Genomic DNA, 71,185 nt, shown 5'->3' with positions numbered 1-71,185 from the left:
GGCAAGAAAAATTTCTTAGCTGATGCACTCTCGCGAAGACCCCAAGATGCTGGCCCAGGGCCAACGGTCCAAGGCACCGTCTGGACCGACAAACAATTAAGTTTGGCAGCAGTGACTCGCAGCCAGACCCGAGCGCAATCAACGCCGCCTCCAGCCGCTCTGCCTTCCAGCCACCCACCGCCCTTGTCAATTCCCTCCGATTTGCAACAACAGTTGCTTTCCCACCTTAAAACAGATACTTGGTTGCAAACCAATAGACACATTTTAACTTTCACCGATGATCTTGCCTGGCGCAACGATCGTCTCTATATACCCGATGCAATGCGAAAAACCATACTCCAGCGCTGCCACGATGACAAGCTAGCTGGACATTTTGGCTACGTAAAAACGTTGCACCTCGTTCGCCGCCAATTCTGGTGGCCAACTTTACTCAAAGACTTGAAGGAATATGTCACTGCGTGCCCTGTATGTGCGGCGATAAAGCGCAAACCAGGCAAACCCCAAGGTCTCCTTCAACCCGTTGCCACTCCATCTGTCCCTTGGCAGGATATCTCCATGGACTTTATCGTTGATCTACCCCCTAGTCAACGCAAAACTGTCATTTGGGTCGTCAAAGACTTTTTCTCCAAACAAGCCCACTTTATCCCATGCGCTTCTATCCCCACCGCACAACAGCTGGCACGCCTCTTCCTCATCCACGTGTACCGCCTCCACGGTATCCCCGCCCGTTTGGTGAGTGACAGAGGCACACAATTTACGTCACAATTTTGGCGGGCATTTTTAAAACTTTTGGGTACTAAACAGTCGCTTTCCACCGCCTGGCATCCGGAAACGGACGGATCTACAGAGGCGGTTAATTCTACATTGGAACAATACCTCAGAGCTTTTGTTAACTACCAACAAGACAACTGGGTCGATTTACTCCCCTTTGCTGAGGTCGCTTACAACAATGCCATTCATCAAACCACTGGTCAAGTTCCCTTTAAAACAGTTTTTGGACGTGACTTTGTTCCGATTCCTGAACTTCCTCATCCTCAACCGCTACCAGCCACCCTTGCTGACTGGGCAGACTCTCTCAAAGACTCATGGTCTAATATTTTATTGGCTCTCCGCCATGCCCAAACTACCTATAAACGCCATGCCGATGCAAAGCGTTCCCCAGAACCATCCTTTGCGGTCGGGGATAAAGTCTACTTATCAACTAAGTTTATCAAGTCCCCACAACCCTCTAAGAAACTTGGTCCTAAATTTGTCGGTCCTTTTCCAATTGTTGCTCAGCTCAACCCTGTTACGTTTAAACTTGATTTACCTCACAACCTTAAACGTTTACATCCTGTTTTCCATTGTAGTTTACTCAAACCCTGCCGGTCGTCGGACCGTTGGCATCCACAACCCATTCCTCCACCTCCCCTTATGATTGACAACCAGCAACACTTCGAGGTGGCATCTATCCTCGACTCCCGACGCCAGCGCTCCGCTTTACAGTACCTCGTCCGCTGGAAACATTTCCCTCATCCTGAATGGGTTGCTGCTCCAGACGTGCATTCTCCTCGTCTCGTGACCCAATTCCACTCTGCCTATCCTGACAAACCAGCTCCCTAGTTTCTTTTGGGGGGGCAATATGTCATGTTCTCATTCCAATGTCTGGTTAACATTGTAACGTTTCACATGTCTTTTTCTGTTCCGTGTTCCTTCACCCGAGGTTTTTCCATTCCTTCGCCCTCCATTGTTTTGAGGGCTTGGAATGCATGTTTGGGTTTGCGCTCCTGTTCAAGGTTACTTTCCCAGGCGCGTCTAACGGCTTCTAGCACCTGGGAGGGGGAGCGTCCTGACGGGCGATGGGGCGGGACCTGCTTACAAGCAAGGCTTTTAAGTTTGTATTTGGCGCGCTTTTGCTCATTCTCAGCTTTCTCTGTATTTGCATACTATTCCTTTAATAAATCAGTTATCTTTAAGCCCGAGCTTGTGAGACTGAGTATTTGGGTTTAGGCAATCGTTACAACCAGGGGTGTTTATGCAATTGATCAATGAAGTGTTACATGAGCATTTGTTCAAAGGGGTACTGGTTTATTTGGATGATTTTTTTATTTATACTGAAACGGTGGAGGAACACGAGCGCTTGGTGAAGCAAGTACTTAGCAAACTGAGAAAGGCTGAGCTTTATGCTAAACTGTCTAAGTGTGAATTTCATAAGACTCAACTTGACTATCTGGGGTACAGGATTTCGGACAAGGGTATTGAAATGGACCCTGCGAAGATTCAAGCTATTTTGGAGTGGGAGCGCCTGCGCACTCACAGGCAGCTCCAGAGTTTTCTTGGCTTTTCCAACTATTATCACCAGTTCATTCAGGGGTTTGCAGAAATTGCATTGCCTCTCACTGATTTATTACGTACCAAGGGGCTGGGGGACACACGAAAGGTGAAAAACCCGGGAGCATTGCTCAATTGGACACCTGAATGCCAGTTGGCTTTCGACAAACTCAAAAGCCTGTTCACTGCTGAACCTATTCTGCAACACCCTGATCCCACTAGACCCTTTGTGGTTCAAGTGGATGCTTCCGATTTCTCAATTGGAGCACTCTTGCTGCAGGTGGATGCTGCGGGCTGCCTGAAGCCATGTGCGTATTTGTCCCGCAAATTTTCTGAGATGGAAAGGTGATGGCATGTTTGGGAAAAAGAGGCTTTTGCAGTCAAGGCTGCTTTGGAGGCATGGCGCCACCTCTTAGAGGGGGCCAAATGTCCTTTTGAGGTTTGGATTGACCATAAGAATTTGGAAGCACTCAGCATGCCCTGTAAACTCAGTCCTAAGCAGATCTGCTGGGTTCAATTTTTCAGCCGCTTTGATTTCAAGTTGAGGTTCATTCCGGGCAAGAAAAACTTCCTGGCTGACGCGCTTTCCCGCCTGCCCCAGGATTCAGTCCAGGCACCTGACATTGTGGGTACATTTGACAGAGGCTTCGCTTGGAAGCAGAACCGCCTCTATGTCCCTGACAGTTTGCGAAGGGAAATTTTGATTAGGTCTCATGATGATAAAGTGGCTGGTCATTTTGGGTTTGTCAAAACCTTACACCTCGTGCGCCGCCAATTCTGGTGGCCCACATTGAGACGTGATATAAAAAGTTATGTTGCTTCTTGTCCTGTCTGTGCCATGTCTAAACGGAAGGGGGGCAAACCGCAAGGGCTGCTTCAGCCGGTGGCCAGCCCCTCCTGTCCTTGGGAGGAGGTTTCCATGGATTTCATTGTGGATTTGCCTCCTAGTCAGAGAAAGACTGTGATTTGGGTGGTGAAGGACTACTTTTTAAGCAAGCCCATTTTATTCCATGTGCTTCCATTCCGTCTGCGCAGCAATTGGCCCGCCTTTTTCTAGTCCACATCTACCAGATTCATGGGAGCCCCTCCCGCTTGATCATGGACCATGGAACACAGTTTACTTCTCAGTTTTGGAGGGCATTTTTGAAGCTGGTGGGCACTAAGCAGGCGTTGTCCACTGCGTCACATCCGGAGACTGACGGATCTACGGAGGCTCTTAATTCTACCCTTGAACAATTTTTGCAGGCATTTGTCAGCTATCAGCAGGACAATTGGGTTGACCTCCTGCCTTTTGCTGAAGTCGCTTACAACAACGCCGTCCATCAGAGCACAGGGCACACCCCTTTCCGTACTGTGTTTGGCAGGGATTTTGTTCCCATTCCTGATTTACCTCAACCCACAACACTGCCCTGTTCGGCTTCTGATTGGGCTGTGCACCTGGGTGATTCCTGGCCAATAATTCAGCAAGTGTTGGCAGACGCCCAGTCCGCCTACAAACTGCATGCTGATAAGCGACGAGCCCTTCAACCTGCTTTCAAAGTTGGTGATAAGGTCTACCTTTCCACCAAGTTCATTAAGTCTACTCAGCCCTCGAAAAAACTGGCTCCTAAATTTGTTGGTCCTTTTCCCATTGTGGGAGTTGTGAACCCTGTCATGTTTAAATTGGATTTGCCTCACAATCTTAGACGTTTACATGCTGTTTTTCATTGCAGCTTGCTCAAGCCTGTCAACCACTCCAATTGGTGGCATCTGCAGCCTACACCTCCTGCGCCAATCATGATTGACGGACAACAACATTTTGAGGTGAAGGAGGTCCTTGATTCTCGCCGACTTCATGGCACCTTGCAGTACCTCATTCAGTGGAAGCATTTCCCCCACCCTGAGTGGGTGGCTGCCCGCGATGTTCAATCTCCTGTTTTAGTTAGACGCTTTCATCTCGCTTATCCTATGAAACCTGCTCCTTAGTGTTTTGGGGGGGTCAATGTTGCTGGTACATCGTAATGTTTTGCATGTCATTTCACTGACACGTGTTTCATCTGGGAAGGGCGGAGGATTCCATCTCGGGGAGTTGTTATCTGTTGGCTGCTGGGTTGGAATGTGTTTGGGTTATCTTGTGTGTTCAAGGTTCCTTTCCCAGAACATCAGCAGAAAACGGTTACCAGCACCTGGGGGGGGGGGGGAGTTCGCAACGGCAGGGCGAGGGGAGGGGTTACGTTTGAGCCGAGGGTTTTTAGTTTGTATTTGGCGCGCTTTTGCTCATTCTCAGCTTTCTCTGTATTTGCATACTATTCTTCTAATAAATCAGATATCATTAAGTACCTGCTTGTGAGTCTGACTCTGTTAGGATAGGCAATCATTACACCTTCATCTGCCAACAGAGGCACAGTTTCTTGGACAAAGACTCTTGTCTGCTTTCTTGGGCTTCACAAGCTCAAAATAATATTCGTACAATAGGCTAACCTGGGTTACTTTGAACCTCTGGCCTTTGGAGTTAGTTTATGGCATTATGGCCTTCTGCAAAACCAGAAAATCAATTAATCCAGCAACGTAAAGGTGAGAACTCCAAAACCCATCCCTGGTTGCCTCATTTCAGGCTCTTGATGGCAGCCTGTATTTTTGCAGCCCAGATATGGTGGCCACGGCTGATGGGCATGTCTCAAAAACCATTCTTCGCAAGAAATTTCAAAAGTGCTTTCCCCTTCATCAAAAGAAAACCTGGATGACACACTTCTTTTTTTCCTTTGCACAATGCTACTTTGCACAGACTGTACCAACAAATGGTAGCTTCAGGCCTTGTGTTGCTCACCAAAGGATGAAGCAGGTCGAAATGCTGAAAGGCAGCATGTTCTCTCCTGCTCAGCAATAAGGCTGAATATGCAGGATATTCCTGGCTCGCTCCTGATGGGCCACTATGGCCTGGAAGGGGTCCTGTGTGCTCCCGTGACAACGATGCTGGGAAGGAGCATCCTGGCCGCAGCAGATGTGACTTTACTTTCCTGCACTTTTTTGCTTTCTCTCCTCTTAAATTCTTTTCAAAAGCATCACTTGGCTATTTGGGAAACATCCTTGTCATTTAAGAATAGTGTTCCTTTGCAAAGCAATCAGCTAAAGAACCCAGGAGCCCGGCCAACACAGACGCATGAGCAAATGGGCTGGCTGGGCTCCAGAGTCCTTCTGGGCACAGTCTTGCCTAAAGGTAGAGGCAGGGGGCACTGGCTGTTTTTGCAGTCTGGTTCAACCTTCTCCCTTCAGCTTTCTGGCTTGGCTGATCCTGCAGGTGTGGGATTCGCCAGACAGACCCCTTTCCTTTGCAATTCCTTAGCTGGCCTGTCCTGCATTCCATTCAAGCACAAGGATAACGTGGCTCCTCAACAGGTAGTCCTCACTTAACAACCACTTGTTTAGTGATGGTTCAGACTTACAACGGTGCTGAAAAAAACCAACTTACAACCAGTTCTCATACTTACAACCGTTGCAGTCTCCCCACAGTCACATGATCACGATTTGGGCGCTTGGCAACCGGTTCGCATTTATGACCGTCACAGCGTCCTGTGGTCACATGATCACCATTTTTAACCTTCCTGGCCAGCTTCTGGCAAGCAAAATCAATGGGGAACCATGTGATTCCTTTAATGACCATGTGGTTTGCTTAACGCCCTCAGTGATTTGCTTAAGAACCACCACAAAAAAGGTCATAAAATCAGGTCAGATTCCCTTAATGACCGCTTCACTTAGCAACCAAAATTCTGATCCCTCTTGTGGCAGTTAAGCAAGAACTACTTGTAAACAGAGGGATGCATTTTGCCCCTCACTTAAAACTCCACTGGAACACCAAGTCCTCTTTTTGATTTATTGATGGTATTTACAGTATTTAGCAAATTTTTATAGCTGCCCATCTCATAAAAAAAGCGACGGGTGGCTTACAAGCAAAATAGCAATTCAAACTGTATCACAATATATTAAGAAAAATCAGCTGTAAATAACAACAAAAATAAAAAAATATATATTTCTTTCCCAGCCTGCTCAGCCAATGGTACAAGTTACACAGGCACAGACCTAAGAAGCAGCAGGAAAAAAGGGGAAAGAACAAGACTGGTGTGCACAGTCTCTTCCCCTGCTTGCCAGCTGCTAGTGTGGAAGGTCCTAGTTGTAGAAAGAGATTTCTCTGCAGAATTAGGTGTTGGAATTATCAGGGGTCAACTCAGCATTGTCCCGTAAGCATAAGGGGTCTTTCTAGTAAACACATCTCTATTGTGCTTTTGGGATGTCACCTAATGGGTCACCTGATTTCCACTTCCTCCTCCTCCTTGGGTTTGGGGATTAACAACCTCCATTTTACCTTTTGGCACACCTGCAAGCAGGAGGTGCTGCAGGATGCAGCTCTTGTCCTTCCATTTCACTTGCAAACAGACTTTCTATTTCCATAGAAAGTGTTTATCAAGAACCAGTGATGAGTAAGTGCTTTCTACTATGAGGCTACTTATATCCAGGTCTACTGAATAAATGTAAGCTACCTTTTTTTCTCTCTTCATCTAACTACTGTGTGAAGACTGAATTTATTTTCTGAACATAATTAAGCTTAATGTGCAAGGTTTGGTTCACGCTTCTACTTTGCAAGTTTGTTGTTAGCTACTTGGAGTTCTTTTATTAACCTTCAAAAACTCCATCATTAGGCATTGTAGGGGTGGAGCTGTGTTGATCTACAGCAGAGCTTTCCAGACTTTTCAAGCTGGTGACATACTAACACACTGCAGGTGCAGCCGCATCACCGGAAATCACGCAGAATCAGCTGTTTCGACCCGATTACGCATACTGCCCATGCGCAGTACCTGTATGATCCCTCAACTGCACGACACACCTACACACTGCAGCCGACACACTAACGTGTCGCGACACACTGTTTGGAAGGCTCTGATCTACGGCAATCAAAGATCAGGACTGTGGTGGGATCTTTTTCCAACGGACAAATTTTATCCCAAGGTTGTAGCTTTCATGAGCTCACAGAAGTTTCTGCCTTGGGATAAGATTTGTCAGCTGGAAAAATGTGCCACCAGAGTCCTCCTGATTTTCAGCAGAATTAGGACGACCCTAAGATTTGCAGGTGCAGAGCGCGCAGAGAAACACGGGGAGGACAACTTTTAAGATGCCCCCGCTGAAAGAGCTTGGTGGAACACAGCATTGCACGCCTGACGTCATGGAACAAGACCGAGCCACATAAATCTAAATAAGTGCAAGGAAAAAAATCTTTGCATCATCTCGGAAGATCATTTTCTGTGTTCTTCCAAGAAACTATTTTTAAATGTCCCCATTTCAAAGGGCTGCCAGTGGATGTCCATGGGGGTATTAATGAATTTAAAATGGGTGTGCAGCCTGAGCGTATCCAGGGTAGCCGAGCCCCAAATAATAAACAAATAAATGCTCCATGAAGAGTCCGCATTTGCAACTTAGCAGGTGAGGCACACTTTGCTTGTTGGGTGAGGGCACTGCGTTGTGCAAGCTCAGAAAGTTGGTTAATTCAGGGTGACTAAGAGCTGTGTGCTCTTGGGAATGAAGTCCTCTTCGAATTATCGATAAATATACGTAACTCATACAAGCAAAAGCTCCTTTGGGGTCCTCTGTAATTTTTAAAAGAGGGAAGGGGTCCAGAAAAGAGAGAAAAGAGTTTAAGAAATACTTTCTTAAAGTGAATCGAGGATTAAACCAACTAATCCGTCAGAGAGAGAGAGAAAGTTGCAAGGCTGGGGATGTAGACACCTTGACAGGCTTCATGCCACATGCTGACTCTTGATCCAGATTAACAAAGGACGATTACAGTGTTTGCATCCCTTTCTAGGCCCAGCAAATGGCCCATGATGGCTTCCTGTGAAGACCAGCTTCTCTCTGCAAACCTCAGCTCTGAGTTGGGCAGTTTAGGGTTGAGCATGTGGCCACCAACAGCCCAAAGCCATGTGAGCTGGGTCTTGGGTGCTGGAAAATCCAGGTGGGAATGAGCTGGAGAAAGAAAATGTGCAATGTGTAGCTGAGCCTAAGAAAGGAAACAGAGGGAGAGAGAAACCACAGAGGAGCAGCCGGATGATGATAAACTGACGACTTGGACAGCAGCCATCTTTCCCCACCTGATGGGTTGGACTACACCTCCCAGCTTCTAGCATCAGGATGGAAGGTTTGATTGGGAGGTAGAAGAACATCCCCGCCAAAGGCCAACGGCTTTCGAACTGTTGCATGTGTCCATGAAGCCACCAGGAGCTCGGGTCATCTTGAAGGCACCTCTCCCTTGAAGGGACTCCATGATGGAGATGTTTTGTGCCTGATCCCCTGCAACTGTTATCTTCCTCCTCCTTTCTTAGGCACACACTCCCTCCCTCCCTCCCTCCCTCCCTCCATCCCACACACACACTATAGACACAAAGCTTTGACCCCATTTAACCTACACTTATCTCTCCAACCTTTACATCAATGCTGGCTTCCTGCCTCTGTCCTGGGAACAGGATCTTCTGGCAAACGGAGCAGAATAAGCCAAGAGGACGGGGTGAGATCAGCTTACATTGTTCGCTACTTCATCATAATGAACTGGCTCGGATCCTGCCCTCCTCGCCTCCTTCATAAGGTCTGCTGCATCGTTGAGGTTCTGTACTCCAGGGTAAGTCCTCCTGGGTTAAGGGCTGGGTGCGCCCAGGCCAGTCCGTCTGCAGCGGATCAGAGCCTCCAGCGCTGATCGGGACATGGAGGACCCTGAGTGGGGGGCGTCGATCCAAAGTTCTTGCGCCCCAAAGAGAGAGCATCTCCAAGAGATCTGCCCAGGACCTCAGGAAGCTCCTGCGTTGTCATCTGTGGGAGCAAACAAGTCCCAGATAGAGGGTCAGATGTCATCCGACAGAGCCGGCTAATGCGGAGGACGTATCTTAAAGTCGCTAAGGTTGAGGAACGCTGGTCTAGTGGATCCTGTCCTGAGCAGGGGCTGGACTAGATGACCACCAAGATCTTCCCAGCTCTGTGCTTCTACAACGCCCTCCACCCTCAGCCTGTGCAGTTGATGGGCAGATGGTTGGGGATGATGGGGACTGGAATGCAGCCCATCCAGAGGGCACTGGTTTGGGGGAGAGCCCTTCGAGGAAGGGCTGAGATAACCTTGCGGCTTTCCCTTTATTGTTTAGAGAAGGGAGGGTTGAACCCCTTAATGTCTTCCAGGAGACTGGCAGCTCTTTCCTGCCATCCAGCAAATGAAGTGAAGTTGGCGCCTTCAGAAGGGGGAGGTCAAGTGGGCCATGACGTCACTGGTAAAGATTTGCCTCGTTCGCAGGTGGCATTTCCGTGGCTTTCACCCAGCAGCAATTCTCCCATCTCCTGTCTTCAACACCCTGACGGAGGCTTCAGGGAAGCGGGGCTGCATTCCCACAACATGCTTAGCCGGGAGAGATCTAACAACTGCATTTCACACAAGCTGCACCTGATGAGAGTAATTTTTTGTTCCCAGTATTCCACCAATCTTGCTGAAGAGAAAGTAATGCAAGCAGCTTCCTTAGTCATAAATTGCTCCAGACAAAAGACATAGAATTTTGGTTGCTAAGTGAAATGGTCATTAAGCAAATCTGCCACAATTTTATGACCTTTTTTGCAGCAGTTGTTAGGTGAATCTCCCTGGGTGTTAAACAAACCATGTGGTCATTAAGCAAATCACATGGTTCCCCATTGATTTTGCTTGCCAGAAGCCGGCTGGGAAGGTTGAAAATGACGATTACTTGACCACGGGATGCTGCAACAATCACAAATGCAGACTGGTTGCCAAGCACCCAAATCATGATCATGTGACAGCAGGGATGCCGCAACAGTCATAAGTGTGAGGAGCGGTTGTAAGTCGGTTTTTCCAGTGCCGTCATAAGTCTGAACCATCACTAAATGAATGGTTGTTAAGTGAGGACTACTTGTATAAACAAGCACATTGAAGGCTCTTCAGTCAGGGTCTTTGGGTGACCCAAAACTGAGCATCCCTTATATGATAGGTGTAGTTTAAGGCATGTAAAAACCTTTGTCCAGATGAAGGAAATCTTGGAAGCCTGTTCTCCTGGGAATTTTTGCACACAGAGACGGGAGTCTATAGGACAGGAGGAAAGGGGTTGTGCTCTGTGCATGCTCAAAGGCCCTTGTTAATTCTGATGTTCTCCCTTCCAGGTTCGAAGCGTGGCACTCAGTTTTAGCTGTCTGCAAGCCTGGAAAGATCAGGCTCAGCTGCCCATCAGCTGGAGACCAGTAGATACACTCTGTCTTTTCTCACACCCACCCCTTTTATTTGCAAACGCTCCGTCTCTCTCTCAATCCAGAGCTCCACCCTGGAAGCCAAAGAGGTGGGAACCGAGGCAGTGCCACCCTCTCCACTTTTGCATCGCATTGCCTGCCCATCCCAGGTGTGGACTTTAACATCTGCAGGGCCAGTTACCATAACCGGGCAAACATTTCTCCCCAGCTTCAAGATAACAGCCAATTTTCCTCCCTGCATTTCCTCACCAGCCTTGCTCGACCTGCCAGAGAACTCTGGACGGGCCGAGGAAGGAAGCTTACAAGGAGCTGGTGCCGCACACCTAGGGCAGGTAAGTGCTGCTGGGTCCCTTCTCTCTGAGTCAGCTCTGCAGGGGCTTTTTAAAAAGGGGGGGGAACCAGGGGAAGAGGGGTTTCTTAAAAGGATCACCCAGGGATCCTTCCTGCTGTTTCTACTGACTGATGATGGGGTTGCTGGAGGGAGGGGTGGGGCAGGATTGACTTGACCCAGCACGTTTATCCAAACCAGGCAAAGTCCCAGTGCCAGCATGAGCTAAACTGGTTGGTACCAATGTTGGTGAGGTGGAATTGTTTTGTTTAAGAGCTTAGTGCAGCATTTCTGAACCTTGGGAACTTGGAGAGGTGTGGACTTCAACTCCCAGAATTCCACAGTCAGTTTGGCTGGCTGTGGAATTCTGGGAGTTGAAGTCCACACATCTTCAACGGGCCAAGGTTGAGAAACACCAGCTTAGTGTGTTGAGCACCACCATCCCTGTAGTGGCTTGGTGGCTCAACTGATTGTGCAAACACAGGAAGTGATTCATTCAGGACCCGAGCGATGTGGGAATGCCGCTGTTGACTAACACACCAGCCACCTACTTTAGCCTTGTGTCTTGTGAACCCGGGCTGCGTGGCTAGTTCATGGTTTGGTGGCTCTGTTCGTGTGACATCCTTAACCGGGTCTGGGTCTGCAGGTGTGTCCAAGGGGCTGAACACCTAGCAGAGCAAATCTGTTAGCCAAAGAAAACGAAAACCTCAAAACAGACAGATAAAAAAAATTCTGTCATGGAGCATCCTGATTGTGATGTTGCCATCTTCGTCCCTCTCAGGCGCCTGGTGAAATAAAGATCCAGCAGATACATTCACAGTAGGCTAAGTTTGGTTAATATTTAACCATAGTTGTGATCACCATAGAACAGTGTTTCTCAACCTTGGGAACTTGGAGAGGTGCGGACTTCAACTCCCAGAATTCCCCAGCCAGCATGGCTGGCTGGGGAATTCTGGGAGTTGAAGTCCGCACCTCTCCAAGTTCCCAAGGTTGAGAAACACTGTCTAGTTCTTCTGCAAAGAGGCTGGTTCAACAGCTGCATCACAGCTGCACAGATCCTCTAACTCTTTGGTGACTCCTTGTGGTTAACAGGCTGATCAACATTTTGGAAAAATGAGGCTCCTGTCCCAAAAAGTGTGCCTGGACTTTCACCCCCCACAACTCCCGAGAACCCTTACTAACTTAAGAATTTACTTCCTGGGCTGATAGGCTGTGCCAGTCACGCATGCTGCCGCGCGGCGCACATCCGAACACCCGTCAATCAGGTTAAAAGCCTACAAGCATAACATGAAAATCCAAGCCCATCATTCCGCAGAGGTTGCGTCAGAGCCAGGCAAACCCAGGAGACCGCAGCATTGCACTCCAGGGAGAGAATCTTTTCCCTGCTGTTAAGTCAACACTTTGATCGTTGTTTGTCCTTTGGAAGAAAAAAAAATGCTGAAAAACCACCAATTGTCTGCGCAGAGCATCCGGGCTGCACAGGCATTTTCCCACGATCGGGGACGGTCAAATTTCAGCCAGGGGAAACCACCAACCACTGTTCTCCCAGTGTTGCACAGTCCAGCTTGCAAACAGCTCAGCAAAAATTTAGGAATTCCTCCCAGTTTCTGGAATGGGAGCAAAGCAGGGCAAGAGTGGTCGCAAATCTGTGTCCAATAAAAAATGCCTAAACTAGCCAAAATCCAGAGTGGTGCCATGTTTAGGAACGGGCAAGAAAGATCCTGGGTTGGATTTCCATTCAGCCAAGGAACAGCCTTTGAGTTGGTCCCTATTTCTCACAGGATTGTTGTGCAAATAGAATGGAGGTCAGGCCCCATAATCAAAGAGATGGGGAGCTTGTCTAATTGCTGCATTCACACAGCATGTTTAAGCAAGCCAGATAATCTCCCAGCAAACCCATTCATATGGCATGCTAAGCTCGGTCAGGGCTAATCTTCTGTTTTCATTTATTTAAGTGGCTTGGTGTTCTGTGGTGGGTTGGCTGGCTGGTTATGATGCCGTGGAATGGTGAGAACCCAGGAAATGTGTTAGTGCAGTAGCTAGATTTAAACACGCTGGTGAACCCAGCCGGGCTGTCTTCAGCACCAAGACTCAACTGGGAAATGTGGGGAAAGGATCAGTAAGGACAAGAGTGCCCCTGAGCAGCTGCAGAACACGCTGGCCATGTGGTTAAGTGAGCAGGGAAGATAGGAAGCTTTCCAGTTTTCAAGCAAGCAAGAATTCGGGGGCTATTATTGATTATTTCCTCTTTTTGCCCAGGGTGCAGCCAGATTGAGAGCAAAACTAAAAAATAATTGCCACCGATTATTGATTAAGAGAGTTGGCTGCTGCTCCCTGAATCAGTAGGATGCCTCCTTTCTGTGGGATAACCAGCTCATTTCTTTGTGCCCATCTTTGCTTGGGAGTTTAGATGACAGTCTGTGCAAAGGACCTTCATCTCCATCTTTGGTGGGCATCAAGGAAAGCCCATCTCAGGAGGAGCAAAGGGGCCACTTGACTCCTGCCAGCTGTCCATCTGCAGACAGCCAGCTCTCGGGGATGGGTTGATGGGTTTTCCTGAACATCGCAGCGGACTGGACTAGGTGATCCGTGGGTTCCCTTACCACCCTGTAAATCTAGGGTTCTAGGCTGGCACTTCCATTTCTCTCTGTTCCACTGGCAGCAGAAGGCGAGGCCCCTCTCATCTCCTGGCACTTGCGATCGTTTTTGAATGGAAGCATTGCATTCTCACGCAGCTATGAGTTTTGGAAGAAGAACAGTCTCATTTCTGCAGTCTGAATCAGGAAAAGAAAAAGCGCTTGCAGAAATGTTTATTATTCCCAGTGAGCTGGCTGCGAGGTTGGCTAAACACTCCTTTCTAACACCACCATCACAGGTTTTTGCAAGAAATCCCCAGGTCTTGCCAACTGGCCCATGAGGACTAGAAGCTGAATGAAACGTAGTGAAACATAGTAAGATCAATGGGAAATGACTTATCCATTGATACAAGTCTCCTCTAGCCTCTCAACCCGCCTCCCCCAATGGGCGCCCTTCCGAAATTCTCATCGCTGGCTCGCAGTTGAGGTTAACTCTGTCTGGAGGGCGCCAGCTTGGAGAAGCCTCTTCTAAGCAAATTGGGCTGCACAATCAGGGAAGTAGCTGATTACATCAATGCCAAATGAAACAAAACACTGTGCTATTTTGCTGCTGGAACATGGGCGGGGAGGGGGGTTGTTGCAATCTGATCTTGAGGCTCTTAAATAGAAGAATTTAAATTAAGAGGACGATGTAAATAAATTAAAAATAAAAACTGGCTCTGCATCCGTGAATTAAGAGGCAGCAGATTAAGTGCACCTATTCAACTGATAAATTACGTTGTTTTTCCCACCAAGCGAAACTGGACCTTTTCCAGACAGGGCCCGCGTTAAAACTGTCGGCCATCAGTTCATTTTTTATGCTTGTGTGCACGCGCTTTAAAAGTCACATGAAAAGAAAGAGGGCCAAGGTCAATCTGCAACAGAGGAAGGGATGGTGAGGACGCCTAAGAGCATCCATTTCTTCTGCATGGTTGGTGGCCAAGCAGAACAGGAACCAGGGCCAGGAAGAGTTTGTTGGACAAGCCTGTAACAAGCTGATGGCAATAATGGCTAATTTGCTGCAGAGCTCAGCTTTCCGAGAAATGCCCCAGAATTGAAGAAATGACCTCACCCAGTGGTAGCAGAAGCAGCCTTATCTCTCCAGCCTTACATTAATCCAAGCCACAGCTCCCAGTTTGCATGCACCAACCCACACATTCCTTCCCTAGTAGATTTCACCTGGAGACACTTTCCTCCAGTTTCTGAGCTGGAAGACAAGTGTGCAGCCCTCCTGGCCTCAGTAATGGGGCCTGCGTGGGTTTAAGGAAGGACATGTTAAGGTAGGGGGCGGGGGGCTTTGTTTCCCCTCCTACTAAGCATCACCTACCAGCAGAAAGCCAAGCACCGTTCTACTTCTTAAGGTGTGGTGGGGTGCGCTGCTTGACAGTAGACGGGTGCTTGGAATGATGGCATTAGCCTGATTAGCATGTTGCTGGCATGGAGCATGGTTGCAATCTGGCTATTTCTGAACACGGGTCTAGTGTCCTTTTGAAAGAGTGCTAAACCGTATCCAGGAAGAGCTGGGTCACAGGGCATCATGGTAGAGGGCTGCTGGGCAAAGCAGGAGGGAGTCACTCATATGGAGAAGGCAAGCAGGCACTGTTCTCCCATAATACAAACAGGAAGAAACATGGGCACACGTAACCCTTTGTTTCTTAGTTTAAATTCTTCCTCAGTTTAAATAGATTACGTAGCATAGCGCTAACTCCCAAGCGGATATGTGCCTTGTTGCTTAAATGCGTGTCTAGCGTGTGTTCAGAAGAACGCTGGACCTGTGTCTATAAGATGCTTGCAGAAGACTTGGCAAGCTCTTTCGGAAACGCCAGCCAAGCCTTTTCTGGTCTGTCCTGCAGGCTGAGCCACCATGGCCATAGAGGACAGGGTCCAGTGTGGGGGATGTCCACTGCAACCTCAAGTGACCCATCAGAGGTCAGTAGCGCCAAATCCCAGACTGCATCAGCCAGCACATCCCCAGGGAAGCATCCTAGATCAGTGTTCTTCAACCTTGGTAACTTTAAGATGGGTGGACCTAAACTCCCAGAATTCCCCAGCCAGCATGGCTGGCTGGGGAATTCTGGGAGTTGAAGTCCACCCATCTCAAAGTGGCCAAGGTTGAGAAACACTGGTCTAGAGGGTGTTTGCGGCAAAAATTGTGTCGGGAGAAGAGGAAAAAGCTGCTTTAAAGCTGGGGCAGCTAACGGGGACATTGAACTGGCTGAGATGAGTTGAAGGGAACATCTTCAGGCCAGGGCAGAAAAGGAAAAGACAGCTCCCGGGTCATGCTTGGGCTGTGATTTATGGGAACCTGAGGATGAACCCATGGTCTGATTTAGTTTAAGGCACTTAGCAATTAGGTGAGGCCGGCTGTCTTGTTCCATCAGGACTGCAAAAAAGTAGATGACTCTACACAGTAGCAACGAATTATTTCCTGCCATCTGGAGTTTTATGGCCTAGATCTGATGCTCTACTTTCCTAAATACTGGAAGGAAAAAAAATTCCATTTTTTCCACCCGTGTTTGAATTTGGCATCATCTTACTTGGCATCTGGGATCTTTCCGTCCTCCTTTCCAACGCTGCTTTTGCTAGACGTGTTGCTGCTGACAAAGGGCAGGATCCCGAGGGATCTTCTGCTTTCTGTTTCGATCCAGGCTGGAGAAAAACACACCATAAAAGGCATTCTCCACTTTGATCCACGGTGGAGCGGAATGGAGAATCGGGTGTGGTGTGCTGAGCGAGAAAGGTAAGGAACGGTGTTTCAAGCTGGACAAACTCTCAAGCAGAAAAGTTTGGGAGAGGAGACAACAGGAGTGTAGGGACAGGAAGCGTTGGACCAAGGACATGGTCGAAAAAGTCAAGATGGCAGCCCTCACCAGCCCTTTAAGAAGGGGGTTTGACCACCTGGTGGCAGCTACCATCTTGAAGACAAGCCCATGAATCGAAACTCATGCCTGGTGTAGCTGATAAGGGGAAGGGGCGGCCGTTGGTCTAATCCTTGTTTGATTTTGGCTTAAGGCTATCAAAACGTTGGCCAGAGAAACCCACCAGGAGGTCTAGACTGTGGACTTACAGGAAGGGATGGAGGGGAAGGATGAAGGATATCCCAGGGCTGAAGTGACTCCACAACGCAAGCCAAGCATTGCCACTCTACCACCTTCAAACAGTGAGAGCCCACTGTACCCACAACGTTATGCGGAACAGTACGAAGCGAGGAGGTATTTTGTAACAAGGGTGAGTCAACCCAAACGCCGTGGGGGATCCGCCTGGGGGCTTCTTCCAGGCGCCTGTGCAAACACCCAAGATCTGGCTTGGTGCAGGAAGGGACAGGAAGCTGGTCTGAAGGCAGAAGGCGGGCAACTTTGGGGCCATCTCCTCCACGTGGGGCCCATCTCCCCTGCTCCACAACCTGGACGCAGGATTTGGGCTCGCGGTGCATGGTCCCCTTGGGGATTAAGGGGACCCCAACTTGCCCTCCTGCTTGAGAAGCAATCAGGTGAGGCCGGCTGTCTTGTTAGGAAGGGTGGGGTTTCAGAGGTCTGAACAAAATGCTACATATTTAATTTATTATCCTATCATTCCCGTCAGAGCGGGGGGACATGGGAAGGAAAGACATTGACACAGGGAGCGCCCTCCTGGATTTCTGTCTCAGGCAATGAAATGGTGCAAGATGCCTTCTGTGCCTCCATCCCAGATCCGAGAAGATGGTGGTGGGGACTTTCAGGGCAGCGGCTCCGACATGACCTCAGTCCCCTCAGGCTGAGTTCTGAAGCATCTGCTTTCTGGGCCAGACGTCTTCCAAGACTGATCCACACCTTCCTGCAGTGGGGAAGTGCCTCTGAGAGACCCTGTGGGCTCACACAGCCCCCTGAACCCAGTTACCAGATAGACCCATTTCCAGGTTCACACAAGACACTCAGCCATAAGCTGGGTTTGCACAACCCACTTAGCTACCGAGGTTAACACAGCACAGATGTGGTGCAGGTAGCCACCGAGCCTTTGCTTTACCTAGATCAGAGGGTTGTGTGAAGACAGCCATCAGAAATGCTTGCAAAGCAGAAGTGTGCTGCTTAATGACTGCAATAAAGTCATTTTGATTTTGCAAAAACAGAAGGGCCATATTGTTAGACAGACACATCTCCTCCTCAGAAGGTTTCCTGTAGAGGGGAGCCCATTTACATCCAAGTCCTGGGCCATTTGGGCCCATGTCCAAAATTTGCATCTAAATGAGAGAGGTTAATAATTAGCATTACTGTAATTTCACAAACAAACAAAACCAAACGAAATCAAATCTTTACTACGGTCATAGACCAGCATCATTTATAGCAAATGTAGCATAACATTTACTATTCATTTGTCTGGATTCATAAGTAGTATTAATTTCTAATTTATCTTAATATAAATATTAGCATAAACTAATATCAAATTATATCAATTTATTAATCATTGATATTAATAAGAAAGAGGTATCATTATTTAATTTAAATATGACAAGATATTGTAAACTGATATTTTATAGCTGTGGCTGGATGAGTAACTCTCCCCCTTTCGCTAATTCTCTCATCCTGGAATGGAAAACTTGTTTGTAGAAGAAGTGGAGATTATTGCAAATTAGAAAAGCGAGGTGCCTTACTGCAAGGATCTGGCAGGTTTTTGACTGTCACGGAGTAGGCAGCACCTTCATTTCTGGTGGTAAGATCTAAAACTGATTTATGATAAACTTCCCATTATGATAAACCTCAGCCCTGTTTGCAAGCCATTCAGCAGCAAAACACAAGCTGTGGATCCAAACAGATTCAAACCATATCCAAAAGGCATACTGTCAAAGGATTGCCAAAAGTGGGGAGAAGGATTGAAACAACCCAAAATCCATTTGTGCAGCGTCCATACAAGAGGAGGCCTGGAAGCACTTCAAGAGGTCCCTAAAAGATGTAATCGGAGGTGCTGTCTGGGCAGCCTGGCCCCTGGGGGATGCTGAGACCCGTTTGACCATCTGGAGTAGGGCCTCTGGTTGTCTGGAAGACAGCAGATTGAACAGCAGCCAGCAGTGTGCTGCTGCAGCCAAAAGAGCCGATGCAATCTTGGGCTGCAGCAATGGAGGGATAAAATCAAGATCAGGAATGAAGTGATTGTTCCTCTCTCTGCTGTGCTGGTCAGGCCACGCCGGGATATTGTCTCCAGTTCTGGTGGCCACAATACAAGGAGGACGTTGGGGAAATGGAAAGAGTGCAGAGAAGAGCAACAAAGATGGGGAGGGGCTTGGAGGCTAAACCCCCTGAGGAGCAGCTAAGGAAACTTGGTGCGCTCAGCCTAAAGTGGACGCAAGACGTGCTCGCAGCCACAGGAGGAGCAGTGGAGTGCTCCCTTCAAGTCTCTGCAGATAAAAGTCTCATTGGGATGGAGAGCCACTGACCAACTCACCAGCCCCTTCCGCCATCCGACTCAGCAGGTCAAATGAATTGAATCCCCTCTCCTCTCTTAGAAGGGGCTGGTCCAAGGGTGCCTGCAGGGTGGGGTCAGAAAAGTCAAGAGGGTGGCCTCCATGGGGCAACCGAGGCCCTGTTTCCCATGTGTGTCAAGTGTGTGTCGCACTTGAAGAACAGGCAGAGCTCAATCACACTGTCATGGCCACCATCTGGACTTTTTTGACCCCGCCCGGCAGACACCCCTGGAGCTGGAGAATCATGGAGGGCCCCCAACGGAGGAGTTCCCTTGCCTCTGCCTACCATCTTCCCCGCTGACTTTGCCATCCGGTTTTCCTTGCGGTAGGAATACACCTCAGCTTGTCTTCCTGAGCTTGGCTGATCTCAAAAACCTAAACAAAGTTGGATGGGAGACCACCAAAAAGTCCCAGAGTGGTAGGCTGGATGAAGAAGTCAAGAAGCACCCCCAGAAAAAAAGGCACTAACAGCCCGTTTCCATGTTATTGCCAAGGAAACTGCATGGTGCGCACAAATCGAACTCAGAGGAGAATTTACACCAACCCAGCAGCTGGCAGGACCTCAGCGACTTCGGCTGATCGTGAAAATTTAAGCAGGGCTGGGCCTGATTAACACTGGATGGGAGACCCCCAGGACATGTTGGAGCTGTAGGCTGGACCGGTTGGAAGTTGAAAAACCATCCCAGAAAGGTGAAGGGAAACCACTTCCACATTCCTTCTACATTGTTGACCCATCCATGGAGCCACCAGAGGCAGGCTTGACTTGAAGGAAACTCAGTGGTAAAATTGTCATTTTGGAGCAAAATTTATTTGTTTGTTTGTTTATTTCTAAAATGCATCTGAAACGTGCAGGGCTGAGTGTGTTGTGCAAGCTCATTCTGGGGGAGCAGGTTCTTTTTGCAAAAGGTCTTCTGCAAACCAAGGAAAGAGATTAATTTTTCAAGTGGGTTAAACATGTTGTGTGAACCATCTCAGTCACACAGAACTACTCCCATGCCTTGTTTAGTTTGTGAATGAACTGGGCCTGAAGTAGTATCCAGCCCACAACCCAATTAATTTACAGCTAGTCCTCACTTAATGACCATTCCTTTAGTGATGGCTCAGACTTTAGACGGTGCTGAAAAAACCAACTTACAACTGGTGCTCACACTTACGACCGTCACAGAGTCCCTGCGCTCACGTGATCGTGATTCGGGCACTTGGCAACCGGTTCGCATTTATGACCGTTGCAGCATCCCGTGGTCACCCGATCTCCATTTTCAACCTTCCGGGCCGGCTTCTGACAAGCAAAATCAATGGGAAACCGCATGATTCACTTAATGACCATGTAGTTTGCTTAATGACCATGGTGATTTGCTTAATGACCACTGCAAAGAAGATCATAAAATTGGGTCAGATTTGCTTAATGATCGCTTCGCTTAGCAACTGGAATTCGGGTCTCAATTGTGGTTGTTAAGTGAGAACTACCTGTACTGCTTGCTTTACCTCTCCTCAACGTCAATCTAAAAGGAGCAGGCTGCCCTAAAGGACATCTGGCCTTGCTCCTAATCAACGGGGGACAAGCCGTCTTCAGCCAGGCATGGAAACCTGGAGACTTGGGTTTGCTTCTGGGAGGTGTTTGCTCCTCTGGGGCAGGTGAGAGAGGTGGGTAGGAACCAGCAGGAGCCTGGAGGGAGAGGTGAGGGAGTACAGGGGGAATCCAAAATCCCTCGTTTTCAAGTTCTTCTCCTCTCCCTTTCAGCCAGGAGCGTTCGATCAAGCCATGGAGGACATCAAGGCCCATGTGATGGCAGACAAGGGAGAGACAGCCCATAGCTTCTGGCTGCTCACTAAGTAAGCTCTGCGGAAGTCTGTGGTAGTTTGTGCTTCCTGGCAATCATGGGGTTCTTCCCGCTACTCCAGTCCGCATAATGCCAAAACAACAGAACTTGCATGGCAACAAGTAATTACAAATACACAAAATTACTTTGCTGCCCCATCGTGATCACACAGGTGCACACGCACACACATTTTGTTTAGCTTGTAAATCACTTGGTGTCGGAAGAAATGAGTGATTAATTTAATGCCTGCTTTACAGTACTTCTTCCTGTGCGCCTTTTAATGGGTATCTTCCCCAATTGTCTCCTACCCTAAAATTGAATTCTGTGTTCTTTGGGGATGGCTTTTTTTTCCTGTTTTGATGAATAGAACCATGGGTTGTATCATAATCAGGATCCCTCGTGGCCCTAAAACCTTCTCACGCTGAGTGGGTTGCTGCTTCGAATTTAATTTGAACATTTGCTTTTATAGGGGCTGTATCGGAAGAGTCGGAAATAGTGCTTTGTCAATTCTGCTTACTCTGCAAATTATTTAATTGTTAATGCCCCAAGCTGAAACACTGTTATATATAACCGGATAGAGTTTCCTTAATAAAGTTCCTTGGAATCTCTAGAGTGAAGAACAGAGATTTCTTTTCCTGTACTGCCACCTAGCGGACACTCAGGGAACTGTATATAGCTCATTTTCAATCGGGCTTTCTATCTGTATGTACATCCGTAGTAAAGAAAAATGTGGATTCCCAGCATTTTGCGGGGCAAAAAATCCAGGCATCATTGTTCATGGTCCTTGACCTGGATTGTACGCAACTTGGATTCTCCCTGGGCAGAGACTTGGGGGCTGCAATTGCACACAGTAATCTGTGCTATTTGTCCTTTCTGTGCTGCATTCCAGGATAGATCACTGGAACGTTGAGAAGGAGCGGATTGCGGTGATCACAGACACCGCCCTCCTGGTCTGCAAATATGACTTCATCACGCTCAAGTGCCTTGAGTTCCAGAGGGTTCCTCTGAGCTACATTAAGCGGATCTGCACAGGCCCCTTCGCTTCTCCAGAGAGGTCCTTGGACAGGTGAGGCACCGTGGCACATCTGGGGGGAGGGAGGGAAGGGATCCAGCAGATTTCCAACGGTGGGTGGCTTTCAACCACCAACAGGGGCCAGATGGAACCCCTGTCTTGATTGCCAGCTCGGTATGATGTAATGGCAAAAAAGTCAAAGAGGATATTAAGGTGCATCAAGTAGAGCTGAATTCCCAGCAGCAGGAAGCTGCTTCTTGTAGACCAGCCTTTCTCAACTTTTTGACCCTGGAGGCACATATGAAATATTTTTCAGGCCTCAGGGCCCCTCTGCGCATTCAGGCTCAAATAGAGGCCAGAAGTTACAAAATTATTAGATTCGTTTCATGGGTAGGCCTGTAAATATGCATTAAGAGTGTCCTTAAACTAAAAATAATGAAACTGACCTCTTTAATGTGAAGTTGCCCAAATTTGAAATAATTTTTTAAACAAATTGTGATCTCCCAGGGAACCTCTAGTGACCTTGCGTGGAATCCGAGGGTGCCACGCAACCCTGGTGGAGAGACCCTGTTGTAGACATTGTAGAAGGACAGCCTTGATAGTTGCTGGTGGCCAAAAATCAGGAGGAGTCTGGCAGCACCTTTTCCAACTTGCCCATTTTATTCCAAGCTCACTAAAGCTTCTGCCTTGGAATAAAATTGGCGAGTCGGTTGGAAAAGGTGCTGCCAGACTCCTGATTTTCTGTAACAGGAAATGATCATTCCACTTCATTCTGCTTTGCTCAGACCCCACCCTGAGCACTGCATCTGACTTGAGAGTTAATGGTAAGAACCCTCGATGGAGGAACTTGCTGAGATGGGCAGCTATAGAAATCAAACAAACAAACAAATAAATAATAATTAAAAAAAAAACTTGGGGAGGTGCTGCATTCCCTTTCTGTGGGTGCGTGGAGAGGCCTGCAGGTGGATCCCTGCCCCAAGCCAGGGTTGGACTTGATGATCTCAAGGGCTCCTTCCAGCTCTGTGGCTGATTTTCTGCCATGTGTGGAAATGGATGACTTCCTGCGCCCCTTTTCTACGTTTGCTCAATTCACTGGACTATAAGAGTAATAATGGAATAATGTTGTGTAAACAGAGCCTAGGACAAGGGGGCCTGCAGGGTGTGGTGAAAATACAGTGGGAGCGGGGTTGGAGCTCTGCCTGCGCTATAATTTTTTGTTTAGGAGCCTTGGATGTCTCAGCACCACAGTCTCAGACTCCCAGCCAGCTCAACAGAGAGGCAGAATGCTGCACAGGCAGGCCGCACTCGGTGCAATACTCAGTTTAGCGTGAATTATAAATTGACACCAAGTCGTGTTTAATGCGACCCACAATTCAGTTAAAGGAAGGCTCGCGTGCGCACAATTGAGGCTCGCGCATGCGCAGTTGCCGTGGTGGTTTTAGACGCTGCTAATCTCCGTGCGTGCGACATGGAGAAAAGGAAGATTCCATCAGAGGAAAACAGCCCAAGTTTTAAAAAGAAGGGGGTCCCTATTGCATTAGAGCAAAAATCTGATGTAATTGAACAACATGAACAAGGTCATAGCAGCTCTAAAACAGGACAATGTGGGAATGCCCGAATCTACGGTAGACTTTTTTTGTTTTTATTTTGCTTTCTGTAACTTCTCTGTGACATACATTTAAATTATATTCTTTTTATCCTTTACTGTAATATTTCATTAATCTAGATATAAAAATTTATGTTTAAAATTTTTCATTGCCGATTTCCATCGAGCTGGAACCAGTTACCCTATATTCCATAGAAGTATCACTTCAAATAGGGCAAATTCGAATAATGCGACCATTTTGCGGGATTCATTGATTAACCGCACTAATTGAGACCTACCTGCATATTGATTTGGAAAGCAGTCTATACATTGATAAGACAGAGGACAAGAGCCTTCTAGGCGCATCAGTCCGTCTGCTGTTAGAAAGATAAAGACTTTAACCAAAACTTCCTGTAAGTTTGCCAGCAATGCCGTGTGTCTGTTCTTATGTGGGGAAAGGCCCACAACTATATTCTGTGTTTTTGGGGAATCCAGAATCCTGTTGGGTTCTAGGTGTTCTCTGAGCTTGGTTGTTTTCCTGCAGATGTTTTGTGGCATCCTGGGTGCCCTCTGAGCTGGGCGGCTGGCTTGCAGATGTTTTGTTGCCCAACTAGGGAACATCATCAAGGCCTGATGATCAACATCAGCACTGATGGTGCTGCCTAGTCAGGCAACGAAACGTCTGCAAGCCAGCCGCCCAGCTCAGAGGGTACCCAGGACTCCACAGCTCGACCCTGAGCCACAGGGATTCTCTTCCATTGGAGACGTTTTGTTCCCAGGCCAGGTAACTTAATCAGTGCAGGAGGAGTGGCGTTTGCTGGCTGCTTCTATTTAGTAGCTTGCCCTGCCAGTCCCGATGGGGTGTGATTCCTTGAGGGTTCTCTGACTGGCGCATGGTTTCTTCCTGATTCTCTATTCTTGGAATCCAGAGGGCATCATAATGCACTTGACAAGCGGTGTGAGAAAAAATAGATTATTCCCATCGGATGCAACGTAGGACAGCTCTCGTCCATTCTGGCATCAAACATTACTCTGCAACAGCTCCATTTCTCAGCTCTGGGATTACATTTCTAGTTTCCCAAATTGTGGGGTGGGAGTTAATGCTAAGGTAAAGGTAAAGGTTTCCCTCGACGTAAAGTCCAGTCAAGTCCGACTCTAGGGGGCGGTGCTCATCTCCGTTTCTAAGCCTTGGAGCCGGCGTTGTCCATAGGACACTTCCGGGTCATGTGGCCAGCATGACGACACGGAACGTCGTTACCTTCCCGCCGAAGCGGTACCTATTCATCTACTCACATTGGCATGTTTTCGAACTGCTAGGTGAGCAGGAGCTGGGACTAGCAACGGGATCTCACCCCGCCGCACGGTTTCGAACCGCCGACCTTCCGATCAGCAGCTCAGCGGTTTAACCCGCAGCGCCACCTGCCTGAAATTCTTTCAGGGGCACCTCTCCCCCCAATTCTGGATATTGCCCTCTGGAGGTCAGCAACTGTGTTCCGAGGGCAAAACCTGCCCTCCCGGGTGATGTTGTTGGCCCCTAATCTGCCATTCTCAAAGGGGAAGAAATGGGGTGAATGGACAGCCTCCTTGACAAGGGACAAATTAACAACTGTGGCTGGCCACGGGCCTTTGAGAAGACGTGGCTGCAAAAGGGTTGACTTGAAGATTTCCCACATTTGCAGCCTCGGTCTGTCTGGATTCAACCCCTGAAGTTTTTCTGGGTTTAGGTTAATATTCTCTACAATAATTATATCCTGTTAGCAATTTCACAGAGCTTGCTTTTGGGAGATTACATAAAGCTACCTTCCTCATCAGCGGTGCTCCTTAAGGAAATAATTACTAAGGACCTCTTTAATGGGTGCATCTTAACGGGGCCAGCAAGTTTGAATACATCCTCCTCCTGATGACTAAAACGCTATCCTTGATATTTCTTTCCAGCACCCCAGATCTCATGCTCCGGCACTGCTATTTCCACCCTTCTCCCCTCTTCATGTAAAGTTCATGTTTTGCCCCTTGTTAGAGTCCTCCCTTGAGGGAAATCTCTTTTCCATGTCTTCTGTTATGGAGAGGGCCCAGTCAAGGAACAGGGACTGCTTCCACACGGTGTTCTTAAACTGGTCCTTGCGGGAGTGTGGTTCAAAAAGCCAAGATGGAGGACACAATGGTGCAATTGAAGCTCCACCTGTTTTTTTATGCATATCTCAAGTGCAGCGCACATAAAATCAGGTGAAGCTTGAATCACACCATTGCAGTTGCCATGCCGACTTCTTTGAGCATCCCCTGCAGACACCTCTGGGCTTGGTTGTCATAATACAATGAAACCTCAATTTAACACACTTCCGCTTTATCAGACTTTAAATGCATTGGATCGTGTTTCTATCCACGTAACCCCCAAATAATGAATTGGTTTATTGTATCCAGAGCACTCTGGCTGAGGCAGTTAGGCTTATCTTAATTTTACCATAATTTTATGACATCTGTTGTGGTTTATGTCCTTTGTATAGCAACTTCATTGGGTACACAATGTCAAGTACATCATCTGGGTCAAATTGTGGTATTTTACACCAAGGACGTCCGTTGACGCAACTGGAGCATTTTATTTTTAACAGACAGTTGAAAATAACAGACAGCTGTCTCACCAATTAGTCCGTTAAATAAAGGTTTAATCTCTGTGGAATTATAAATTAAGCCAGTGCTTCTCAACCTTGGCAACTTTAAGGTGTGTGGACTTCTAGTCCCAGAATTCCCCAGCCAGCATGAATTCTGGGCTTTGAAGTCCACGCATGCTGTCTGGGGAATTGTGGGACTTGAAGTCCAAACCACCTTAAAGTTGCCAGAGTTGAGAAACACTTTTTTAAAAAAATTGAGTTGGATTCACACAACCCGCTAAGTCCCAGAAGCCTAACCAAGAGCAAGTTGATCAGGTGGTGCAAATGAATGTTCTAGGTCTTTACTTGACCTGGCTACATGAGTTGTGTGAATATAGCCAGTAAAGAACTACAGATAGTCAAAATGAATGTGATCCAGAGGCTACATCTAATTCAATTCACATTTCATTAAAATCCAAGGACAGCAGAGGTGAACTCTGAAATCTTATCCCGCTTCCTTTGTTCCACAGTCGTCAACCAATTTGGCTGTGGGGCAGAGCTATACTGAAAATATCAAGGCACTAACCCGTTGCAGCTGGCGTTCAATGATATACTGCCCCTGTGACTGGAGGATCCATTATTCCATATTCTGCCTTTCTCCCCAAATAGTTGGGCAAAGCACCTCTGGTGTCAGTGGAGAAAGTGCAGGTGTCCAGCCCGTATTGACCAGAGGCCCCATTTCTCCATGGGTGACTCTACCTCTTCTCTTAAATAAGCCTTGGGACGTGCCCCAGCTTGCAGACCAAGCAGGCAGAAATTCTTCCACCCGTGTTGTGTGGATCTCAAGTGAGAGAGAAAGACGCTTCCCTTGGTCCTGGCTGCCTAGCGCAAATCTCTGGGAAGTTAGCCTTTGTAGGCACTCCTCTGTATTTGCAGATGCCCGTCCCTCACTCGTTCAGCCTAGAAATGGGTTTGAAACCCATTCTGAGAAGTTTGAGAAAGCTTGGCGGCTGCTGGACAGCTGGGGGTCTTAGCCCTGAACCTCCTTGTCGCAGCAATGCTGGGTTCAGGCGTGAACACGGCTGGGGAGGTCTGGGGCAGCCTTTGAAGGAAGCCTCAGCCCTCTCTGTCAGACCAGCTCAGAAGTAGGCAGATTTGCCGGCGTGTATAATTAATATGATTTGTCTCGTTTTGCCGGAGACTGCCGGTGCCATGAATTAATTCAGAATGCATAGCTGGAGGGAGGTGGTTTGGATCAGAAGCGGTTGGACGCCATCTCTTCCAAACCTCGCGATTAACCACATGCAAAGGAGCTGGAATAGTAATGGCAGGGATTGCACCCCAAAAGTGCCCGATAAGGGGTCCCCAAGCTAGAGAATTTGAAAAGTTGCAATACAGGGACTGTGCTCATTAGCAGTTAGCAACTTGGAAGAGATCAAGGATCACAGTTTTGTTCAGCCGGCTAACAAATAGATAAAGTTGGTGAAATTCTTCACCTGGCTGAAACTAATCAACAGGACGCACCTGTACCTGCCAAGAAAAGGCCCAAAGATTGCAAATGAACCCAGAGGGAGGCCAATTGTGTTATGTGAATGTTGGGAGATGTCAGGCTCTGCCTGCTACTAAATAAAACACAGACACTAATCCAGGGGAAATCAGGTTCTGGTTTATTATCTGGCGAGCTGGACGGTCCCTGTTAGGATGTAGTTGTCATCGCTCTTGCTGTGGCTCTTGCACCCCTTTTGTACCACCTGCCCCGCGGCGCGGCTTAGAGCAGGCGGGGAGCGTTTCCCGCCGGCTGCTCCGGGGCGCCGCTGTCGTCCCCCATGAGGTAGGCGTCCACGTCCTCATCTGGGGCGGCTGCTGCTCCTGTCAGGTGCCGGGTTGGGGGGGGGTATTCGGGCTTGTGCAGAGGTTTCGTTGCGGGTTTGGGTGTGCGGTCTGGCGCTCTGTTTGCGGCGCACTCTGCCACTCTGTGCCCAAACTTACCGCATTTAGCACACGGTCCACGCCCAAATCTCCGCTGTTGGCCCGTTTGCCAAGTTGTGCCAGGTTGTGTAGGTTGTGCTCTCGGGTTGGGTGGTGTTTTGTCTTCTGCCGTTGTCATTAGGAACGTGCGGTGTGCATGTTCCGCTTTGCCCGCTAGGGAGATCCATCCCTGCAGCGAAGCTGGGTCGTCCCGATATAGCGCCCATTGGAGCACTTCTCGGTTGAGGCCCCGTTTGAAGATATCAATTAGGGTAGCCTCGGACCACTCGTTGATTTTGCCTGCGAGGGCTTTAAAGTCCAGGGCATAATCGGCTACTGTTCTTTTGCCCTGTCTCAGTGCTTGCAGTGCGCACTTGGCCCTCTCTTTCGCCAGCGGGTCTTCGAAATGGTACCTCAACGCGGCGATGAAGTTATGGAAGTTTGCTAGGGCGGGGGAGTTGGACTCATACATCTGTACGTACCAGTCCGCCGCCCTGTCTTATAGTTTGATAGCTACCGCCGAGATTTTCTCCCTCTCTGAGTCAAAGTATTGTCCGTAGTGGGCCATGTATTCTCTGGCGTTGGTGATGAAGAAAGATAACTTCATGGGGTTCCCGTCGAAGGTCACTGAAAAGTCTCTTGGGAACCTGACATGCTGTGGGTTGCCCCCCCATGAGTTTTGCCGCGTGCACCCGTCGCCGCGACTGGCCTCCAAGCTTGACCTCTTCTGCTCGGGGTCTGGTTTGGGGTGGGTACCTGCGTTGGCATCGTCTTGTAATGTTCGTTGGTTACTAGGGACTGTAGCATGGTTCTCAGGTCCCGTAGCTGGGCTTCCATCACTGTGAGCCTGGCTTGCGTGTCTCTATTTGCTGCCTGCTCTGCTGTCGGGGACGGGACGGTCGGCGTTTCGGGGTAGGCGAGCCTCCAATCGGGGTAGGGTGGGTCCATCTGGTGGTCTACCCCGTCGCCCCAGTCACAGAGGAGGTGGCCCGCGCCCACATCCTTCGCTGCACTTCCGGCGACTGGGCTGGAGCTCCATGCCCGGAATTGGGGTGTGGTGTGGGCTGGGAGGATCCCCAAGGCTTCTATGGGGGCCGTTGTCTCCAGCCGTTGCGGGTTCGCCTCTGCCGCTTGTCGGCTGCCTTGTCCGTCTGGGGTGTGGGTCGCCGGCTCCATCGGGTTTCTCTGTCTTGCCTCTCGCCGTCTGGTTCCTCCCGCGGTGCGTTTCCGTCCGGTGGGGCTTGGCGAGGTTGAGTTTCAAGACTCTCAGCTTTCTGTCAGGCTCTGCCTGCTACTAAATAAAACACAGACGCTAATCCAGGGGAAATCAGGTTCTGGTTTATTTGCGTATAGTGCACGCCTAAGGAAAAGCTGAGAGTGGAGGGAGCGCGCCGGTACGGGGTTTAAATAGCCCGCGCCGGTCAGCGCTCCTCCTTCATTGGGTTAGGCGATCCCATGTCTCGTTGCTGGTGGGTGAGGGGTCGCGGGGCTTCTGCTGGTGCCCCGGGCCTCTGCTTAATCTTCCTCCTCCGGCCGGTGATGGCTTTGTGCCGGGCGATGATCTTCGGCGATTCTTCTGACGCTTCCAGGCGTGCCTTGGTTCGGGCGTCGTCAGAGTCCACCTTTGTTACGAGGTATCGCTTGATCGGTTCCTTCGGCTGAAGTCGTTATCTTGTTGCCGGAGTCCGATGCCTTTCTTTTGTTAGTCAATTATATGTCCTTTGCCCCATTTCCCTGTATTGTTGTGAGTGTCGTTGTGCTGACGCAATCAGTGCAACGGTGCTCATGACAGGAGAAGGCCTTGAGAATGCAGGGATCAAAAGTGAGGACGTAGAAGGTGGGGCAACCTCAGGAGTCCTTCCCTGGAGGTGTGTAAAATGGTGCGTAAATTGGGAAGGTTGGATGCTTTATTTTTTCCTGGTTCTGTATAAAGAAGGCCATCACTGCTAGATGCTACCCATTTAGCAATTATTAGCAATGAACCCATTTAGATGGACAGAAGGAGTAATTAGTAGCTGTACCCACTGCAGGTGCCTGCTAGAAGCTACAGTGAGCTCATGTGTGAAGGATGCTACTCTGCAAATGATTAATAATGTGATAACAATCTGCGTCATTTGCACTGGGACTGCGTGATGTGCATGACATCACTCGCTTCCCGTCCCCCCCCCCCCCGCAAGAAAGAGCTGGGTCAAAGAGTGAACGAGGGGACATTCTTGAGACTCCTTTCTTATTTATGCTTTTGCATTTATGTTGTCTTTATGCTGCCAGCTTCATACTGCTTTCCTGCAGTCCACCTTCATAAATCTGTAACAATCCAAGCCAACCTCTCTCCAAAATGAAACCAAGCTTAGATTGAGAGGCCCACAAGCAAAAATTATCCACGAGAGCTCAGCCTTAAAGGCCCTCTGGAAGCCCGCAAGGCTTCTGCAACGCTGGGGAGTAGCTTGGAAAGGGGTGCCCTACGGCCCCTCCACCATCTAATCTCCCTTGGGGAGGGGGACACTTTTCCACACACCCCTCTCTGCCAGGTACATCCATTCCCTTGGGATGCAGCTGGGGAAGGAAGGCTGAGCTGAGAACACATCTTATGCTTTGTCTCCGAAAGAACAGAGGGAAAAAGAAAGCAGGCTTTAGGGAAGGGGCTGTGATGCATCGTCAACCAAGGGAAGGAAAGGGAAGGAAAGGGAAGGGAAGGGAAGGGAAGGGAAGGGAAGGGAAGGGAAGGGAAGGGAAGGGAAGGGAAGGGAAGGGAAGGGAAGGTCTCCACAAGGTTCTTGGCTGCCTTCTCCAGCCACTGCAGGGAAGCCTTTGCCGGTGGTGGTTCACACAGGGAAGAAATGCTGGGAGCCTCCAGGATTCAAAAGGTTTGGAGGTCTCAAAGGTTGGGGGTCCTGGGCCACCCGTTGTTCTAATGATGGCCCAGGTTGGTGTTCCAGGAGAACCCCCATGCCCCTCAACTGACAGCTCATCCACAAAGGCTGCTCTCTGCTGGGTTTGAGGCAGGAGGGTGGCCAGGAAGCTGCCTGGTGAGTTTCTCTCCGTCCTTCAGCAGATGGCACTCTTCCCTCTGGATATGGCTGGGGTGACCTTCCCAGCAGGAACTCACAGGGTGCCCAAGAGTGTCCCTGCCAAGTTCTCCTTGGCTCATCCTTGAGATTGTTCTCCCCAGAGAGAGAGACCAAGGAAGCAGATGAATTCGAAGCCTGGGCGGCATTTGTGGGCTAGGAGCTTCTCCAGGTTGGAACAGACGTGACATTCTTGCCCTTAGGCAGCCTAATCCCGGTCAAGCTTCCATTCATTCCTTCTTTGCTGACAACCATCCTCGGTCTCCTCCTTTGTGACATTGCAAGAGATCCAGAACAGGCTTGTATAAAACGTGTGGGTGTGGGGGTGTACGTGCATGTGTGAGTTGTCTGGCAGTGCAACGCTTGACCTGATCCAGCCCCACTTCCTGAGTCTGGGGACGCTGACTCTATGAGCTTCTGCTTCAAGCTCTGGAACTGTGTTCACACTACACGTTTAACCAGGTTTGCGAAGGACCCGGGGATTACATCCACACATCCTGTCAGGCTTGGTGGGGTTGAACCTTCTGTTGTTTCTCAATGGCCTAGGATGCAAAGCTAACTCGGCCTCTTCGGTTACTTCAGTGTTTCTCAACCTTGGTAGCTTTCAGATGGGCGGACTCCAACTCCCAGAATTCCCCAGCCAGGAATTCTGGGAGTTGGAGTCCGCCCATCTGAAAGCTGCCAAGGTTGAGAAACACTAGGTTACTTTATCGTAGAGTGGATGAGATGGATGGGATCCTCAAGATCATCCAGTTCAACCCTCTGGTTAGTGCAGGGATCCAACCAGGAAGGGCGATAAAAGCATTCAGGGAGAGGAAGTTCCTCCTGAGTTTCTTACTTCCAACCCGTTTGTCCTTCACTTGCTCTCAGTTACAGCAGTCAGTGGGTCTTCGCCCCCACCCCACCCCTCTTGCCGTCTTGGGGGATATTTTTGCAAACCAATCTCTTCTTTTTTGCAAGCTCAGCTGTTTCCCTCTCAAACTGGGCTTGGTTTCCAGAGTCTTTACAATCCTGGAATGTCATCCCGCAGCCCGTTCCAGCTTCTCTATGTCCCTCTTAAATTGCACGGCCAGGAACTGGACAGAAAATTCGAAGGAGGGTTTGACTAGCACAGCGTAGAGCACAGCAATCAACTCCTTTGATCTGGGTGCAGTGCTTCTATTAATGCGCCCCAAGATCTTATTGGCCTTTTTAGCTGCCTTATCCCGATGCTGGCTCATGTTCAGCTGGCGCTCCAGTAAGACCCCAGACCCTTCTCACCCGCACTGCCACCAAGCCAGGTCTCCCCAGTCCTCAATTCTGCCATGTATTGTGCAAACTCCGAAAGTGGAGTTAATCCAGGACAAGCATAGCGTGATGCGTCTCCACCTACAAAGATCAGAACTGGGCAAGCCGTGGTCTTCCCTGTGACACTCCATGGAAGCCAAAGTGGGACTTTGAAGAGGCAGGAGAGGAAGAGCACTGATGCCTTTGAACTCTGGTGTCGGAGAAGACTCCTGAGAAGACCCTGGGCAGCCAAGGACACAAACCGATGGATCATTGAACAAATCAACCCAGAGGTCTCACTCCAGGCAGAAATGACCAGGCTCAGTTTATCCTACATCAGACACATTATGCGAAGACCCAGCTCCCTGGAGAAGGCTCTGATGCTGGGAAGGGTGGAAGGAAAGAGAAGAAGAGGAGGACCAGCAGCAAGTGGGGTGGACTCGGTTCCAGTGGTAATGGGGGCACCATTGGAAGACTTGAAAGACCAGGCTAGGGATAGATCATCAGGGAGAAAAATCTATCTATCTGGTCGCTAAGAGTCATCACCTACTTGATGACACATGATCAGTTATTCAATCAATCAGTTCACTCTCAGTACCAACTCCTCCTTTATCAACCTTTATCAGTAAAGGAACAAACAGTTAAGAAATATGCTGTGGATAAGAACTTGATAGGGCAGCCACGAAGGCCTTGGAGAAGATATTCAGATGCCGGGATGCGTCTCCACCTACAAAGATCAGAACTGGGCAAGCCGTGGTCTTCCCTGTGACACCCTACGGAAGCCAGAGTTGGACTTTGAAGAAGCAGGAGAGGAAGAGCACTGATGCCTTTGAACTTCGGTGTTGGAGAAGACTCCTGAGAAGACCGTGGACAATGAAGAAAGCAAACCACTGGATCACTGAACAAATCAGCCCAGAGTTTTCACACAAGGCACAGATGACCAGGCTCAATTTATTATATTTTGGACACCTTATGCGAAGGCCCAGCTCCCTGGAGAAGGCTCTGATGCTGGGAAAGGCAGAAGGAAAGAGAAGAAGAGGAGGACCAGCCGCAACATGGATGGACTCAGTTACGGTGGTGATAAGTGCACCGTTGGAAGGCTTGAAAGACCAGGTTGGAGATAGATCTTCCTGGAGAAAACCTATCTGTGTGGTCACTAGGAGACAAAAACGACTTGATGGACATAATCCATCAATCAAAAAGCATACTTTTGAATGGCACTGGCATTTTAAAAATATGCACAGGTCTGCCTCTGTGGTCTGCTCTGCCTGGCTGCCATACTGCATATCAGGGTTCCTCAGCCTTGGCAACTCTAAGCTGTGCGGACTTCAACTCCAAGAATCCCCCAGCCAGCAAAGCAACTCCCAGAATCCCCCAGCCAGCAAAGGGTTGAAGTCCGCACAGCTTAGAGTTGCCAAGGCTGAGGAACCCTGCTATATATGTTTCTTTTTTCCTTTTCATACATACAAATTCTTGAGCCCCAAATCCAAAAAAGAATCTTGATACAATCACATTCCAAAGGCCATACAGTCCCATTAGAACGGGATTGCGGGAATTCCTGCATTGGGCAGGGGGGTTGACTAGATGATCTCCTGTTCTTTTCCAACCCTTTCATCTGATGAAGTGCAGCATCCGGTTCTGTTCCAGACTGCTGATCAGACCAATCCCGGCTTGGAAGACGCAGGCAGGCTCAGCGTGCGTTGCTCAGCGAAGCACGAGGATGAGGGGCTGCATGGAGAGCGACCGCTGTGCGCTCAAGAGAGGAGCAGCTGGGCTGGGTGGGCACCAGAGAAGGACCTCGTGGGTCCCCTGACCCTGGCCAAGGGGGCTTCGGGCAGGTGCAACTCTGCACAGCCCACCCAGGGGTTGGAAGGAGGGCTGTCTGGGACCCCATCAGGTAAAAGACTGGTGGCGCCTTGTTCTCCCCAGCTGAGCTGGCAAATGTCTGGTCAGAGGCTCTGAGCTGTGCTGCACCGCAGCCATTGCCCCTTGCAAGGGGTAGGAAGAAAGCGAGCTGCAGTTGCATGCACACACAAACACACATAGAGAGACACCCGCACACCCCAGGGACTGATTTGGCACCATCCTCCTACCTGGGCTGGGCTGGTAGGAACACACCAATCCCCTGGAGGGGCAGAAAACACTATCCAAATTATCCCATGACTCAGGTGCAGCCTGGAACAAGGCAAGGGGGCATTTAAGTAGATCGAGCCTTTAGATCTTGGCGTGGCTCCCCCGCCCCCGCCCCCCGTGCCCCGACTGTTCTGTTTAATTTGCAACTGAGTTGGCTTCCAGATACGTTTCCCTCCCTCCCTCCCTGTGACAACAGCTGCTTTCCTCAACTTGGGCGGCTGCTGCTGCTGCTGCTGGGAAATTTGCATTCAGTCAAGACAAAACATGCTTCCAGGTGCCTCCCCCGCCTGACCTGGACTTCCAGACGCCCCCAGCAGGAGATGCTGCTCAAAAGCACCAACAGCCTCTCTTGAGGCCAGCTTTGCCCACCCTGGTCCACCCAGGCCCCTCCCCCAGCAAAGGCCCCCCTTCCCCAGATGGCCTCATCATGCCCAGGATGAGGCCATGGGCTTTTCTGGGCCACAGGAGGGGAGCAGTTTCCTTTGCCTTGTTCCAGAATGTTTTTCTGTGGTATTTCCTAGTGGTCTCCCATCCAAGGACCAACTGAAGGGGAGGATGGGTAAGATAAAAGATCCAGGGTTTGTCATCCATATGTGTGAAGGTAAACTGGGCACTGAGATTCGTGACACTTCTAGGCACCATTCCCAGATGTGTTTCCTAGATGGGACCCATTTTCTGAGGTTACCCAATGACCCGAAAACTTCCTGCCAGGGTGGGATTACACACACGTACACAAATATGCGCACCCACAGAGGAAGACAGAGAGAGGAAATTAGGGCTGATCTCTCACAGTTCCATTCATTCTGGCTTGTTTTCTCTGACAGACTATGGAGGGGAGGGAAAGTCTTCAACAGGAGGAAAAGCATCTTGTTCAATTGCTCACAACCCCCCCCCTTCAATTCCCACTTTGAGTTTGCGACAGTCCTTACACTGCTGTGCAAAGTGGCCTTCTCGCCCGTCATTATGGCTGCGTCGCTCGGCTGGTGCAAACATTTGGAAAAGGCTCTGAGAAGGTCTGGGTCCATCTTGCCCCCGAGGCTCCCACGATCCAGGCAGGACCAGTAGGATATGATCCAGAGCTTTGCATGGCCGGGATTGCAGCAGCTGGCCAGCCTTGCTGGACATCAAAAGGCCAAGCGGTGTAGGATCCAGACCTCAAGGTAGTCTCCTCGCCTGGGAAGCCCAAGACACATCCTGGCTGAAGACATTGGCCACTGCTTCCTCATGGTGGCCAAGAAAACCCCATGGATATGTGCCTGGACTCATCAGGAGACACCCTCAAATTGAGGGAGGCTTCTCTTCTTCTGTTTTTATTTTCTTAGATTTATGTGCTGGCTTACCTGGATTATGTGGGGTTCTCCCTCCAGTTTTCCCCCCAACCACGACTCTGTGAAGGTCCATGGTTGAGGGTGGACTTCAACTGGGGTCTCTCCAGCCCTAAGCTGACCCCTCCACCCCACAACCCACTGCCTGTTTCCTAAGCAGGGGGGCCCTTTCCTTCATGACCTGGGTTGGCCCCCTTGGAGCCTCCCCTCGGATCAAGCCGCCCCCACCCCCGTTGGGGAGAAGGAGCCGGATCCCCTTGGCAGCTGTGGCAACAGCCGGGCATTGAGGAATCTGGAACTCCTGCCCTGCTCTCAGCCTGCTGCCTGCAGCTGCTGGGACAGGCACCGGTTGCCAGCTGTAAGCAGAAAACACACTTTGAATTTTAGCTTTAAAAAGTGTGTTATTTTGGCATCCAGCGGGAGGGCCGGGGATGCCATGGTGCTCTTTGCAGGACATCTCTGGCCAGCCCTGGGCGAGGGCTTGGTCCTTTCCTTCTCATTCTCCTGACATGGAAAGGGGACAGGCTGTTTCTCTGGTGGAGCCCAAAGTTTTTGGTTGGCAGCCAGTTGACTCCAGAGCCCAGAAAGATGGCACTGTGTGTGTGTGTGTGTGTGTGTGTGTGTGTGTAAGAGCTGCAGGGCAAAGTTTGAACTGCAGACATGCCTGCTCCCAACCTCTCCTGGTCTGTCTCGGTGCAGCATCTCCATGCATGGCTGGCTTGTCAGGGTGGGGGTGAGGACACCCTTTGCTTGGCATCTTCCCCTGCCCTTCAAGGTGCCAACTTTCCTCCTCCTTCAGGTCCGCATGCAAACAGGGCTGACAGCAGCATCCTGGCATGCCGGGCATGGATGGCCTTGGGCTTTCCTTGCTTTTCCCTTTCAAAAGGCTCTCCGCCTGAGGTGGTTTCAGCAGCCGTGGTATTTACTCTCCCCTAGTCCCCTTTGGATCTGTACGCCTTGCCTCAGGAGCAAGACGGGTCTCTGTGCTTCCTCATAAATTGCCGCATGCCGCTTCTGGCTATATTTTTAATGTGAGTTCTGCAGTTTGAGAGGAGGAAGGAGCAGGAGCAGGAGAAGGGGGAGGAGGAGGAGGAGGAGGAGGAGGAGAAGGAGAGGAGAAGGAGGAGGAGGAGAGGAGGAGGAGGAGGAGAGGAGGAGGAGGAGGAGAAAAGGAGGAGAAGAGGAGGAGGAGGAGGAGGAGAGGAGGAGGAGGAGAAAAGGAGGAGGAGGAGCAGGAGAAGAGGAGGAGGAGGAGAAGGAGAAAGAGAGGAGGAGGAGGAATGGGGGGGGAGGGAAGAAAACACAAAGAGGGGTGAAGCCACGGGTGCCTTTTGATGAAGCAAATCTGTCTGCGCAGATGATGTGCAGGACTTCAAGCCTACTAGAGAAAATTACAGCAGTGGAAGAAATCCGTTCTTTCCATCTTTATTCCCATCTTGATGGGCTTCCACGTCTAGCTGAGGCGCCTCCCCTTCAAAACCTTACATTTCCTTCCCAGTAGAATTAGGAGCCAGGCCGATTGGCCTTCCAAAGCTGCTTTCCCTGTATGGGGGCAGAGACAGGGGCTGGCCGTTTCTCTGAAGCTTTGGCCCACCTGGCCGCTAACCAGGTGCAGGCCACCCAACTCCGTCTGGGACAATGTCTCTGAAATTCCCTCCTCCTTGGAATGAATTTTCAAACCACATTTATTGTTCTCCAACAGGGTGGTAACTGCTAGAAAAAAGGCAGGAGAAAATTTCCGCCCAGGAGGTCCCCAGGGCTTAACAGTAAATGCATTTTTGGCTCAGCTTTGTTCTCGTGTTGACCACATTCAGTAAGTCTGATGTTGCCCACACCAACTGGCAGTGCTTTCTCAAGGAGTGAACCAACAGGCTGGTCCAGTCCTCCTTCCCAAGTCCTTTTAGGGCTTCATCCCAGTTGTACTGAACTGCGGCCAAGCCGCCCCTCACTAATCCCTTCTTCTCACCTGTCCTCATGATGTTCCTTCAGCTCATCCCCAGCCGTGAATCAAGCTGATGCAAATCCCTCTTTGCTGTACTGACGTTCCTCTCCCCTTCTCTTTGTTTCAACACTACCCAAGGTGTGTAAAATTTGTTAGGCTTTGCCATTCATCCCCATGGAAGGAAATCGGTGTTGGCAGGGAATTGACTGGGAAGAGAAGCAGCCGAGGCAGGAGAGGATCATTGGTGGGGAATGCACCCTCCATGCCAGCCTGGTTGTCTCCTGGTTCCAGGATGCAGGTGGAACATCTCAGCTGAAGGCAGCAAAGGCTGCTAGGTGGACATGTGAATTTGGCAATCTTCTATTAGCCCACCAAGTGCTCCAATACCAGAGCGCCCGTGTCCTAGGAAGACTCACAATCAGCCTGCAGGATCACCGGTGATCTATCAGTGTGAGAAAAGGGGATAACAATGTTGTTTTTGCAATAGTTATTTCTACAATAGAAAAGAACTTGCTTTTTCAGAAAATTGCCAAATGAAGCTTGCTTTCTAGTGAATCGCAAAACTAGGCTTGCTTGTCAGTATATTGAGGAAGTGGGATATGTGGTTAGGGGAACAGGAGACTGTGTCTCCATATTAGCAGGTGTAAAGGAAATAAACTGCCTAACCAATGCTGAAAATATGCTCAAAACCAGTTCTAGCAAACTTTGTGGTCAGACATGACCCTGACCTACTTGCTCCAAGGGGGCTAGCTGCCTTATAAGGAAAGAAGTAAATAAGGGACTTTGTTGTTTATTCGTTTAGTCGCTTCCGACTCTTCGTGACTTCATGGACCAGCCCACGCCAGAGCTTCCTGTCGGTCATCAACACCCCCAGCTCCCCCAGGGACGAGTCCGTCACCTCCAGAATATCATCCATCCACCTTGCCCTTGGTCGGCCCCTCTTCCTTTTGCCCTCCACTCTCCCCAGCATCAGCATCTTCTCCAGGGTGTCCTGTCTTCTCATTATGTGGCCAAAGTATTTCAGTTTTGCCTTTAATATCATTCCCTCAAGTGAGCAGTCTGGCTTTATTTCCTGGAGGATGGACTGGTTGGATCTTCCTGCAGTCCAAGGCACTCTCAGAATTTTCCTCCAACACCACAGTTCAAAAGCATCGATCTTCCTTCGCTCAGCCTTCCTTATGGTCCAGCTCTCACAGCCATATGTTACTACGGGGAACACCATTGCTTTACCTATGCGGACCTTTGTTGTCAGTGCGATGTCTCTGCTCTTAACTATTTTATCGAGATTGGTCATTGCTCTTCTCCCAAGGATTAAGCGTCTTCTGATTTCCTGGCTGCAGTCAGCATCTGCAGTAATCTTCGCACCTAGGAATACAAAGTCTTTCACTGCTTCTACATTTTCTCCCTCTATTTGCCAGTTATCGATCAAGCTGGTTGCCATAATCTTGGTTTTTTTGAGGTTTAGCTGCAAGCCAGCTTTTGCACTTTCTTCTTTCACCTTCATCATAAGGCTCCTCAGTTCCTCTTCGCATTCAGCCATCAAAGTGGTATCATCTGCATATCTGAGATTGTTACTGTTTCTTCCAGAGATTTTAACTCCAGCCTTGGATCCCTCAAGCCCAGCTTGTCGCATGATGTGTTCTGCGTACAAGTTGAATAGGTCGGGTGAGAGGATACAGCCCTGCCGTACTCCTTTCCCAATCTTAAACCAGTCCGTTGTTCCGTGGTCTGTTCTTACTGTTGCTACTTGGTCGTTATACAGATTCTTCAGGAGGCATACAAGATGACTTGGTATCCCCATACCACGAAGAACTTGCCACAATTTGTTATGGTCCACACAGTCAAAGGCTTTAGAATAGTCAAGAAAACAGAAATAGATGTGTTTCTGAAACTCCCTGGCTTTTTCCATTATCCAGCAGATATTGGCAATTTGGTCTCTAGTTCCTCTGCCTTTTCTAAACCCAGCTTGTACATCTGGCAATTCTCGCTCCATGAACTGCTGAAGTCTACCTTGCAGGATCTTGAGCATTACCTTACGGGCATGTGAAATGAGTGCCACTGTTCGATAGTTTGAACATTCTTTAGTGTTTCCCTTTTTTGGTATGGGGATATAAGTTGATTTTTTCCAATCTGATGGCCATTCTTGTGTTTTCCAAATTTGCTGGCATATAGCATACATTACCTTGACAGCATCATCTTGCAAGATTTTGAACAGTTCAGCTGGGATGCCGTCGTCTCCTGCTGCCTTGTTATTAGCAATGCTTCCTAAGGCCCGCTCAACCTCACTCTTCAGGATGTCTGGCTCTAGCTCACTGACCACACCGTCAAAGCTATCCCCAATATTGTTATCCTTCCTATACAGGTCTTCTGTATATTCTTGCCACCTTTTCTTGATCTCTCCTTCTTCTGTTAGGTCCTTGCCATCTTTGTTTTTGATCATAGCCATTTTTGCCTGAAATTTACCTCCAATGTTTCTAATTTTCTGGAAGAGGTCTCTTGTCCTTCCTATTCTATTGTCTTCTTCCACTTCCGCACATTGCTTGTTTAAAAATAATTCCTTATCTCTTCTGGCTAACCTCTGGAATTTTGCATTTAATTGGGCATATCTCCCCCTATCACTGTTGCCTTTTGCTTTCCTTCTTTCTTGGGCTACTTCTAGTGTCTCAGCAGACAGCCTATCTACTAAATCCAGTCCCTTAAATCAATTCTTCACCTCTACTGCATATTCCTTAGGAATACTAGTGAGCTCATATCTAGCTGATCTGTGGGTCTTCCCTAATCTCTTTAGTCTGATCCTAAATTGTGCAAGAAGTTCATGATCGGAACTACAGTCAGCTCCAGGTCTTGTTTTTACCGACTGTATAGATGTCCGCCACCTTTGGCTGCAAAGGATGTAATCAATCTGATTTCGGTGTTGTCCATCTGGTGAAGTCCATGTATAAAGCCGTCTCTTAGGTTGTTGGAAGAGAGTGTTTGTTATGCAGAGTGAATTGTCTTGGCAAAATTCTATCAGCCTATGTCCTGCTTCGTTTTGTTCTCCCAGGCCATGCTTACCTGTAATTCCAGGTGTCATTTGACTGCCCACCTTAGCATTCCAGTCTCCCATGATGAAAATAACATCTCTTTTAGGTGTGTTGTCCAGTAGGTGCTGCAGATCCTCACAGAACCGCTCTACTTCAGCTTCTTCAGCATCTGTGGTTGGGGCGTATATTTGGATCGCTGTGATGTTAGATGGCTTGCCCTGAATTTGAATTGAGATCTTTCTATCGTTTTTTGGATTGTATCCAAGCACTGCTTTAGCCACTTTACTATTAATTACGAAGGCTACTCCATTTCTTCTGTGGTCCTCTTGTCCACAGTAGTAGATCTGGTGGTCATTTGATGTGAAGTGGCCCATTCCAGTCCATTTCAGTTCACTGACGCCCAGAATGTCTATCTTTAATCTTGACATCTCACCAATAGCCACATCCAATTTGCCCTGGCTCATAGATCTTACATTCCAGGTTCCAATGGTGTGTTGATCCTTAGAACATCGAATTCGCTGTTCACCACCAGCACCGTCGGCCGCTAGCCGTCCTTTCGGCTTTGAGCTAGCTGCGTCATCACGTCTGGGGCTAGTTGAGCTCATCCTCTGTTCCTCCCCAGTAGCATTTTGACCACCTTCCGACCTGGGGGTCTCATCTTCCGATGGTATCCCGACATATCTCTGGTTGTTCTGATCCATTGAGTTTTCACGGCAAGAATACTGGGGTGGGTTGCCTTTACCTTCCCCAGGGATCGCATTTAGTCTGACCTCTCTGTCACGACCTTCCCGTCTTGGGTGGCCCTTCACGGTTTAGCTCATGGCATCACTGAGGTGCTCAAGCTCCAGCACCACGACAAGGTAACAATCCTTTGCTGAAGAAATAAGGGACTGGGGGAGGTAAAAAGTGGGGAACGGGAGATAGAAACAGAGGCGGGACTTCACGTGATATTTTTAGGCATTTCTGATAGGCTGTACACTCCTCAGTACCTATCCAATGGGGAACAGGAGGAGGGCTCTACTGGCCAGGATAGGGAATAAATCTGTGGGCTTTGTGTTCATGGGGGGTGCCTACTTTGCTAGCCCCCCATCCTTGCAAGAACGTATTAATAAAGTTTGCTTCTGCTGCTTCTCAAGACCTTGTCAAATTTATTCTGTGAGCTGCATTTCTCACATGAGTGTCCTTGAGATGAGGCACAACATAGCAGCGGTTGCGTGTCCTGCCTTCCTATCCCTTGAAAGTTTCCTCCTTCATCGGATAAACCTTCCTTTCTTCCCTAAGCATCACTGCTTGGCCTGGGCCGAGCAGTTCCCCCTTGTCTGGCGGTGGAAGCTACTTGAGCTCCGTTGCCTGTTGCTTTTAAGCCATTGATCTGGATACCAATCAGTACCTCACCTGTTTGGCTGGGTATGTGGAAGCCAGGATGGGTAGCCCCCATGAAGCCAGTGCAGAAGTAAAATCATTTCAAAGAAAGCTGCAAAAACGTTTGCAAAGATGGCAATAGAGTAAAAGAAGAGAGAGGTCCTTTAGCAAATTATAGTGTATTATGTCGGGCAAAATTTACACTTCCTGTGAGATGCATACCTCCCTTAACCACTTCATCAAAGGTTATCAACTAGAGCAGTGTTTCTCAACCTCAGCAACTTTATGATGTTTGAACTTCAACTCCCAGAATTCCCCAGCTAGTATGTATGGACCCCAGCACACTGGCTAGGGAATTCTGGGAGTTGAAGTCCATACATCCTAGCTGGGGAATTCTGGGAGTTGAAGTTCACCCATCTTAGAGTTGCTGAGGTTGAGACACACTGCTCTAGAGGGAGCTGACCTGTCTCTTGAAGCAGGGTGTTCAACAGTCTAGGTGTGGCTGTTAAAAAGTCCCTTTTTTTTGGTCCCATCAAATGTATCCAGGACATTGGGAAGGACTTCTTCACTGGATCGTAGGCACAGGCAGTCTAGTATGAAAGGACCTAAAGCTTAAGCAAGTCTCCATCAGCACAAGGGTGGCATTCATATAGCACTTTTTCCTGGGCCACATGATATTATTATTATTATTATTATTATTATTATTATTATTATTATTATTATTAATTTCATTTGGGGGTTGCCCATTTCACTGATGGAAACCAGGCAAGCTGAGTCCTACTCAAAGGCAGCTGATCTGCGAACACAGTTCCTGGACCGTCATTGACTCCATCAGCTGCTGGACTTGTGCCCAGCATTGACTTATGCCCAGGAATAAAGTGGGACCCTTGCAGAATTAATGCAGTGTGAGCCTCCTTCAGGCACCACCAGCATTTCTGATGCTGCAGTGTTTTTCAATCGTGCTTATCCTGACTTTCTTGGCAAACTTTCTCCATCCAAGTGTGATGGACCACAATCCCAGCATTCTCCACCCACCATGCTGGACGGGGATGCTGGTGTTGCAATGGCGGTTTCAGGCACCGGACTGAAGAAGGCGGGACGGGGTGGACATTTGAACTCTATGCTTGCCTGGCACTTTTGATCTTCTGTCTTTTATTACTGTTACTGACTGCATGGCTAATAAGGAATCTATTACCTTGGCCTGTTTGGGCATCCCTCTAGGACAGGGTTTCTCAACCTTGGCATCTTCCCCCCGGCATATGCTGGCTGGGGAATTCTGGGAGTTGAAGTCCACACAGCTTAAAGTTGCCAAGGTTGAGAAACACTGCTCCAGGACATGATTTGATAGTGGTTGTTAGAAAGATTTGACCTAATAATAATACTAATACTACTACTAATACTAATAAGTTTGCAGATTACTTAGCTGCCCTTCCATATAACTGGAGGGCCACAGGTTGGAGATCTGTCTCTGTGGGAGAAAATGCACACATTCTGTTTTGTTTTTCTCTCTCAAGAGCCAGGTGCTTCTTGAATAGGAAAAAAACAGTGCTTAAGTCTGATTATTTTTTTTCCCTCCTTTCTTCTCCTCTACTTTCTCTACCCCAGAGTTAGGAGCCCATGAACAGAGCTGTGTTTATGCATTCAGGAAGGAGCAGAAAGGAAAAAAAGGGGGGATTTATTTGGTTTGCAGAGACAATACAAAAGCCAAGCCTGAATTTTGGCATCCTCCGGAGAGGTGTTTGTGTGGCTTTTAATAATTACATTTGAAGCGGGAAACCTGATCATTTCAGAGAGGAGGGAAGGGACGGTACATCCAATCTGTCCCTCCTTAAAGTGTTCTGAAGACGAAGTCTAACATGTAGCAGTAATGGTTTTCAACGTCGATCCACAAAATCTGCCATCAAGGCAACACCCTCTTATCCGCTCTTGTTTTGACCCCACAACGGCCTCTGGTTCCTAAAAGGCCATCTGCCACAGATCCACGTAGGTTCTCCAGATCATCGGTGCTATCCAAAACCTTCCCTGATTCGCTTCAGTCTGGAAGATCTGATGGGCAGGGGCTGAGGTCCATTTTGGTCCATTGGGCACCCCTGGGAAATGCCACACAGTGGGGTCTCCAACCCTCCAATCCTGGGTCCCAAGGATGCTTAGAGAAGAAGCAAGGATTGGGCTGGGGGCATTGCCTGATGCATCTGTGATGCCTCCAGAGGACAGGGCATCCATCTTGGACATAGGGTTCCTGTAGGGCAGCGTTTCTCAACCTCGGCAACTTGAAGATGTGTGGACTTCAACTCCCAGAGTTTTTCAGTCAGCCATGCTAGCTAGGGAATTCTGGGAGTTGAAGTCCACACATCTTCAAGCTGCCGAGGTTGAGAAACGCTGCTGTAGGGAATTGGAGATGTCCCATCTTTCCTGAAAAGGGTGTGGTTGAGAGCCAGAAGGATGTTCAAGGCAGTTTGTGGTGTAACGACCTTGCATGGCCTTGGGGCAGTGAAGGAGGCTTTCTTTGCCACCTCCCTGCACAGAGCAGGGAGGGAGGACCTAGAAGTTCCTCTCCTTTCATTTTGCAATGGAACTGTCTTTCCCCCGCCCGGGGGTTGTATCTTAGGGAACGTCCAGACAAGAGTTTTTTTGTGCTTTTCATCTTGACTCATCCATGGATTGTTTTCTCCAGCAGCTCAGGTGTCACCCTCTGGAGCTTTTAACTCTCCCATGTTTTCCCACCATTTTCTAGCCCTACAATACCCTAAGTGGTGTTAGCCCCAAGACCTTCTTCCATCTAGGAGCTACTTCCCATCGTTGATCGGCCTCCTGTGTTTTGGTTTCTCTGGAGAACTCGGTTGCCCGGCCCAAGAGAGCCCCCTCTTCTTGGGCTGGCCAGAAACACCCCATCACGCAAAATGTTTTGCTTTCTAGGAAGGATGGAGAAGGCCTGAGGATCTTCTGGGACAAACAGCAAGAGCCAAACTTCTTCTCCCACTGGAACCCCTGGTCCACCAATATTCCGTATGCCACCTTCATGGAGCACCCGGTCAAAAACGGCTGCCTGAGGCTTAGCCCCATCTGTCAGGTGGGTCAGGGAGGGACCAGCCAGAAAAATGGGGGCAGGGGCAGGGAGGTGGGTGAGTTTTATATGTTGGGTTTTCATGAGCTGAATTTCATGAGGCACGACGTTCTCCCAGAGTGGCTACATTCACACCAGATGCTGAAACTGGTCATGGATTAACCCATTTTCCTTAGTTTTCAAAATAGATTGAATGTTACAGGTTTGGGCTTACATATCCCCCTAAGCCATGAAAAACCCAACCATGATAAATATTAACCAAACTTAGCCTATTACAGGGATACATCTGCTAGGCCTCTGCTTAACCTGGTTAAGGCTGATCTGGGACCACAGCCACTTAAATAGACAAGAATGGCTAGCTAGTATGGAGCTCAGTGGCTGTGTTCATACATCATGCTTAATCTAGTACCCATAATGACCATTTCCTGAGTTCACACCATCACTGAACCATGAACTAACCCATCAGGTTGGGGTCCGACAGTATAAACTAATCTAACTTAGGTAATACTACCCTAATTTAGCAAGCTGTGTGAATGCTAGATCTTTACCTGAAATAGTTGTGAGAAGCCGTATTTTGCAGGAAAACAACCGATGACCTTTTCAGCTTGGAATCATAGAGCGAAAACTGTATTTCTGCAGTGCCAAACACTTTAGTGGCCAGGATGGGTGGCTTCCTCCATCTTCGTTTTCTTCCCCTCCTTTCAAACGTCATCAGCTGGCAGGAAGTCGTCCACCATGGGCTGGGGAGCTTTGACAGAGGGCTGGACCGGTGAGTTCAAGCCATCTGGTTTTGTGCAAAGATTTTTTTTGGGGGGGAGGGTCATTCAGAGGGAACTGGATGACCCGCTGACCCTTGCACCAAGCCAGAATTAATTACTGGACTCCTGATGGAAGTGGGTTTAGCGCCATTCCAGAATAGCGCTAAAGTCTCCTCAACAACATCTGAGAGATGCAGAGGGAGACATAGCAGCTGAGAGATGGATGGCCCTCCCTCTCCCACTTGAGAGCCATTGACCAAACGGCCACGGCCTTGGCTTGCAGAATTTCCCCGCCCCCCACACCCCCCTTGTGGCTGCCCTCAAACCGTGTCAACAGAAGGGAGAAAGCCCTTTTTCAATCCAGGCACAGCTAAAGCAAAGCTGAGGATGCCTCGGCTTGAAGGGTTAGGGAAAGTGACATTGGCAGAGCTGGACGGTGCAGGAGTGGCCATGCAGCCAACCTCAGGGAGGCCAAGTGAGGTCATCCAGACAGTGATTCGGTGGATTCAGTGATATAAGGGAAAGGGATTTTCCTCTCCCGGCGGAGCGAAATACGAACTCTACTATAATGTGTGTGTGAAACACGCACAGAGAGAAAGCAGATTCGTCTGGGATACAAACAACACGTCTTGTCCCCGGCCTATCTTCCCATCTGCAGTTTTGCTTAGAAGAAAATTAGTAACTGGATCCCCCTTTCTGGAACGTAGGAACAGCAAGCAGGAAGTGGTTTGTGCATCTCAAAGTCCTTTTATTCTGCCCGAGGGAACGTATGGGCTTGCCCCTTTGGGACTTTTCTTTCTCCTGCTCTTCCAGGGGGTATCAGGTGAGAGGGGGAGGGAAGAGATTTTTGGGGGGGGAGGGATAGAATTCTAGCGCAATGAACTTGCAAAACACACACGCACAAACATCCAGGAACACCAAGAATGGGGCTGTTTGTGTTTCAAGGGACCAGGAACTGGTAGAGATTGTTTAATAGCCAACCCTTAGAGCAGCATTTGTCTACCTTGGCCACTTTAAGATGTGTGGACTTCAGCTCCCAGAATTCCCCAGCCGACTGGCTGGGGAATTCTGGGAGCTGAAGTCCACACATCTTAAAGTGGCCAAGGTGGACAAATGCTGCGAATGGGTGATGCTGCTGATAAAAAGGCCAGTGCTATCTTTGGATGCACAGGGTCCAACGCATGGCAAGTTATGGTCCCCTCTTCTGTGCCCCTGTCAGGCCCCACCAGAGGTGGGCACCAGAGTTCAGGAGAGGCAGGGACAAATTGGAGCAAACTCAGAGGAAGGCTGCCAAAGAGGGTGGGAGGAGGTGTGGAAACAAGGAACAGATAAAGGATCTGGGAATGTTTAGTCTGCAGAAGGATATGACAGCCGCCTTGCAATATCTGAAAGGCTGTCACCCAGAAGAGGGAGTGACTCCCAGTTGCCCAAAGGGCACGTCCAGAACCAAGGTTCAGGTTGGACACCAGGACGAACTTCCGGACTGGACAGGCTGTTGGCCAGTGGAACAGGCTGCCACGTGAAGTGGGGAGTTCTTCTTTGTGGGTGGTCTTCAGACAGAAGCTGGTCACCTTTCACAGGTGCTCTAGCGGGTCCTGCCCTGACCAGGGGTGAGACTAGATGCCCTCTAAGTTCCCTTCCATCTCTGCCATTCTATGAAAGAGCTAAGGACCAATTGAGGCTGCCTCCACTGTGGGCTGGGGATGAGATGGAGGCCGTGTCAGGAGGACGAGACCTCTGAAAACCATTCATGGGGTGTCTTTGTGCCACATGCAGTGGGATGTCCGGGAGTGGGACTTTCTTCATGCAGCATGCTCCGCCAGAGTGGCCACACTGCACACCTTGAGAAACTGCGAGAGTGTTAATGGTGTTTTGAGTTTTTTGCCACTCTCCCCACCTGCACTGAACCCCGACCCACTCATGCCCCCTCTTTCCTGGGATCTTGTCGAGTCTTTTGTGCCAGCCTCTGAGTGAGATGAGCTTAAGTCGTCCTGAGCTGGGCAGATATTAGGGCATTCCCCCCTTCCCTCAGGCTAAAAGTGTGTGAAAGCGATTCCACTTCTCCCCCTATGACCTGGTGCAGGCGGGCACCCAGCTGTGAATATGATCAGGGGTGCATTTGGGGGGGTCATTGGCCAGCCTCTGTGCCCACCATTTTCCTCCCTGCATTTGCCCTCTCCTCTTTTAGACCCTTCGCTTCCCCCTTCTCTGTCTTTGACACCAGCATCTCTTCCAGGGAGGCAAAGGGGAAGAAGGGGAGCACATTTGTGCTGATGTGCCAGTTTCCCTATACAGGTAGTCCTCGACTTATGACCACAATTGGGACTGGAACTTCCATTGCCAAAAGAGGCGGTTGTTAAGTGAGTCATGCCCAATTTTAGGACCTTTTTTGCTGCAGTCATTAAGTGAATCACCATGGCCGTTAAGCGAATTTGGCTTCCCCCATTGACTTTGCTTGTTGGAAGCCACCTGGGAAGGTTGCAAATGGCGATCATGTGACCCCGGAAAGCTGCAACTGTCGTAAGTGCGAATCAGTTGCCAAGTGCCTGAACTTTGACTGTGTGACCGCAGGGACACTATGATGGTCATTAAGTGCAAGGACTGGTCACAAGTCACTTTTTTCAGTACGGTCGTAACTTCAAACGGTTGCTAAATGAATGGTTGTAAGTGGAGGACTGCCTGTACTTGTTGGTGGCAATCACCGGCAGGAGTTTGCATTTTGTACAAACTTCTGCCACTTGTGAACAGCTAGCACAAGACTACTGCGGTGTGCCGCAGATTTGCACGCTTGCAGAATGGCACCAGAACACTAGAGCCACCCTCCCCTGCTTTACCATCCTCTTTCAAACTAGGAGAAGTCGGCACGCATGCTCCTTGCACATTTATGCAACTCTGGTGTGTGAGTCAGCTCTTTTCACGATCTTGCTCACTTCGCAGAGTTGAGTCTTTATTGATCAAGAGAAATTGCCCAGAATCTCACAGTTGTCCAACCCTTCCCCATTCCCACACCATTGTCACGACTGGGGAAGGTTACTCTGATGGCTGAGAATATCTTTTTCTGGGGTGGGGGGGGAGAAGTGGGAAGCAAAGCCCAAAGAACTGACCAATCGCTTTGCTCATCGCATATTGCCCACGCATAATCAGGACCGCCCCATTTGCTAGGGAGGCAGAAGAGAAACAAGTGGGGCAGGAGTGGGATCTGCCACAGGGATGCGACATTTCATGCCAGTCTCCAGGGTGGGTGCTCTTAAGTTGGGGGTAGGGAAGGACCATAAGGGAAGAAGACAAACTGAGTTAAAGGAAGAAGAAGCCTCAAGGAAGAAGGTTCGAGCAGCCGGGAATTAAGGCTTGCAGAAATCTAGGCTCCGGCCCACACCTCTTGATCCTTTCTCAAGGGCGTCTGCTGCAACGGAGTGCCGGGCTGGCGGTGGCCAGCTAACCCTGGGCAGAGTTCCTCCACACACCCGTCTCCAAAGATTTGCATCTGGAGTATGACACACCGTGACCTTCCTCTCACGACAGCACAACCTGTCTCACATGAGGGACGTTGGCTAACAGGATCCCACCTTCCCACCGAGCTGTGCCGGCTTTCACAGACGGTCTTGGCCCGTCTGTGGCCAGTGGGAGCAGGTCCGTCCCTCCTGTCATGAAAATCTTCTGCCCCGTTTAGTGGGGAAGTGGGTGCGAGGGGCGTGCGAGGCAAACCTGTGGGACAGAATATGCATGAGTTTAAGCCCTTCCGAGATGCTGCGTGCATATTTGCAGCCCCGCCAGCTGGGGGCAAAGCAAAGCTGAGCACAAAGGCCTGAGAAAAAGCAGCCACTTTACCAATTTATTGCTCCAGCAGAGAGCGGAGCGCAAAGCTGCCCGAAGCGAAAACAAGAAGAAGGAAAAAAGCTTCACAAAAACTGCCTCCCAATTGTTACGGGCGGGTCGTTTTAATTTTCACTTAATGATAATGTTTTTTTTACGCTTTTACGATTTGAGCTCTAGTGTTGTCTCAGGGATGTTTTGTTTCTGTAAACCGCCGAGAGTCACGGGATCACCATGGTCTACGAGTAAATAAATACATGAGTAAATAAATAAAAGGGAAAGCTGAGCTGCGCTGAGCAGGAAAAAAGAATAGCTGGAGAAAATGTGCAGTGGAGAGAGAAAACCAAGACAAAAACTTAGGAAGCAGCCAAAAGCTGTAGTTGCAGAGAAAAATAAAAATTTGTTTCAATTGCATCTTAATGATTCACATGGTTTCTTGCTGCCCTGGGCATCTTGCATGGAAAAGTAAGGTGGACTTACGACCATTCATTTAGCAACCATTCGAAGTTACGACGGTGCCGGAAAAAGTGACTTGTGACCAGTCCTCGCACTTATGACCGTCACAGCATCCCTATGGTCACGTGATCAAAATTCAGGTGCTTGGCAACTGACTCACACTTATGACAGTTGCAGCATTCCGGGGTCATGTGATTGCCATTTGCAACCTTCCCGGCCAGCTTCCAACAAGCAAAGTCAATGGGGGGAGCCAGATTCACTTAATGACCATGGTGATTCGCTTATTGACTGCGGTGATTCACTTAACAACCACAGCAAAAAAGATCATAAAATCAGGCATGACTCACTTAACAACAGACTCGCTTAGCCATGGAAGTTCCAGTCCCAACTGTGGTCATAACTCAAGGACTACCTGTACATGTATAGGAAAAATAAGGGTTAACGAATTTTATGGCGGGTCAGGTGGAAAAGGGAGGTGCAGACTTGCAGAAGGAAGCATCCCAGTTTCTGCTTAGGGGCAGAAATTTGCTGGGGAGGAAAATTTGGGTGGGGGGCTGGGCAGCACCTCCAGCAGAATGACTCTCCTTGCAAGAATTGTATAGAAAAAGGCTTTGGCAGCTGATGGCTGCTCCTTCCCCTGCAGGCTGAAGTGGGGCTGGGAGCCCTGAACCCAAATGCCAAAGCTTTGTTGGGAGCAAAATGCTGCCTAGTTGGCCACATTCACACAAGGTGCTTCACCCGGTGAAGGAATGCCGTGCGTTCACATAATATGCTGAATCAAAAAGAGGTGAGGTTCCCCCACGCTAGGTGCCGCAAACAATTAGGCAAAGTTAAACTAACCAAATTATGGAAATAGATCCACAAGATGCTGGCTGGGGAATCCTGGGAGTCGAAGTCCACATGTCTTAAAGTTGCTGAGGTTGAGAAACACTGCGCTAAATCATCACCTGACCTGGATAAATATGTGGTGTGAAGTGCTTAAATCTGGTTAGTGTGTTAAACCATTTCCTAGGCTGTCACAATACAGGTAGTCCTCAACTTACAACCACAATTGGGACTAGAATTTCCACTGTAAGTCATTGAAGTCATAGGTCGAGTCGCCACGTGAGTGGACCCAATTTTTCAACCATTTTTATGGCAGTTGTTAAGCGAATCCAGTTTCCCCAATGGGCGTTCTTTGCCAGAAACATCACAAAACATGATCACGTGACCACAGGATGCTGCAACCAGTCATAAATGCGAGCCGGTTGCCAAGAGCCTGAAATGCAATCATGTGACCGCGGGGAGCGGTGCAATGTCCTGCGATGCTTGGAAGTGCTTTACAGGCCATAAAGCGCCCATTCCGAGGCTGTCGTAACTTCAGACTGTCGTTAAGCAAACAGTCGTAAGTCGAGGACTACCTGTGGGCTGAAGCGTAAACTAACCAAGTGGGCTGTTTGCTCAGCGGTGGTTCCCAGGCCAGGCAAAACCATTACGTCAACTCCTCCTAGCCGCCTCCCTGGCCTTGAAGGGAGCAGCCAAAGATCTGTTAGGACGGAGAGGCAGGAAGAGAAGGTAGGACTCAGTCGGAGATCAAGGTGGACGAGTTGCAGGAGAAGGATCGGCCCCTTCTCCTCTGCCCTCGGGTCCCTGCCCTGGCGGAGCAGCCCCTGAGACTCCACCACCTAGTGAGCCAGTTCTGAATAAGAGCTGAATTTTGGGGCCCTGCCTGACTGCAGACTGCAAAGCTCCCCAAAACCCTTAGCAAGGATTAATGCTAATTAAGCCTCGCGTGGCATGTGAATGGCAGCCGCTAGATCTCTCCGTAACCTGTGTGTGCACATGTGCAAGAGCGAGCGAGTGAGCAGGAAGAGGTCACCGTAGGTCAGCCATCAACTGTTTTGCTCCATTGCCATCCAGAGACACCCAGCCCCTTCCTCCCCCACCCCATTCCACACCTCTCTCTGTTTATCCTCGAGATTTTGGCAGCTTTCCATGGTCCGTCCGTCTGCCTGGTGTGTAACTCAACCCCTCTGTGTTCCTGGCGTGGGGAGGATGCCGTGGAGCGTTAGAAGCCTCCCTCCAAGCTGCTTTCAATCCCGGGCATGAAAAATATCCTTTGCCCACATGAGGCTGGGTCTCAAGAGTTTGGCATGAGCCCCACCACCCCCCAGGCAGGGGTCCCAGCTGCGTTACGGTGGAGAGGTGGCTGAAGGACATGAGAAAATTCCTCGACCCTCACACAGAGGGGATCCAGTTTCCAGGGGAATTTGTTGGAGACGTCTGCTAAGCAGGGTGCCGTTCCCCGTCCCTCCCCATCTCCGATTGCAGAATGCCTCCGACGCACCAAGCGCTTTCCAGGCCTGGCGTGCATTCACGGCTCCAGCGGCGAATGTGTTTTTCGTGCTGGGAAGCAGCTGAGCTGGCCTCCTTTGTCAGAGCAAGCGAGGGTGACCACGGGAGGGGGGCAAAAAAGTCAAGATGGCAGTGCCCGTAAAAAAGGCGCAGGGCTTCGATTGCATGCTCCTCACTTGTGACCCGGCTCTCAACCACATCGCTTCAGAATCTTGATCTTCCCGTCTGCGTTTTCAGGAAATTGTCCCTCTCGTTTTTCAAGAGATGCTTGAAGTCAGAAATGAATCTGGGCCTCCAGAGAGCGCTAAGCTGCACCTCCCAGCCTGCTTTAGCAGAGGCTATGTTGGCAGGAGCTGCTGTGAGCAGCAGCAACATCACGGGGCCCTGGCAAGTTCTCCACTCCTTGTTTTAAGTAGAGGTTTTTGAACCTAACAGGGCAGAGACACTGTTATTAAATGCCTTTGTTTTATAAGGTTAGGGTTAGGGCTGCCCATCTTGCTCAAGGGACTCTGGGTGACGGACGCAACCAAAACATCAATATAACAATAGAAAAAATTAAAAATTAAATTAGCTACACCACAAACAGAAAGCCAAGAGAATCTGCAGAGCCGCCGAGCAGATGGATTCAGAATTCGGGGAGGGGTAAACCTGGAGCTGGATGGCCTTCTGTTGGGGATCCTTTAGTTACATCCCTGCGCCGAGCAGGGGGTTGAACTAAATGACCTCTGAAGATCCCTTCCAGCTTATCCGTTCTGTTGCTCTGGAAGGCATCTGCTTGGGAAAGGCTGGCTAAGGAAAGGGCATTTCCTGCACGCCATGCCATTGCCCTACAGAGAACCACTACTGGGACGCTTTGCAAACCGCGGTACTTGATCCTGCCCAAGGAATATTGTCGAGGACGAGAGAAGAAAATTATCTACTGGTTCACGGCCTCTCTGGTTTATCCGCAGGTCTCCGCCTTCAAGGCCCAGCTGGCACAAGCCGTGCAGAATGCCCAGAGGATGGATCCTGTGCGGGGCAGCAGTGGCGGCGTGGCGGTGGTGAACGAGCCCATCGTCATCCAAACCTATACCGGGCTGATGGCTTTTTTTGAAAACAAAAATAAGCTGGGGTATTGCCTCGCTCGGGGCAGCATTGGCTTCTGAACTGGGCCCTCTTCCTCCTGGGTTCCTTTTCTTAAATTTCCCGCTCACAACATCTGGTGGAACAAGATACTGCAAGAGTGTGTTAATCTCTGGTGCCCAATAATCAGGAGGAGTCTGGACGCACCGTTTCGGACCCTCAAACTTTATTCAAAGGCAGACACTTGCAAGGGCAAGCCTGAGAGTCCGAAACGGCGCGTCCAGACTCCTCCTGATTTATAAATAAGAGAATGATAATATTATCATAGACAATGGTGCACCAATTTTGCCTGGCAAAATTCCCTTCTCAAATTCTTGGACAGGCCTGGGGAATGTGACCTTTCCAGATGTTAAAGGAGTCTAATACCCATCCAATCTAGCCAACTCGGCTACAGTCAGTCCTCAACTTATGGCCACAATTGGGACCGGAAAACTCCTTGTTAAGTGGTGTGGTCGTTAAGTGAGATATCATGTGATGATGCCCGATTTTACAACCTTTTTTGCCACAGTCATTAAACAAATCCAGCTTCTCCATTGAATTTGCTTGTTGGAAGCCAGCTGGGGAGGTCGCAAATGGCGATCACGTGACCCTGGGACACTGCAACCATCATAAATACGGTACATGCTGGTTGCCAAGCGCCCAAATCATGATCACGTGACCATGGGGATGTGGCAACAGTCGTAAGTGTGAGGACCGGCCGCAAGTCACTTTTTTCATTGCCATCGTGACTTCAAACGGTCGCTAAATAAATGGTCAGAAGTCAGGGACTACCTGTAATGGTCAGCATGCTTGGAATCAGAATCTCAGCCTACCTGGGGTGCTTTTTAGCCCAGGTTCTCAGTGTATGCAACGCGCCTCTTTGTTCACACCTGACACTTAAACAGCAACCTCATGGCTGCATTCACACAGCAGAGCCACTTACGTTTGCATCAGCCTGGGTTGCTTTTTTATGGTTTAGAGTTTGTGGAACACTCCCCAAGGCTGGTTAGCTTCTGGGCATTGTGCCAACCCAGAAATGGATTCCTTAATTAAGTTATAAGTGTGTGTTATGTGAATGCAGCTTCTCTGGGCATTTTGCTCACTAAATCTCTTGAGCTAATTCACTTTTCCCAACCAGAATCTTCTGGATAGGTTGGACGTCAGCTCCCCTCAAGCTTGCCGCTTGGCCATTGCTCAGGATGGTGGGATTTGCCTTGTTGCTACAACTGGCTAGCCACTGAGGGTAAGCTAGAAAGCACCCATTTATTTAGAAAAAGCTGGTTAAAGGCTCACTTCTCCTTTTATTGTGTTCTTCCTTAAAATAATAACTGTGGTGGTGGTGATGATGATGACGACGATAGTTCTTCAGTCCAGCTTTGGTTCAAATTTGAACTGTTCCTGTCTTTGAAATGTCCATTTTCTTGACTTGCAAAATCAAGAAGTCGATTAAGTATTTCTGCAAACAGGGAGGAAAGGATTTGCTTTTTAAGCAAGGGAACTACTTTTACTTTTTCTCATTACAATAAAATAACTAATTTTCCAGTTCAACCTGAGCCTCTGTTGTTTTATTTTCTGGAACCAAGAATGGATTTCCTGCAGCTTTAGCTCTGGAAATTTGATGGTTTGTCTTGTTTCCTATTTCCGTACCATCAGTGTGCGTGGTATGTTAGATCAATGGCCATAATGAACTTGCAAGGGAGTGCATTTTTTTTTAGAGTGCATTGAAAAAGGACTGGAGGGAGTTAGAATCTAAAACTGAGAATGCAGGAGATGAGGCGGTCCAACCAGACCCCCTCTCGATTTGATCACCATCAGATCCCATCAGCCCAAAGATGCAGGGCTGAAATGTCAAAATATAGGTTTGCTTTGGGGAGGAAGGGGGACCGAGCCAAGGCTGGGGAGAGATTGGAAGGATGCGGGTGGGCTGTGCCAAGCTCTCGGGCAAGACTGGAGTGAAGGGATTGAATTTTAGCTTAAGAGGCCTGTGGTTTTGTGCAGCGGCACAGAAGATCCGCCAGACTCCGCTGGGCCAATTTTCCACTAGCCAAACGCATTCCATGGAACTGTGATTCATTTAAATTTTAGATATTATCACTTCTTTGTAATTTTAGAAGTGATTATGCTTATATAATTCTAGTGTCTATTTTTTAATTTAAATATAGGCTGCACCCTGGACCTCGTTCATAAGTTGTTCTGTAAATGTATTTTAGCTTTGTCTTAGCTTTTATTTAATTTATTATCAATAGATTTAGAGATATTCACTGAGCACTCTGCTTGTACTGGTCTACGGCCGTAATACTTTGAAAATTGAAACTGAGATCAAGCGGGCTCAGCGCTTCCCAGCAGCTGTTGCAAAGAGAACCAAGTGTTCTGATTCACACATGCTGCTTCTGGGTCCTTCCCTGGGTGCTCAATCGCCCCGATCCACCACTCGGCTCCCAGCCCTTCTGGGCATTTCAAATATTTGTTTAAAACCCCTGAAAGTTTCACTTCGAAGGGTAAGCTGGTAAACTGCAGAAGAGAACAGCCTCCTGCTTCTTTCTACCCCAGGACAGAGCTGAGCCTCACTTTTTAATTTATTTATTTATTTTATTTATTATTCAAATTTCTATTGCTGCCCATCTCACCCCAAAGAGAACGATGGCAGGCGAAGTTGTCAGTGTAACACCAAGGACCTCCTCTTGCCTGGAGCGGGGAGAGGAGGAAGGGGGTTTGAGGATGGGGAAGAGAGTCTTCGGGGGGGGCGGTATCGAAGGGGCGAGAAGAACGTTTTCCTTCTTGTTCATTGCAACCTCTGGCTTTAAATTATTTTGCGTTAGTTTTTGCATGGCAATTTTATTGTGTGGGCCTGCGCGTGCACACTGTACTTGCTTTGTCTACTTAGGTGTGTGGTGGCAGGGGTACCCACAGGGGATCCAAACCGTCAAGATGGCCACTGCAGTCACATGACTGAAACCCCGGCCCTGTTTCCTGTGGGTCGTGGCCACCATCTTGCCTTTTTTCAGCCCCCCCCCACCCATGGGCACCCTTTTTGCCCAACATGCATAATCCCGTCAGCTCTTTAATGCCACGTTAACCTAGCAGCCACGATCACACAGCACACTAAAACCGTGGTTACTGTTAACCAGGGTTGATTGTGGCTGAGCAGGTTGTGTGAACCCAGCCTGCTCAGTGAGTGTCTAGTTCAAGGTATTGTGTAAACCCCCAAAAGGAGTTTATTCAATAACCAGGGCAAGCATGCTGTTTGGCTGCAGCCTCTGTGTGTGTGTGTGTGTGTGTGTGTCCAGAATTATTTTCTTCTTTTTCGTTCAATGAATCATTTCATTTACCTTCTTTGCAACAGTTATTTTGCTGTGTTTTATGGACCGTATGTGAAAGCTCAGGATTGTACTACCTTGGGTTCTATTTCTTGGAAGAAAGGCCAAGGAAGGTCCCCCCCCACCCCAAGAAATGTTTGGCGAAGGGGTCTTGGGCCCCGTGGCTGTCCTGCCCAATGGTCACAGCTCAGGAGAAGCCTGATGCAGGTCGTGCCACCTCCACCGTGGCCCAGCTTCCAAGGCAAGACACCCCCCCCCCGTGAGGATGACTCAGGCCGAGGCAATTCCTGTAAGCCAGGAGGCAAAGGAGTGGCCCCTCTCTTCCCCAAGGGAGGGGCCGCCGTCTTCATGTGGAGGCGGCTGAGCAGGCGTGGCGCGAGGGCTGGGCTGCGTTGGAGCAAGATTACGCCACAGTTGCCAATCTGAATGTGGAATCAGCCACCGCCCCTGCTGCCCCATTGGGCCAAGACTCCTCCGTCGCATACTGCTGTGGCGCTGATGTCACCCTGCCCCCAGATTGTGTGCACAGGCGCGCATGCATGCAAGCAGCATGCGTCTCGATGAGGCCAATATTCAGGCCGAGCACCAGTGCGCTGCGAGGGGCTCTGGCACAGCTCTCGAAACAGGAAATGCAAAAATCAGAACCAAGGGCAGGTCCTACCGTTTCAGCGGGTTGCGATCTGCCAAGCCCAGACCCCCCGAGCAGCGGCCCTCCGTCTCCCTGTGCAGGTCTCCCCCCCCCCCCCGAGACAGGCCACAGCAGTCTTCGCAGGTCCAAAGTGTGGCCCCTGCCCTTCTGTTCTTAAACCCAGCTGGGAGGGGAGGCTGGCCACCCATGCCTGTGCTCAGGAGGCTAAGCAGGGTCAGGCCCGGCTAGTCCTTGGAAGGGAGACCATGGGGAATCCCAGGGCTTGGCTGAATTGAAAAAAGCATCCTGGGAGCAGGCTGTGCACCCCCCTTCTGCACTGGGGTCAAGCCAACAGCCATCGCGTTTTGCTTGCAGGACCCTTTGCTTTACAGCAGTGCCAAGATGACAGAGAACAGCTTCATGCAAACATAATTCGCTGCATTCCCACGCAACACCTTTAACCAGATCAGGGATAGGCCAAGCACGTGCATTCACACAACCACCTATTCTTTGGAGGTGGGGCCAGCTTCGCCTGAAAACCACCCTCTTTAATTTGGCATAATGTGTGGAAGGAAAGAGGACTGACACCCTTATGCTTTGCTGCAAACTCTCTATCTGTTGGGACTGAGATTTTGCAATGAATTATATGCAAACAGATTTCCTCCCCTCCCCGATATTCCCCTTAAAGGTCTGGTGCCCTTCTTCCTGCTTGTCTTCAGTACAGGGTGCCAAGCTAGGCCATGTGGTTATTCAGAAGCCAGTTTTGTCTCAGCCCAGCTGGTGCGTCCCTAGCAAAGGCAAGTTTGGGGAATGTTTGTTTCCTGGCCCAGCCTCTCGGACACGGTGCCTTGGCAGTTCCTAACTGCATGTCCAGAAGACTGTCATCCCGCACCCTTGCCTTTGGCACCGTGTCAAGGGAACTGGATGTTATTGTACTCCCAAAATGGTACATGGAGCTCTGCTTCCAACGATCACAGGCTCGCGCAAGAAATGCTTCCAAGCCGTGATTATCATCGGCGTGAGTCACTTGCCGGGAGTCCTTGTGGGTTCCGGGAACCTGGAGGTCCCACTTGCTGCTAATCTTGTTTTGCATCTGGGCACAGGATGCTCTGGAGCCAGGGAAACCTGTTGCAGGGAAGAAGTTAGGGGAACAAGGTATGGGGTTGCCATTAGCTGGGTTTTCCAAAAGCCAGAGCAGCCATGAGCATCCCAAGGTGGGAAAACGAAGCTTGTTGCAAAACACAATGGTCTGGGCAGTGTTTCTCCACCTTGGCCGCTTGAAGATGGGTGGACTTCAACTGCCTGGCTGGGGAATTCTGGGAGTTGAAGTCCACGCATCTTCAAGCGGCCAAGGTGGAGAAACACTGGGCTTGGGGCATCTTTACACCCTCTGCTTCTCACACTTGGCAAGATGGTGTGCAAAGGAAGATAAAAATAAAAGCTACATGTTCTCCAATCTCCAGTATTTGAGCCAGTGCAATTCTAGGACCCCAGTGTCAGGACTAGAAGATTTTGTTTAAACTTCTGGGAGTGCAGCGCCGGGCTGCCATTTAGGGGAAGCAACGTAATTCTCAGAGTCCAACTGCACGGCCTGAATTGCACAGATGGTCTCTCTGGGCAGCCTTCGCAGCAAACAGCGGACGACTCGTAAGGAGAATCTTAGGAGAGACCTTGGTGTGGGTGAAGGGGCTGGAACAGAAATGATTTCAGGCAAGTTCTGGCTCCCATTTCTAAAGGAACTTTTCAGCCATTTCTTTTGCATGGAAAATTAGCTTTTCCAGAGATTGCGGCCTGCAGTCGCTGACCCCCAGACCCACCACGGCCCACCCACCGCTGCTTTGGAAAAGGATCTTAAAAGATTAGCAGAATATGTGGAGTCAGCCGTCTACTTCCAGATTATGGCCATGTTTGCTCTGCTTTTCTCAGCCTTGGTGAGTCCCCAGTTTGAATCCTGTGTCTAGTTCCACGCACCAAATTTTCAGAAAGATTCAGAGAAATTGGAAGAGGTTCAGAGGGGAGCAACCAGGAGGATCAGAGGACTGGCATCTGTCTTGTGAAGATCAAAAATCAGAAGTCCAATAACACCTTTCCTAGCTGATGAATTTTATGTCTTTTTTTTAAATATAATTTTATTGAAAGTTTTAAAAACAAGAGTGAAAATGAATACAAACTGAAATAGCAGTAAGAAGGAAAAAAGAAAAAGGAAGAAATAAAAGAGGAAGCTAAAGTGCTAAAAGAAAGAAAGGCAGAAGCAAAACAGAAAGGAAAGAAAAAAGATAAAAAGAAGTGGCTTCCGATCTTCTTTACAGCAGTTATAAATACAATTATGGATTTACCTCTTTCTCTAAAGTTAAATTGTGACTCTCTTCTTTCTCCAAACTATCCTATCTAATCATCAGATCAGATGATAGATCATATGTTCAGGCCAGGCCGGTGGGCTTCCAAAATCCTGCTTTAATGGGAGGAATAAGCCACCAAGGGCCTGGTCCAACCTCAAGGTTCTTCTGAGGGCCTTCTCAGTCGTTGTGCCTGGTTGTGGGTCCTGAACTGAACCCACTGAACAGAGGGTCAGATTCCAGGGTTCAAACCAATCCGCCCATCTCCATCATCCTCAGATTTTGTGAACGCAACCCATGCATTCTATCCCCCAGGTTTTAAGGGGGACCCAAAGCTTGACACTAACAAGGCATTTGCAGAAGGACAGATCATCTCCTAAACCAGTACTGAGTTTAAAGATAAAGCTGGGGAATAAAATTAGGAAAAGCAGAAAATAAAATGAGAACCTTCTCAGGATGTATCTGCAGGGTATGATCAAAAAAGTCAAGATGACAACCCAACGGGGGAATTGAAGTCCCACCTGGCTTTGTGTGAAGTTCCACCTGAGCAGAGCTTCAATCGCGTTGGGGTGCCCCCTTGATGTTTCTAACCATCCCCTGCAGACACCCTGACCCCTTTAAGTGGTGGAGAGGGATGGGGGCTGGCATGCCTCCTTCCTTCTGCCCTGTCCCTCCATCCCTTTGGCCTGGTGACAATGCCCCCCACGATGGCTCCCTCTGTCTTGAAGCATCTGAGCTATGGTGGCTTTCTAAAAGAGGACCTGACTTTATAGGAGGGAGCCTGACATTTGGGGAAGGTGAGGCTGACAGGTGGCCCTTCACACCACTCACTAATCAAGTCTAATAGTTAGCCAATGGCAGAATACCAACTTGAGTGAGAATGCCCCCCAAGAAGTGGTGGGCATGGATTTCATTTCTCCCTGGAGGCAGGGCTGAGAGACATTCCCCAACATTAGTTAGAATTTGTGGCAAAGGGATAGTATGACCCCATTTAATCCTTTAAATCAGTGTTTCTCCAACCTGGCAGCTTTAAGCTGTGTGGACTTCAACTCCCAGAATTCCCCAGCCAGCGTGTGCTGGCTGGGGAATTCTGGGAGTTGAAGTCCACACAGCTTAAAGTTGCTAAGTTGGAGAAACACTGCAAATTTAGATGCTTCAGCACCTTGCAACCAGTCCTGCTGCTGGTGCAGTTGGGGTGCCAGAAGAATGAGGTCTTCCTCCCCTTCCCAAGTTCTTTTTCTACTCCTTACCTTAAGCTTGAGTTGAAGAGAGCAGCGTTATCGAAAAAGCAGAGGGAGGGACATGCTGCTTCCTTCTATCCCATGGGCCTGAGCAGCAGCTGGACTCTCTAACCAGCATGGCGATGGTGGTCATGATGCCCACCCAAGGAATAGAGGAGGGCAGCCATCAAAAGGAAAAGTCGATTCAGCAAGAATGGGGGGATCTGTCCTGCAGGAGTCGATACTGGCACTGGGATGGTTATAGCACTGCACTTAGAAACGGTTTCCATTTCTCACTGCTTTTGCCTTATACGGTGAAACGTCACATTTTTGCTCCTAGAAAGGCACATTGCTCCCTCTGTGCTCTTTGAAGGGCTGACTGGTCGCTGCCCTCTCCTAGAACATCCTGACCTGGGTGCTAAAATATTGCCTTGGTTTAGAGAAAGTGTGGGGGGGGGGGCTGCTGGCTGCATTGCAATAAGTGCATGGCTAAAGTACAGGTGACGTTGGCAGCAAAGGTTGGCCGCCGAGGTACCCGGAGAAGGAAGCATAGGGTGGGCTCCGAGATAAGGCGGTGAAATTTCTAAAGCATTCTTTTTTGCAGAATACAAGCAAACAACACAAAGGGCCTTGCAATCTAAAATTCAGCAGAAGGAAAGCAGAAGAGAAAGAGGAAAAAAGTGGGGGGGAAAGACAAATGGAAGAAAAACACAGGATCCCTGCCATCCAGAAGCTAGGTCTCTGCTCCAAGGCATGTGCAATTGAACGTGGCACAGGAGAAAGCCGCCAACGGATGGACGTGGTTGCAGTTAAGCCAACTGGAAGAGAGTTTAAGGGCAGCAGCAGCAGCCCCATGTTTCCACAAATTAGGGTCCTTTGGACGTTCTTGAAACAGGAGAGCAGAACGGACGGGAAGGGATCCTGTCCAAGTGGCCCGACATCAGCGCAGGCCGTCTGTCTGGTTTTTATGAGTTTGATGACAAAGGATCTTTTTAAAAAGACAACCCCGTTCGTCTGGCACCCGACAAGGGATGGGCATCTCCGGACTCAGGATATAAAGATCTAAATGACAGGTTTTGCTCCAGGGAGGAAGAGGAAGCTGTCAGCAGCAGACTCAGTGGCCCCAGGCAATGGGAAGGCGGGTTGAAAAGGACTGGATTGCTCTGGAGAGTCCCTCCCTGCACCTGCAAGTACTGTCTTCTGAACATAGTTTTCCAGCCTTTTCGATGCACAGGTTGGCAGCTTTGCTGCAAGAAAGCTCTACGGCTGTGGTTACAGGTAGTCCTCTCTTAGCGACCACAGTTGGGACTGGAATTTCGCTTGGTAAGCAAAGTGGTCATTGAGTGAATCTGACCCAATCTTACAACCTTTTTTGAAGTGGTCGTTAAGTGAATCACTGCAGTCATTAAGCGAGCCACACGGTTGTTAAGCGAATCACATGGTCCCCATTGATTTTGCTTGCAGGAAGTAAATGGCGATCACATGACCGCAGGACACTGCAATGGTTATAAATGAGAACTGGTTGCCAAGTGCCCAAATTGTGATCATGTGACTGTGGGGACGCTGCAGCAGCCATAAGTGCTAGGACCGGTCATATGTCGGTTTTTCAGCACCGTTATAAATCTGAACTGTCACTAAACAAATGGTTGTTAAGTGAGGACTATCTGTATTTTGCATGTGCGTGTGATTCCACAGCAGGAGTTGCATGCCAGTTCCAAGGATTAAAGCCCTTGTGCTGGAGAAGAGTCCCCATGGGGCCCTGCTCACACCCCAGACTGAACCAGGTTGTGAAAAAGCATTTGCAAAACATGGGAAACTTGTTGTGAGAATCCAGCCCTTCTGTTTTTGTTTATGTTGATTCAGGTTTTGGGCAAAACTCCCAAATGTTTAGGAACAGGGTAAAAGTGGATTTTGTCAATGCAGCCAAAAGAGCTATTTTATACCCTATTTGCACCTGGGGAGCTGCGTTTTCCCCCCTTTGAGACACCCAAACTGTCATCAAAACCATCCTAGTTTGATGTAGGCACATGGGGTTACTGCAGCTCCACATCTGGGGAATCAACCCAATGTGAGAAAAGATTGCATTGAGCACAGAACCCCAAAGGTGAGAATGTGATCCTTGAAGGCATCCACCCCGCATTTCAGAACAGGTAGAACACCTCCATCCATCTCAACTGGCATAACATAATGGTTTGGGCTTGTTGGCGGCATGTTCCGCCTTGCTGGTCCTTATCCAGCCCAATGTCCCAGAAGACCCAGAGCCACCCTGGGGTTAGAAGGGAGCCAAGAGGTGTAGGACTACGTACCAGCAACATGCTGGCCACGTGCACACAGCTCACCTAAACTGGTTTCTGAATTAATTCACATTCTGGGTTTGTACAATATGCTGAGCCAGGCATAAATTAACCAAATGGCCAGGGTTCCATTCATGCAACCCAAAAGGCACAAAGCGAAAAAAGCTGAAAGGCTAACCATGCTTAACATCCCTGCCATGCGTCGCCAAGGACATCTGAGGCTAGATAACTTCTCCAGCTTTCAGAGGTGCCCACAGGGTGTGTCAAAAAAGTCAAGATGGTGGCGCGATAGTGCCATCAAAGCATTGCCTTTTTTGACCCACATAAAAAAGACATGGCACTTTGATCGCACTGTTGCAGCCCCCATTTTTTTGACCACACCCTGTGGACACCCCTGCTAGCTTTTGAAGATGGCAGCAGCTAGCCAATCAGATCTGGTCTTGATACTAGCTAAGCAAGATTATACCTGTCTTGGATGGGAGGCCACCAGGAAATCTTTGGACTATAGGCTAGAGTGCAAAGTTAAAAAATTCTGGGAAGATGTCAAGGGTAAACCACACCCTCACTTTTCCCAGGAAAATGACATGGGTGCACCCTTGTTGTCACAAGGAACTGAGCTCCACAAATTGGTGTGTGTGTGTGTGTGTGTCACTTTTAACTCCTCCAGCAGCTCAAAGCAGATTTGCAAAACATGCAGTCTAGTTCGCAAAGTTGGACTGGCAGAGTCGCAACCGCTGATCTTTCAAGGGACATAGATTTGTAAACCAGGGTCGCCATGTTCGGAGTCAAGGCCGTTCAGGTGAGAACTTGTTTTATAGAACTGGGGTCACATGCAAAGGTTAGGAATGCTTCTGAATATACTTCATTTTATGTCTTTAGATATTTCATGTTTTTGTATATGGGTATTTGGGTAAGGTCAGTCAACTCATTGGAAAAAGGGAAGGAAGGAAGGAAGGAAGGAAGGAAGGAAGGAAGGAAGGAAGGAAGGAAGGAAGGAAGGAAGGAAGGAAGGAAGGAAGGAAGGAAGGAAGGAAGGAAGGTTGGTTGTGCTATTTGAGACCTTAGTACCCTAAATCTCAAAAGAAAAATAAAATTTGGGCATCCGCCTTCAACTTCTTCCTCCGAAGTCTTGGCAGAGAGGGACTCCGATCTGCCAAGGAGGAAAAGATCACCAAGGCCTGATGGGTCAACATGACTGGTCACAGGATTATTTGGGGAGGTGAATCTTCCGGAGAGACAGGAGGGGCGTGTATTTAATACAGGAGTACCTGGGCAAATTCTCCTTTATAAAAGGTTGAGTCAATTCATACAACGGTTGTCATTCACTGATTTACATGACGCTAGCAGGAACTGGGAACCCAAGGAAGAACAGAGCCTCATTTATTTGTGCATATATCAAGTGGATGTGGCCACCCATCTCAGAAAAAGTGACTCTGGACGGCATACAACGAAGTTATAAAACAATAAATGTATCAAAAAAACCCAGTCATTATTAAAAGGTTTTTAAAAAATCGTAAGGCATGCAAGAGTTGATGTTAACAGCAATAATGGAGCCACTTCAAGATCTGCCCGGTCCCTTGGGACCGCCAGGCCTGATGTCATAGCCAGGTCTTGAGGGACCTCTGGAAAATAAGTAGGGACGGAGCTGACCTCACTTCAGGGAGAGGAGTGAGAAGCTTCCATAAGGTGGGTGCCGCAGCAGGGAAGGCCTGTCTCCTGGGACCCACCAAGAGTCGTTCCCTAACAGACGGGACCCGTAACATGCCTTCCCTGCCGGGTCTGATGGGACGGGCAGATGGAAGAGGGGGTCCCTCAAATAACCCAGCCCCATGCCATGAAGGGCGTTAAAGGTCAACACCAGCACCTTGAATTGGACCCGGAGGCAGACGGGCAACCAATGCAGCTCTAAAGCAGAGGTCTGACATGTGCTGTTCCAGAAGCACACGTCACTGCCCGCTCCGCTGCGTTTCACACCAGCTGAAGCTTCTGGATAGCCTTCCAGGGCAGCCCCACATACAGCGCATTACAGTAATCCAATCGGAAGGTGACCAGGGCATGAGTGACCTTGAGTAATCCCCCTCCGTCCAGAAACGGGTGTAACAGGCACACAACCCGAAGCTGTGCAAAGGCCCTCCTGCCCACGGCTGCCACCTGCTCTTTGAGCAGGAGTCGTGAGTCCAGGAGGACCCCCAGATTGCACAACGGGTCTCTCTGGGGCAGCACCACCCCAGCACTAAAGAGGACATAGTCCTAGAGCCAGCAGGCCCCCAACCCACAGCCACTCAGTCTTGCCAGGGTTCAGCAGAAGCCTGTTGTTCCCCATCCAGAGCTCAATAGCCTCCAGGCGCCAAGTAAGGGCGGTCGTGGCATCCCTTAACTCGCCGTGGGCAGAGATGGAGCACTGAGGATCATCAGCATACTGATGATATCTCACCCCGTGGCAATGGATGATCTCACCCAGCAGTTTCATGTAGATGTTGAAGAGGACCCTGATGGCACCCCACAAAGGAGGGGTCGAGGGTCGGATCTCTTGCCCCCTATCAACACCGATTGGGACGGGCCCCGGAGGAAGGGGGTGAACCAGTGCAAAACCACGCCACCCACCCCCAACTCCCTGAGCCGCCCCAAAAGGGTACCATGGTCGATGGTATCAAAAGCCGCTGAGCGGTCAAGGAGAGCCAGGATGGACACATCGCCTCCATCCCACTCCTGCCAGAGGTCATCCATAAGTGTGACCAATGCAGTCTCTGCCCCATATCCTGGCCTGAAACCTGACTGAAAATGGTCCAGATAATCCATTTCATCCAGGATCCTCTGGAGCTTCAGCACAACCACCTTCTCAACCACTTTCCTCAAAAAGGGAAGGTTGGAGACAGGATGAGAATTGTCCATCAGGGTGGGATCTAGTGATGGGTTCTTAAGAAGGGGGAGAACCACAGCCTCCGTAAGGCCAGGGCACCACCCCCTCATCCAAGGATGCATTAACCTCCTCTAGTACCCACTCACATGTCACCTCCTGAGGGGCCTTTACCAGCCAGGAGAGACACGGATCTAAAACGCAGGTGGCCAAGCTCACAGTCCCTGGGATACTCGCCACCTCCTCAAGCCCAACAGGTTCAAACCATTCCCAGATAACTGGGCAAGAATCCTCCCCAGGCATCTCCTCTGGACTGGCAACAAGGCTGGCGTCCAACTTGAAGCAAATTCAAGCAACTTTGTCTGACAGATGCTGAACCAATTTTTCCACGTGTCTCTGCAGGACATTCTCTGAGCCCCTCTACCCAAGAGGGCACGTGTCACCGGAAACAGAGCCACGGGGGGCGGCTATCTGCAGACACAGTAATAGCAGAGGAGTAATGACACTTCAGCAAAGGATCGTTACCTTGTCGTGGTGCTGGGGCTTGAGCACCTCAATGATGCCATGAGCTAAACCGTGAAGGGCCACCCAAGACGGGAAGGTCATGACAGAGAGGTCAGACTAAATGTGATCCCTGGGGAAGGTAATGGCAACCCACCCCAGTATTCTTGCCGTGAAAACTAAATGGATCAGTACAACCAGAGATATGTCGGTATACCATCGGAAGATGAGACCCCCAGGTCGGAAGATGGTCAAAATGCTACTGGGGAGGAACAGAGGATGAGCTCAACTAGCCCCAGACGTGATGACGCAGCTAGCTCAAAGCCGAAAGGACGGCTAGTGGCCGACGGTGCTGGTGGTGAACGGCGAATCCGATGTTCTAAGGATCAACACACCATTGGAACCTGGAATGTAAGATCTATGAGCCAGGGCAAATTGGATGTGGTTCTTGGTGAGATGTCAAGATTAAAGATAGACATTCTGGGCGTCAGTGAACTGAAATGGACTGGAATGGGCCACTTCACATCAAACGACCACCAGATCTACTACTGTGGACAAGAGGACCACAGAAGAAATGGAGTAGCCTTCATAATTAATAGCAAAGTGGCTAAAGCAGTGCTTGGATACAATCCAAAAAACGATAGAATGATCTCAATTCGAATTCAGGGCAAGCCATCTAACATCACAGTGATCCAAATATATGCCCCAACCACAAATGCTGAAGAAGCTGAAGTAGAGCAGTTCTATGAGGATCTGCAGCACCTGCTGGACAACACGCCTAAAAGAGATGTTATTTTCATCACGGGAGACTGGAATGCTAAGGTGGGCAGTCAAATGACACCTGGAATTACAGGTAAGCATGGCCTGGGAGAACAAAACGAAGCAGGACATAGGCTGATAGAATTTTGCCAAGACAATTCATTCTGCATAACAAACACTCTCTTCCAACAACCTAAGAGACGGCTTTATACATGGACTTCCCCAGATGGACAACACCGAAATCAGATTGATTACATCCTTTGCAGCCAAAGGTGGCGGACATCTATACAGTCGGTAAAAACAAGGCCTGGAGCTGACTGTAGTTCAGATCACGAACTTCTTGCACAATTTAGGATCAGACTAAAGAGATTAGGGACGACCCACAGATCAGCTAGATATGAGCTCACTAATATTCCTAAGGAATATGCAGTGGAGGTGAAGAATAGATTTAAGGGACTGGACTTAGTAGATAGGGTCCCAGAAGAACTCTGGACAGAGGTGCGCAACATTGTTCAGGAGGCGGCAACAAAATACATCCCAAAGAAAGAGAAAACCAAGAAGGCAAAATGGCTGTCTGCTGAGACACTAGAAGTAGCCCAAGAAAGAAGGAAAGCAAAAGGCAACAGTGATAGGGGGAGATATGCCCAATTACATGCAAAATTCCAGAGGTTAGCCAGAAGAGATAAGGAATTATTTTTAAACAAGCAATGCGCGGAAGTGGAAGAAGACAATAGAATAGGAAGGACAAGAGACCTCTTCCAGAAAATTAGAAACATTGGAGGTAAATTCCAGGCCAAAATGGGTATGATCAAAAACAAAGATGGCAAGGACCTAACAGAAGAAGAAGAGATCAAGAAGAGGTGGCAAGAATATACAGAAGACCTGTATAGGAAGGATAACAATATCGGGGATAGCTTTGACGGTGTGGTCAGGGAGCTAGAGCCAGACATCCTGAAGAGCGAGGTTGAGTGGGCCTTAAGAAGCATTGCTAATAACAAGGCAACAGGAGACGACGGCATCCCAGCTGAACTGTTCAAAATCTTGCAAGATGATGCTGTCAAGGTAATGCATGCTATATGCCAGCAAATTTGGAAAACACAAGAATGGCCATCAGATTGGAAAAAATCAACTTATATCCCCATACCAAAAAAGGGAAACACTAACGAATGTTCAAACTATCAAACAGTGGCACTCATTTCACATGCCAGTAAGGTAATGCTCAAGATCCTGCAAGGTAGACTTCAGCAGTTCATGGAGCGAGAATTGCCAGATGTACAGGCTGGGTTTAGAAAAGGCAGAGGAACTAGAGACCAAATTGCCAATATCCGCTGGATAATGGAAAAAGCCAGGGAGTTTCAGAAAAACATCTATTTCTGTTTTATTGACTATTCTAAAGCCTTTGACTGTGTGGACCATAACAAATTGTGGCAAGTTCTTCGTGGTATGGGGATACCAAGTCATCTTGTCTGCCTCCTGAAGAATCTGTATAACGACCAAGTAGCAACAGTAAGAACAGACCACGGAACAACGGACTGGTTTAAGATTGGGAAAGGAGTACGGCAGGGCTGTATACTCTCACCCTACCTATTCAACTTGTACGCAGAACACATCATGCGACAAGCTGGGCTTGAGGAATCCAAGGCTGGGGTTAAAATCGCTGGAAGAAACATTAACAATCTCAGATATGCAGATGATACCACTTTGATGGCTGAAAGTGAAGAGGAACTGAGGAGCCTTATGATGAAGGTGAAAGAAGAAAGTGCAAAAGCTGGTTTGCAGCTAAACCTCAAAAAAACCAAGATTATGGCAACCAGCTTGATTGATAACTGGCAAATAGAGGGAGAAAATGTAGAAGCAGTGAAAGACTTTGTATTTCTAGGTGCAAAGATTACTGCAGATGCTGACTGCAGCCAGGAAATCAGAAGACGCTTAATCCTTGGGAGAAGAGCAATGACAAATCTCAATAAAATAGTTAAGAGCAGAGACATCACACTGACAACAAAGGCCCGCATAGTTAAAGCAATGGTGTTCCCTATAGTAACATATGGCTGCGAGAGCTGGACCATAAGGAAGGCTGAGAGAAGGAGGATCGATGCTTTTGAACTGTGGTGTTGGAGGAAAATTCTGAGAGTGCCTTGGACTGCAGGAAGATCCAACCAGTCCATCCTCCAGGAAATAAAGCCAGACTGCTCACTTGAGGGAATGATATTAAAGGCAAAACTGAAATACTTTGGCCACATAATGAGAAGACAGGACACCCTGGAGGAGATGCTGATGCTGGGGAGAGTGGAAGGCAAAAGGAAGAGGGGCCGACCAAGGGCAAGGTGGATGGATGATATTCTAGAGGTGACGGACTCGTCCCTGGGGGAGCTGGGGGTGTTGACGGCCGACAGGAAGCTCTGGTGTGGGCTGGTCCATGAAGTCACGAAGAGTCGGAAGCGACTAAACGAATAAACAAAAACAATGACACTTTGCTGCCATTAGCACCACAAGGCAAGCCTTAATAACAGCTCTGACCTATGTTCAGTCGAGTTCATCCTTGGTTGAGTGCCAGCAACACTCTAGACTGGCCTTTCGCAACCTTTTGGTCCTGGAGGAACCCTTGAAATATTTTTCAGGCCTCGGGGAACCGCTGCACATTCATGCTCAAATAGAGGCTGGAAATTACAAAATTATTATATTTGTCTCATGGGTAGCCCTGTCTAGATGCATTAACAGTGTTCTTAAACTAAAAATAAAGAACGAAACCGACCTCTTTAAGGAGAAGTTGCCCAGATTTGAGATCATGTTTAAAATAAATCATGATCTCCCAGGGAACCCCTAGGGACCTCTCGCGAAACCCGAGGGTGCCACGGAACCCTGGTTGGGAAACCCCAGGCAGACATCTCTTGTTTCATCACCCTCGACTCTTTCCTGAACCACAGGGAGTGACCAGATTCACAAGAGGGGAGTGGTTGCACGGGTATGATCTACCCAAAGTTGGTGCCACCCCTTTATTCCAGGCAGCAACCAAGAATTTGGATGGACCATGCAGCAGGCCAGCAGGAACAGCCCCAGCTCCCTCTGAAACCCATCCAGGTCCATCAGTTGCCACGGCCAGATCAATCTGATGGGTCCAGCCACCCTGCAGGGGAGAGTGGCACTAGAGAACCCCATGGAATTCAGGGTGTGATCTGACCATGACAAGGGAGTCACCAATAGCTCCCCCAAGTCCACATAGCCTTGTTCCGACAGGAACACCGGATCCGGGGGGCGACCACTGCCCCGTGCCGGGCTCTGGATGCCCTGGGATAGGCCCAGGGCTGTCACGGTGGCCCTGCACTCCCGAGCCACCTCGGACCCTGTCCCTAGAGAAAGCCCCCCAAGACCATAAGCCTGGGGAGCTCCACTGCCACCCTGGCTGCGGAGTCAAGGATCTCAGGCAGGGAGGTTGCTGGTACACCAACGATCCCAGCGGATCCCTAGAGCCCACCTTAAGGAACAGGGTTTCACATCTGGTGGCCTGTGGGGCAGCGCCCCTGAAAGCCGTAAGCGATTCCCGGATGACAGGGCCACCCCGCCACCCCTGCCCTTGGTCTTGGCTGATGCCACACCTGGAACCCAGCTGGGTGTATTTCCGAAAGGGCCACCCGCCCTTCCGGACCCAGCCGGGTCTCAGTGCTGCCTGCCAGGTTGGCCCTCCCCTCAGGGATTCGGTCATGAACGAGGGAGGCCTTGTTAC

The 71,185-nt window shown here is 49.2% G+C and overlaps 1 protein-coding gene across 1 annotated transcript; it reads left to right on the top strand.

Annotated features, from left to right (window-relative positions):
- Positions 1-16,518: 16,518 nt before the first annotated feature.
- TPRG1 (tumor protein p63 regulated 1) lies at positions 16,519-55,105 on the top strand. Its single transcript, XM_063306239.1, has 5 exons — positions 16,519-16,734; positions 20,682-20,773; positions 21,650-21,826; positions 44,943-45,096; positions 53,402-55,105. The coding sequence occupies exons 1-5, from the start codon at positions 16,582-16,584 to the stop codon at positions 53,594-53,596; spliced, it is 771 nt and encodes a 256-aa protein (XP_063162309.1). The 5' UTR covers positions 16,519-16,581; the 3' UTR covers positions 53,597-55,105.
- The last annotated feature ends 16,080 nt before the right edge of the window (positions 55,106-71,185 follow it).

Source organism: Candoia aspera, chromosome 6, assembly GCF_035149785.1.
Source record: "Candoia aspera isolate rCanAsp1 chromosome 6, rCanAsp1.hap2, whole genome shotgun sequence".
Classification (NCBI taxonomy): domain Eukaryota; kingdom Metazoa; phylum Chordata; class Lepidosauria; order Squamata; family Boidae; genus Candoia; species Candoia aspera.
This window is presented reverse-complemented; position numbering and strand designations above follow the sequence as displayed.

What these genes read in the sequence shown, in the direction of transcription:
- TPRG1 (XM_063306239.1), top strand. Translation starts at nt 16,582, where the DNA reads ATGGAGGGGAAGGATGAAGGATATCCCAGGGCTGAAGTGACTCCACAA. An exon ending in GGAGGTATTTTGTAACAAGG is followed by an intron (nt 16,735 to 20,681) that starts GTGAGTCAACCC and finishes TCTCCCTTTCAG; the next exon opens with CCAGGAGCGTTCGATCAAGC. An exon ending in CCAGAGAGGTCCTTGGACAG is followed by an intron (nt 21,827 to 44,942) that starts GTGAGGCACCGT and finishes TTTGCTTTCTAG; the next exon opens with GAAGGATGGAGAAGGCCTGA.